We start from the raw sequence: 72,089 nt of genomic DNA, 5'->3' as shown, positions 1-72,089 counted from the left end.
GATTTTTCCAAATACTCAGTGAAATCAAAATCTGACCGTATGGATGAAATCCTCATAGCCAAAAACCTCACGGGTTTCTCTCAGAAATCAGAAAGCTTCAATGATTAGCAAATCTATAATGGACGGAGGAGGTAAATCTCTGTAAAAGCCATCAAAAATCACCAAGAAAATTCGTGGAGAAGGAGGCGCACGGCGGCAGCCTGCCGGCGCAAAACGACGTGTGGAGAGATTTTTTTAAAAAAAGCTACAAGCCTAATCCTCTCCATAATGTCTAATCAAGCTTAATCACTTTTTTTAATCAACTCTTACTTTTCCCAATCCCCATACAAAGTCACATCACTCCTTTTTGAACCTTTACTTCTCCTATTTTCAAATTTGAAGAGAAATTCAAAGGTTTCCAATTCTGAAAATTTCTGGGTACAGAAAAGTTATTTACAGGTTTTAAAAGGCTTGAAAATTGCCTAGAAAAGGACAGAAAATTCCGAGATCGCTTCTGAAAAATTCTGAAAAATTTCAGAAAAATATTACAGAGATTGGACAAGGTTTACAGGACTGTTTCAGCAGGTTACAAAGTGCAGAAAAATTATTTCATCAACAATTCGACTAGCCCAAGACTCTTGAATCATGCAGAATCGTTCGGGATTTGTTTGAGGCAACGAGAATTCAATTCAGCCATTGAACAACGTCTTTGTTCAGCTTTAACCAAGATCAAATTGCGGGAGAAAAACAAGATAAGTACTTATTTTTACTTTATTTATTTACATCAAATAAAGTAAAATTTTATTTATCTACATCATTTGCACAAGCACTATGGCAGATTTGCCTATCTCGCCATCAATTCAAGAGCAACTCCTTTCTTTACAACATCAAATTGTAGAAGAAAGAGAGAAGCGTATTGAATTGGAAAGACAGCTCACGAGTCGTAGACGCAAGCGTGACTCTTTGCTATCTTTTGATGACGAAGATGACACTATTCGAAGGACTGTAAATGCTACATTGCAAGCACAAAGGTCACAAAAAGAATCCAAGATTAGTCGGAAAGCTTTCACATTTCAAAATTATGATGGAAAGAAGGATGCTAGGGTCATATTAGCTTGGCTTAGTCAACTAGATGACTATTTTTCTGGAGAAAAATTTTCAGAGAGTGATAAGATTAAATGTGCAGTCAATCATATGGTAGACAGTGCAGCTTTATGGTGGAGTGTAATAAAGCAAGGTCGTGTGACAAGCCAGATTCTTGGAAAAGATTTCAACGGAAAGCACTTTTTACCCTCTCAATTCAAGTCCAAAGTTAGGCACCAATGGGACACTTTGCATCAATTGGAAAAGGAAACTATGTCACAGTATGTAGAAAAGTTCTGGAATACTTTATTACAGGTGCAAGTTGTGGATAGAGTCAGCGAGAAGGATCAAAAAAGGAAGTTCATATCAGGCCTTAGATCTACCATTAGGGCCGATGTGAATATGTTTCGACCTCATTCACTATCTTCTGCAATATCTTTGGCAACTAATTCAAAACGTAAAAATGGTTTTCCTAAAGAGATTAAAGCACATGAGGGTACTTCTTCTAAACCATTTACTAAATCTTTTTATGCTTCAAAGAGGATGTATAAACCAAGTTATGACAAAGGCAAGGACGAGGCTAAAGGCAACATGAGTACCAATAAGAAAGTCAATGGTGGCAAACCGAAGACATCTACTATCAAATGTTTCAAGTGCCACAAAGAAGGTCACATAGCACCGAATTGTCCGGAGCGTACCAAGAATTCAACACCAGCAGCAGTAGCAGCTCGAGTCAATATGATTGAAGAAGACGACAATGAAGAAGAATCATTCAAGCAAGAGGGTAATTCCGATCCAGATTACTCAGAACAAGAAGGTAAACCTCATGTTCATTCTTTGCTTAAAATAAAAGGAACAATAAATGGACATGAAGATCTTATTTTGCATGATGATGGTAGTACACATGATTTCATTTCTGAAAAGGTACTTAGAGCATTAAATCTTCATTCTTCACCTACGCACTATAAAGTCAAAGCAGCATTTACTGGAACAAAGTATAATTGCATGCAAGAGGCGAAAGATTTGGATTTATGCATCAAGCCTTTAACAGAAAAGAGGGATTTCTTAGTTGCACCTTTACAAGGGGTAGATATAATTTTGGGTATGCCTTGGAGACACAAATACAATCCTATTATAGACTACGACACTCATAGCATTTCTCTAAGGAAGGACAATGAAAATATTATCCTCCAGTGTCAAGTCAAAGGAGAAATGAGTCCTTTGTTGAGTCACACTCAAGCAAAGAGAGCTCTAAGAAAAAGAGACAAGACTTATATGGTATGGGTTAACCAGCTTGATGCTGAGTTTGACACATCCAAAAGACCAAAGTTTGATCTTTTTATCTCCAAATTTAGTGACTGTTTCATGGAAGATCTGCCTCCAAGATTACCTAAGTCTAGGCCTGAGGATCATAGTATTGACTTATTGCCTGGAAATTCCCCGCCTTGTAAAGCTCCCTATAGAGTCAACAATTTAGAGCAAAGAGAAATCCAAAGCCAAATAGAAGACTTGCTAGAGAGAGGCCTTATTCGACCTAGTAGTTCACCTTTTGGAGCTCCAGTACTTCTTGTTAAGAAGAAGAATGGAACTTATCGAATGTGTGTAGACTATCGTGCATTGAATAAGATTACTGTCAAGAACAGATATCCTATTCCTAGGGTAGATGATCTTCTTGACAAGCTTAGAGGATCAAAGGTCTTTAGCAAGATTGACCTAAAGTCTGGGTATCATCAAGTCCGTATGACTCAATCTGACATTTTCAAGACAGCTTTTAGAACCCAAACTGGTCATTATGAGTTTTTGGATATGCCATTTGGTTTGACCAATGCTCCAGCTACTTTCAGCCGTATGATGAATCGCATATTCCTTAAATTTCAAAGTTTTGTTATAGTGTTCTTTGATGACATTCTTGTTTTCAGCAAGGATCGACAAGAGCATGAACAACACTTGGAACAAGTGTTCAACCTTTTGAGAGAAAATGAATTGTATGTCAATCCTGAAAAGAGTTCTTTCTTTCAAGAAGAGATTGAATACTTAGGTCATATAATGTCAGCTGAAGGGATTCGTGTAGATCCTAAGAAAATTGAGTGTATTGCGTCTTGGCCTACACCTAGAAACATACATGATCTTAGATTTTTTCTTGGCCTATGTAGTTATTATAGGAAGTTCGTCAAGAATTTTGCTTGTATTGCTCATCCTTTGACTGAACTCCTTAAGAAAGTTACAAATTTCAATTGGACTGAAAAGCAAGATAAATCTTTTGCAACACTCAAGAATGCTTTAACACAAGCACCAGTTCTTACACTACCTGATTTTCAAATACCATTCTTTATAGTAGTGACTGATGCTAGTGGCAAAGGATTTGGAGCTGTTCTTATGCAAGACAACCATCCTATTGCTTATCAAAGTAGCAAGCTTAAGCCTGCAGAGCAAAATTATAGCACTTATGACAAGGAATTAACAGTAGTAGTGCATGCTTTGAAAATCTGGAAGACAGACCAACAAAGCATTAGGCATTTGCTTACGCAACCTCTTATTTCAGATAGGCATATCAAATGGGCAGCTTTCATTCAAAGTTTCCAACCTATGATTCAATATCAACCTGGAAAAGAAAATGTTGTTGCCGATGCTTTGAGTCGAAGACCGAATATCAACAACATTTCCATTATTGAAAGTGAACCATTTGTACTTATGAAAGAAACTTATGAAGTTGATCCAGATTTTTCTCAAATATGGATCAAATTGCATGAAAACAATTGGACACCTCAAGGAAGTTATTCTCATAATGATGGCTATCTTTTCTTTGAGAAAAGATTGTGTGTTACTCAACCTTATAGACAACTTGTCTTGGAAGAGATGCACCAACCACCATTTGTGGGACATAGAGGAGTTTCCGCAACACTTCAAGTAGTTTCTCGAGAATTCTATTGGCCTCATTTGAAGAATGATGTAGCTAAATTTGTAGCTGAATGTAACATTTGCCAAACAATTAAAAGCTACAAAGGCAAAGCTTTAGGATTGCTTATGCCTCTACCTATTCCTAATAGACCATGGGAACAAGTGTCTATGGACTTCATTACTGGCTTCCCTATTACGTCACCATGACATGATTTGGACAATAGTGGACAGATTTAGTAAGCAAGTCTATTTCATTCCATGTAAAAAGACGCTAACTTCTCACCAAGCTGCGAACATATTTGTTAAGCAAATTTTTGTTCATTATGGATTACCCAAAGTGATAGTTTCTGATAGAGATTCTAAATTTTGTGGTCATTAGGCACTAAACTTAGGCACTAAACTTAGGCACTAAGTTAGATTTTTCCACGGCTTTCCATCCAGAATCGAATGGACAAACCGAAGTTATAAATAGCACTATCTTAGATATGCTTAGAGCCTATGTTTCCCAGCAACCTAGTGCATGGGATAAGTACATACACCTACTCCAATTTGCTTATAATAATACTCCTCATACTGCTACTGGTCGAGGACCATTTGAAATCATCTATGGTAGAGCTTTACCTATTCCGGCTACTAGACTCTCTCATAAGATTGAAGCTGCCGACCAATATATTAGAGACTTTGATCGCATTCTAGCTGAAGTGCGTGATTGTATTGCAAGAGCTCAAGAGAAGTATACATCTCAAGCAAATAGGAAGCGCAAAGATTTTTCATTTCAAGAAGGTGATTATGTACTTTTGAGAATTGAAAAACGTCGATTAAAGAGTGTGGAAAAATTCCCTGCAGTGAAGCTAGCGCCTAGATATTATGGGCCATTTAAAATCCTTCAAAAGATTAATGATGTGGCCTATAGACTAGAGCTTCCATCTAATTGGAATATCCACAATTCTTTTCATATCCATCTCTTGAAACCTTTTCGAGGAACACTTCCTACTCATCCAACATATGAGGAACCACCTCTTATTGAAGGAGAGGAAGAAGTACTAGTTCCTGATGCTATCATTGACCAAGAGATAACAACAACAAGAACAGGTAATCAATACTTCAAGTATCTTTTGACTTTCAAGAATCATCCACAAGAAGATGCTAAATGGATGCCTGAGAAATTTTTCCGAGTTTACCCTGAAATTCTTCATTCTTTTCAAACCCAGCAAATCCGCAATTGAGGACAATTGCAAACTCAAGCAAGAGGGATGTCATGAGAATATATTTTAAGTCCTCTAGAAAAATATTATTTATCCCCTCTTGAGTAATTTGGGGACGCCTAGGTTACTCTTGTGTCATGCCGGCTAGGTTAATATCGTGGGTGATACCACTATAAATATTAATACGTGCGGTATATGACGTATGTTTGAGGCCACCTATGATTATTTCAGTTAGGTTTGTATGGCAGGGTGATTCCTGGGGTACTTACGCCTGGTAGTCATGAGTTGGTGATGATTTGTGCATGTTTAATATTTGTAGGATTAATTTAATAATTAATTGGGCTTATATTTTCAGGTGATGAAGACTATGGGAATTGAAGAGTTTACTTTGGAAGAAATGTCTTGGTTCATCACATTTCATTTTTGGCAAGCATAGTAGCTTGTAACCTTATCAAATGATTTTTCCATTTTGAACTTTAGGAAAGATACATTTATTTATGTGGAATTTATTAAAGCCTATGGCTTTACCCTAGTCCCAATATTTGACACTATTTTTGTAAAAGAAGAGTGCCGTACTCTCTAAAAAGCACATCTTGTATATTTTGGGGGCTATGGCCTAATTTTGGTGAAAAAGAATGCTAATAAAGAAATACTCTTGTGTGGGGAGAGGCCACGCACAAGAGGGGGAAGATTGCACCCAATATGGTCTATGAGCTAAGTATTTTTAATTTTATTTAAGTGTTTAAATTTCAATTGATTTGATTTAGTTGAAGCTTACAAGCAATGGTTTTTATGATTGAATTAATTCTCTACTCTTCCACAATCAATTCCTAGAATAAGATTCCGGTTGCAGAGATCCCTACCCTCTCTGCGCATCGAACTCAGGAGTGTTGGCAGGTGGAAGTAGCAACTTCATGCGCAGGGCAGAGCTTCCCACTCAGGGCCTCGCCCACGAATGTTCGGAGGACAAGAGACTACTCCCTCGGTTCTTCCAAAACCGAACCTAGAAAAAACTTTCCTTGCCCAGAAATCATAGGTGATTCCTCCAGGAAAATCTTCTAACGTAGTTAAGAGCCTTAACTATCCTTTGTATTCCGACCGAACCTACGGGTCACATGGCCGGATCAAAGGAGGAACTTGCACTTGGTTCATAGAGACCAACACTTTTTTCCCCATCAAAAGAGGCACAGCCGTTGATTCTTTTCCATAGAACAAGGATTATCTTGTTACTTACTTCAACTATCGTAACTTGAATAGAATTGAATTTCATTATAGGAATCCATCGATATAGCCTATCCAATCCCATATGTTAGCCAACCACCCAACCACTGTATTGATGGGATCCATTATAAAACTTATTTGGTTATGTTTTGTCCTAGGTACCAGGGAAAAGAGTTCCCAGGCTCCCTAGCTAGCACTCATGCAAAAATTAAATAGAACACCACTTACACACCCAATATGAAATTGCCTTTTCTTAGATTCAACTATTTTCAAAACAGCATTGCAATAAAACCATAGTGTTTCCATCATAATCCTCAGTATTCCAGTTCCAGGATCCAATTTCCAACTTTTCCACTTTCCAATCATAAAATTCAATTTCCAATCATTCCTTCCTCGGCGTACCTATGGCATCATCGACAACCAAAACGCTCACCACCTAGTCAGTCCCTCTAGGCTCACCTAGTACTTCACTCAGGGGGCTTTTCAATAGTTCCTAGCTCATAGTACCTAGGAGTATAATCAAGATTCTTCCATAAAATCCATATGGACTCTCCGTTGAAAATCGACTAAATCAACCAACAAGATCCATTTATCAAAAAGAGCCATGAACTCATCCGTTGAAGACCAGTAAGGCCAATCAGCTAGATCCATGCCCGTGTTCAGAAAACAACTCCAACTCATTTTTTTCCTTGACGCATGCGTGGGTATCTTGGACGACCCAGAGCCCAAGCACCATATGGTCAGCACCCTCTAGGCTCCTTTGCAAGTGACCTAGCGCTTCACTCATAGGCCTCTTTCTTGGCTCCTCATCCACCATACCGGAAGCTCACCATTTTAACCGAACCGAGGCTGGTCAAGACCTCGGCCGACCTTGCCACGCGAAACGTCCTTCTTTGACTTTCCGTCAGCTGTTGCAACATTTTCCACTTAGGTCCCCCCACGACCTCATTCCATAAGGTAGTCAAAATGCTTCCCCCCCAGCATTCTTGACGTAAAACAATCTTCAAAAAATAGATGTCATATGCAAATACAGTTTCCAAGCAAAAGTCTCATCTTTCCATATCATTTCACATCATTCCTCCTCATTTCTCATTACTTCACATCATTCCTCACCACCATTTCTCATTATCCCTTATCTTTCGACATTATTCCACATCATTCAACATCATTCCACATCAAATCACATCATTCACATCACCCCACATCATTTCCACATTTATTCATATCATCTCACATCATTCTACATTCATTCACATCATCCCACATCATTTTAACATTCATTCACATCATCCCACATCATTTCCACATTCAGTCACATCATCTCACATCATTCCACATTCATTCACATCATCCCACACATCAAACCACATCAATCAGCATCAATCACATCACTCCACATCATTCACATTATTCCACATATCAATCCATATCAACCATATCAATCCACATCAATCCTCATCAATCCACATCACTCCATATCATTCCACATCAATCCTCATCAATCCACATCACTCCACATCATTCCACACATCACTACACATCACCCACATCACCCACATCACCCACATCACTACACATCACCCACATCACCCACATCATTCCACAAGATGGTCTCTTTTCACTTTGAGCGAATCAGGTTTGATTATCAACTTTCCTTGATCTAGTTATCAGAATTTTTGTTCCACAATCAACCAGGCTAAATGTACAGTTACTCTACTTTTCATATATTGATAGAACTTTCTAAGTCTCGGCCATTACTTAGCTCAGTTAAAGGCAACTTTTTCTCGACTCAATTTAATTAATTTTAAATTTCCATTCACTTATGGATCCTTAATTCTTTCAAGAATTCCAGATTCCTTTCCCAGAGAATCTAGGAATAAGTCAATCTCACAAGTATTTACATTCATCCAACCAAGCATGTTTTTGGTCTTTTTTCTAGAAAATCCTTTTTCCATTCAGAGTGTACTTAAGATTCTATTTCTCACGAATCTAGACGTATACTTCATAATTCCAAAAGTTAATTATGTTCGTGATTCCTCTTTCTCATTAAACATTTATCCATGTTTTCTTAACGCATTCCTATGAATATTTTTAAATTCTTTCCTCAATTTTTCCAAAATAAAATATCATGAAAATCCCTCTTTTAGCCTAAAATACTTATTCACACCTACTAATTCATTTTTATTTAAATGAATTATATTCATAATTATTTTCATAATTCTCATAAGTTAAATGAATCTAGGAAATTTGTGCATAACCTTCTTTATTTTTCTAGTAAATGAATAATGCTCAAAACTCCACTTTTAGCATAAAATTGATTATGCATAAATTCATTCTCTAATGATATAAATTTTGCCATAGCTTTCCTACATTTTCTATAAAATACAAATACTCAAAATTCCTCTTTTAGCATAAAATTTAATTTATGAATAAACCTTCATTTTCTAATGATAAAATTTTGCCATAGCTTCCCTACATTTTCTATGAAATGAGAATGCTAAAAATTCTACTTTTAGAATAAAATTTATTATGCATAAATCTTCATTTTCTAATCATAAAATTTTGCCATAACTTCCCTGCATTTTCTATGAAATGAGAATGCTTAAAATTCCACTTTTAATATAAAAATTTATTTATGCAAAAACATAAACATTGCTTCATTTAAACAATAACATAAATCAAGAAAGGTATGGTTTTAAGAGGAGACCCATAAAATAAAATGCTTCCCAAGCATGAGAGAATAAACATCAAAAAAGAGAATAAACTTCATTGTTTAGGCTTACCCTTGGTTTTCTTGATTCTTTACCTTGCAAAAGTAGTGTAGCCTTTAAAGAAGAGGCTTGGCCACCAAGAAAAGAGAGTAATCTTCAAGAGAAGAAGAGGTTTAGTGAAGCACCAAAGCTTCACAATGGAGAGGCAAGGAAGAGGGAAGATGAAAATACACTAAAATGAAAATTACACTAGCATGGAATTACTCTAAGATAAAAATAAAAAGGAATGGGGGGTCTATTTATAGGTGAGGAACGCCACCAACCAAGCCCAACTGGGATCTAGAGGCTTCCACCTTCAGTTTGATCCAATTTGGATAATTTTTAGACTAGTTATGCCCAGTTTTTGATCTAGTTTGGAAGAGGAGAGATGAGAGATGAAATTGTTGAGTCTCAAGCTCGATGTCAGCTTGTGCCAGTTACACTATGTGCTGGCATGTTAGGTAGTAGTAACATGTGTGAGACATAAATGACCGCGTCCAGCTGGTCATATTGTGTGGACATTAGCTAGGGTTAGCTGTGTGTGGACACAACACATGTAGTGTGTTGTAGATTATGGATTATGGCTTTATGCATTGTGTGAGAAGGGAGATGGCTTCCCTCTATGGTTAGGGTTTGATAATACATTAGGGTTTGCTCCTGTGTGTGTGTCTCCTCTCCCTCTACCTGTTTTTCATCATGGTATTAGAGCCTGGTGCTCTCTATTAGGGTTTATGAGTGAGTGAGAGAAGAGGGAGAAGAAGCTGTGAAGCTTGCCATTGGAGCTGTGAAGCTTGGAGCACACCGATTTCCATCAAATCTGATAGCTTGGCCTACCAGGTAAGGACTATTAAACATCCTTGAGCGGATTGCAGGTGCAAAAACACAAACAACACCAGATTTGAGCAAAGAGAAATTTCTGTTTTGCAAGCTCTCAATTGAAGCTTGAGTGTGGTGAATGTATGAGGCAAATGGTTGCAAATCTGACAAAGAACCATGTATCTGGCAAATGGGAATGTATTGGCAACCCAGGTGCAAGCCCTACATTGAATTTGGAGCAAGTTTGATGCATTTAAATGATTGGAAATTCACTGTTTTGAAGCCCTCATAAAAACAGAGAAGTGAGGTCCATTGTTGATGCAATTAAAGCTAGTTTTTTACAAAAATCACTACATTGATGGATTGGGCACATGCCTAGGTGTGCTGGTCATCTAATTGTACCTTCAATTATCATTATAAACTTGTTAAATCACCTCAAGAGCAGGCAGTGTAGCCTATAGGGTAGAAACAGAGCAGTTTTCTCATCTTTTTGAAAAGTGGAGGCAAAATTCTACTTGGTTGATTGATTAAATTCAGAATTTGCTTAGCAATTGTGTGAGACACATACTTGAGGAGGTTGCTATATGATTGGTTGGAGCAATTATGCATTATAAAGCTGATTATGAGCTAATCAAATAGGCTGTCTATAGTGATTAGTGAAACAGAGGGTGATTAATCGGCTAATTACTCTCTCAATTGTCATGTGAATGTTTTTTCAAATCTTCAATAATTAATTGAAGACTTGAATTAATTGAGTGTAAGTATTGGTTATGAAGACCACCACTAACAGAAAGTCTTTTACAATAACCTAAGAGCCCATTTTCCCCATCACCTACATATCGAACAAAACTAGTCAAATCACAAAATGGTGGATTGTACAAGGTCAAAGGATCATAGGGGAAGAGATTCCCATCCAGCCAAAGATCAACATTCTTCTGCCCCTCATTTCTTAGTGTGGACATGGCTGAATTAGGTAATGGTTGCCCAACATATGGATGTTTTGCTAGTGCATAATCTTCATCTATACGAATGTGAATGTCTACTTTACGCTTTCTACCATTCGTAATATCATCTAAAGGCATGTCTAATTCAAGATGATAGAAAAATAAGATTAATAGAAGATTAGAAAAGAGATTTGCATTAGATAATAATATTCTAACGTTTGGAATAATCCTAGAGAAATATATATTAAGAATATATCTCTCTAAAAAAACCATTTTTGATATTTCAAAAATAATGATTTCAATCATGATGATTAGGAGAGATGATAAGAATGAAAGGAGTGGGGTGGTATTAAATGATATTAAAAATTTACATTAAATGAGATAAGGATTTGAAAATGATATTAAAAAATAAACTTTTCTACATATATATATATATTTGGGAGGAAAGTTTTAAATGAAAATACACTAAAATGTGAAAAGTATCAAAAAGTCATTATTTTAGTGGCCTTAAAAAACGCCATTCTATTTTGGGATATAAATATTAGAATGTATCTTGTAATCATTAGATAGAATAGCAATTAAGAAGATGTGACAAGAGTGAAGATTCTAAGAAAGTTATGAAGATATAACAAGATTGTTATGAGGTAGTTAATGACTAAGAAATGATATTAAAAATTCACTTTTTGGGTTTATATATGTATAAGGAAAGTTTTTTTAATGGAAAAACTCAAAAAAAATAAAAAAATAAAAAAATCAATTTTTGGGCCCCCCTTATGGACGTGGTGATGCAACTTGCATTCTATTTTTGGTATAAAATATTAGAATGCACCTTGCAATCATTAGATATCATAGAAGTTAGAAAGATATGACAAGATTATTATGAGGTAGTTATGACTAAGAAATGATATAAAAAATTCACTTTTTGGGTTTATATATATATAAGGAAAGTTTCTTTGATGTAAAAACTCAAAAAAATAAAAATTTAAAAAAAGTCAATTTTTGGGTCCCCCTTATGGCCGAAAAGTGAAACCTTGGGAATGGTGATGCAATTTGCATCTAAAAGTAATAGGTTAAAATATTCCAAAACTATAGACTATAAAAGTACTAAAAGCTAGTGAGAGAGTGGATAAAATGTAAATAGTAAGACCTAAAAAATCTATAAAAAATAGGGGAATCATTTGCTTTGTCTCCTACTATGGAATCAAAATTAGCATTTTTAATCAAAAGATTACTAAATTTAGGATTTCTTATAAGGCCCATTTCATAGTCCAAATTTTCCCTAATGTATTGTGGTTGGTTCTTACTCCTCCAACTCACAGCAACACTTCCAAATGAAAACATAAAACCGCTAGTAGATTACTAAAATTTAGGATTTCTTACAGGGCCCATTTCATAGTCCAAATTTTCCCTAATGTATTGTGGTTGGTGCTTACTGCTCCAACTCACAACAACACTTCCAAATGAAAACATAAAACCGCTGGTAGATCTTCTCTCTGTAACACTACCAGGCTAATTAGCATCTGTGTCTCCATGTATCTATATCTCTATACCAGCCTTGTAGAAAAGTCCATAATCAACTATGGACTTTATGTTCCTGAGAATCCATCTAGACACATGCAACTATGGCTTCATAGGGTCCTGCATAAACTGAGTCACAAATCTAACAGCATAGCTCAAGTCTGGCCTAGTATTGGTTATGTAGATCAAGCTACCTTATGCACATGTACGTAGTGGGGTCCTCTAAAAGCTCACTTGTATCTGCGAAAAGCTTTGTTTTCTACTCTAATGGCATTGAAATAGGCTTATAGACTATCATACCATACTTGAACAACATGTCTAAGCCCTACTACCTCTGCAATAACAAAATGCCATGAGGTGATCTCACCACCTCTATGCCTAAGAAATACCGTAGCTCACCCAAATCCTTCATATCAAACTTTTGCTTCAAAATCCACTTGAAATCATGTATGTTAGCATCATTATCACCATCGATAATCAAGTCATCCACATAGATAACTAATAGCATGATCCCTCTATTTGTCTTTTTCACATAAAGTGAAAATTTTGCATTGGATATCTGAAATCCAATGGTAACAAGCTACTCCTCGATCTTGTTTGACCATGTTCTAGTGGCCTTCTTTAAGCCATACAAGGCTTTGCATAACCTGCACACAAACTCTCGGTGTGCATCACTCTCATAACTTGGTGGTTACATCATGTATACTTCTCCTTACAAATCACCACGCAAGAAGGCATTGTTTACAAATCACCATGCAAGAAGGCATTGTTTACATCCATCTAAAGTAAATACCAACCCTTTGGTGTAGCCATAGCAGTGACAACTCTCATAGTTGCCATTCTTACACCGTGTTGAATGTCTCCTCATAGTCAATGCCATAAGTCTACTCATAGCCCAACCAATCTTGCCTTGTACCTACTCAAAACCATTAGCGTTATGAATGATCTTATACACCCACTTACATCCAATTGTCTTCTTTTTCTTAGGCAAAGGCACTAACTCCCATGTTGCATTTGCATCCAATGCTGCCATTGTTAGTGGATTATGCATTTATATGGTCATCTAACCTTAGATGAGGTGGCACCCATCCATATGTGCCTTTTGGGAGCACAACTCTTTATCTCTCCCTTACACGGTTGTAATTCTATCATTATTCAATGAACATATAGCAATGGCATGCAATCTATCATTATTCAATGAACATATAGCAATGGCATGCAATCTATTTTCCCTTTGTGTTCATGTTTTCCATTGAAGGCTTTTCCTATAAACACTTGCGATCCTTCTGGGTGTTTGTCTTTATGGCTGATTAGGAGCAGACCCACACGTTGATTTGTTTTGACATATGGTGGCTTTCGATCGCTAGAGTCCTCAAATCTCTTCCCCACATGTAATTGGTTATATCGTGTAGCTAGCATACCAACCAACATGCTCGCGACATTCCTACCATCAACATTGAGGGCAACGGATGCAACGCTGTGCTGCAAGTGCTTTCACGTGCATGCGAGGTGGCCTTAGGGATTGCAAAGGTTGCCCGACTCTATCAACGGGCCAGTGGGTGCGACAGTGATGCTTGACACTCGATGGCTTTGCACAGTGGGAGCGATCATGTTTGCTGTTGATGATGTCGGGTTCTTTCTTTGAGTATTATGGCACACTATTTTGTTTCCAAAGTGCAGGACATCCTTCTTGATGACATCCTTCTCGGGCGGAAGTTGCATGCCAAATCCACTACTAGTAAACTTGGTGGTCACTATAGAGGGTAGGAGCGATCCGGTAGTCCGGAGAGTCTAGATCCAGAGGCTGATCTGAATCTGTAATTAGGCATGCAATGGACCTTCATATCCACTCATAGGCTGCTTCCTTGGTCCCTCATCCACCGTACCGGAAGCTCACCATTAGGCTGGTCAAGACCTCGGCCGACCTTGCTACACGAGACGTCCTCCGTTGACTCTCGCAACTTTATCAACTAGGTCTCGACGACCTCATTCACAAGACGGTCTAAATGCTTCCCCAGCATTCTTGACATAAAACAGTCATTTAAAAACAAGTCATAAATACAATTTCTATAACAAACTCTCGTCTTTCCACATCAATCTACATTACTTAATCCACATTCATTTCATATGCATTCCCATTCTCATCCAATCACATCATTTTCCATCTCAACACTTCTTTCCTCAATTAACCTCATCAGATCTCATCCACTCGCATTTACCCATACATCTCATCACATCACATTCATTAACATCTATCCAGTTTACATCGCATCTTATCACATCCATTTCACATCACATCTCATTCATTCACATCCTGATTCACATTACATCACATCCATTCACATCCCATACCATTTATTCTCATCCCGATTCACATGCCATCACATTCATTCACATCCCTTATCATTCATTCACATCCCGATTCACAGGCTATCACATTCATTCACATCCCTTATCATTCATTCACATCTTGATTCACATGCTATCATCTTGATTCACATGCTATCACATTCATTCACATCCCATATCATTCATTCACATCGCTTATCATTCATATCTATCCAATTTACATCACATCTCATCGCCTCTATTCTCATTCATATCCATCACATTCACATCCACATATATTCTTCCACATACATCCACATCCATACTTATCACATACACATCCACATCTATCTCCTTTCACATACATCCACATCCATCCTTTCATATACATACATTCACTTCCATTCTTCACATACATCCACATCCATTCTTCACATACATCCACTTCCATTCTTCACATACATCCACATCCATCCTTTCACATACATCCACATCCATCCCATATCATTCATTTACATCCTAATTCAGATGACATCTCATCACATCTATTCACATCACATCCATCCATTCATTCATTCATATTTATCTGATTCACATCACATTCATCCATCCATTCATTCATATTCATCTGATTCACATCACATTCATCCATCCATTCTTCACATACATCCACTTCCATTCTTCACATACATCCACTTCCATCCTTTCACATACATCCACATCCATTCTTTCACATACATCCACATCCATCCCATATCATTCATTTACATCCTGATTCAGATGACATCTCATCACATCTATTCACATCACATCCATCCATCCATTCATTCACATTTATCTGATTCACATCACACCTATCCATTCATTCTCATTTATCTGATTCACATCACATCCATCCATCCATTCATTCACATTTATCTGATTCACATCACATCCATCCATTCATTCTCATTTATCTGATTCACATCACATCTATCCATCCATTCATTCATTCACATTTATCTGATTCACATCACATCTATCCATCCATTCATTCACATTTATCTGATTCACATCACATCTATCCATCCATTCATTCACATTTATCTGATTCACATCACATCTATCCATCCATTCATTCACATTTATCTGATCCACATCACATCTATCCGTCCATTCATCCATTTATAAAATCCAACTTCAGTGGGAATAACACTTTTATAAAGATCCTTTTATACATCTATTTATGCATAAATTCAATTTTAAGGAAATTAACACTTTCAAAATAAAATTAAATCCTTTATGCATCTTTCCATGCATAAAATCAATTTTAATAGGACTAACACTTTCGAAATAAAAATAAATCTTTAGTGCATCTTTCTATGCATAAATTCAATTTTAATGAAAATAATACTTTCGAAATAAAAATAAATCCTTTATGCATCTTTCTATGCATAAAATCAATTTTAATGAAAATAACACTTTTCGAAATAAAAGTAAATTCCTTTATGCATCTTTCTATGCATAAAATAAAATTTAATGAGAATAACTCTTTTGAAATAAAAATAAATTCCTTTATGCATCTTTCTATGCATAAAATCAAAATTAATGAGAATAACTCTTTTGAAATAAAAATAAATTCCTTTATACATCTTTCTATGCATAAAATCAAAATTAATGAGAATAACTCTTTTGAAATAAAAATAAATTCCTTTATACATCTTTCTATGCATAAAATCAAAATTAATGAGAATAACTCTTTTGAAATAAAAATAAATTTATTTATGCATCTTTCTATGCATAAAATAAAATTTAATGAGAATAACTCTTTTGAAATAAAAATAAATTCCTTTATGCATCTTTCTATGCATAAAATCAAAATTAATGAGAATAACACTTTTGAATTAAAAAATAAATTCCTTTATGCATCTTTCTATGCATAAAATCAAAATTAATGAGAATAACTCTTTTGAAATAAAAATAAATTCCTTTATGCATCTTTCCATGCATAAAATAAAATTTAATGAGAATAACACTTTTAAAATAAAAATAATTCTTTTATGCATCTTTCTATGCATAAATTCAATTTTAATGAGAATGACACTTTTGAAATAAAAATAAATCTTTTAGAATGCACAAACGGAAGGAATTAATCTTTTAGAATAACCTAATGATAAACTTTAGTTCCATAAAATTTAAGAAAATTTTACAATAACCTCCTTTGTATGGCTGACCATTTCTCAATTTTAACATTCAATTTATGACTTGAATTAATCCAATTTGAATTCTAATATCTCTAATCTACTCGATTTTTTAAAAATTAAGAGAGTAAACAATGAAAAGAGTCAAATAAATAATTTAATTAAACTTTCTAGGATTAAGAAGGGCTGAATTGTAAAGAAGAGAAGGGGGTGGCCTTTCTATCAAGGCATAGCATCAGATTTTAATTCAAACATTTTCAAAGCATAAAATTTAAGAAAACCATAGATTTAAAATTCACAAAGAATTAAGCTTACATGGAGTTTGTAAGCTTTCCTTTGGCTTGAGGGATTGAGGGTTCTACTCTTGTTTGTAGCAAGAGTGGCCACCAGTTCTTTTGGAGAGGATTTAGTCAAAAACAATTGAATTATCAAGTGAATTCAATGTATTTGACTTTGGGGAGGAGTAGAGTAACAGTGCATGAACACTATTAACCTTTTACAAAGGGGGAGGCTTCTATTTATATGAAAAAATGAGCCTCTGACCAAGCAAACTAATTCTAGAATTTTCTAGATCAGTTTGGTCAATTTTTGACCATTTTTGGGTCAGTTTAGCTCACTTTTTGGATCTAGTTGAAACAGGAGAGAGGAGAGTTGAAAATATCTCATTATTTGTGAGTTTAAAACTCATCCACACATGTGAAATAGGCGCCTCCTTCATGAGGGGAGATCCCCACACTGAGGTGTCAAAAATGCATCATTTCTTCTAAATATCTCTTCTTTTTTAACTAATAACCTTGTCCTTAGTCAACTCTTCATCTTATGTGAGTATTTACTCATTTTTGGGGGATTTTTTTTTCTTCAATTTATCTCCTCCCTACATTTGGATTAATCTTATTGGTCCATGGGAACCTTAATCCAAAATTTCCAAAAAATCTAGACCCTCAGGCTAAGGTCCTTTTTACCTATTTTCAATTTATTCCAATTGCATGGAAAGTTCTTTTTGAATTTCTATTTCAGGGGAAATCATTTTAATAAGAAGGGATATTTTTCCATCCAAAGATATCTAGAAACTGAATTATCTCTCTCTAGAATATTTTCTCTCTCTAGGCCAAAACAAATAGAAACAAGATCTATTAATATTCTGACAAGGGGAATGATTACAGGAGGAGAGATTGGACATCTTGAGGGGCTGGGGGAGAAATCTTACATCAGCCTATCAAAGGTGCCTAACCCTCATAGACATGTGTACACCGGAATCACTACCAAGTGTCCTCAAAATAGTCCCAATTCTCCTTACACACCAGAAGTAACCATAGACGCAATGCCAAGCTCCTCTCATCAAGGCTCTGCTTAGATCCACTAGAGTCACATATGAGTGACCTATTGACAGATCATGCACAAAAGGTTGATCTACCTTTTCCTTCCCTTTGTGTGATACATGTGTACCTACATTTGTCCTCAACCTACCTGACCATGGACTATGGATCCACTGCTAGAGGACTCTCCAAGTCCACTAAACACATGACATTGTGATTGCTGCTCTACATGTGGTGCAACATCTACATCTTCTATTACCTTTGCTAGTGCATACCAGCTACTCATCTCATTAAAGATAACATCTCTGCTTACTTGCATCTCACGAGTAGTAGGGTTATAACATCTGTAACATTTCTGCTTACTTGCATCTCACGAGTAGCAGGGTTATAACATCTATACTAAAGCATAACCAATAAAGATGTATTTCTCTACCTTTGGATCCAACTTTGTTCTTACTTCATAAAGGACATCTCTGCTTACTTGCATCTCACGAGTAGTAGGGTTATAACATCTATAACATTTCTGCTCTAAAGCATAACCAATAAAGATGTATTTTTCTACCTTTGGATCCAACTTTGTTCTTACTTCATAAAGGACATGCATATATATGCAATACACCCAAAAACTTTCAAGTGAGACACATCCGATTTTATGCCTAGAAACTTTTGTTCCAACATCATGCATTAATAACTGCAGTGGGTTCTATTCATAATGTACACAGCAGCAGTTGCTACTACTGCGTCTTCCCAAAAATAATGTGACACGTGCCACTTTTGCAATGTGCCTATTCTTTCTTTTTGCAACACCATTCTGTTTTTCGGAGTGTACCTGCATGTAAATTGTCTTTTGATTCCATGCTTTCTCAAGGAATTATTGAACTCAATGGAGAAATACTCTCCCCCACCATCTGATCTTAGGCATTTTATTTACATGCCTTTTTCCTTCTCGACTGACAAGACTTTAAATCTTTAAAAGTGAGCAAACACCTCACTTTTCTCCTTCATGAAGTAAACCCATGCTTTACTAGTGTGGTCATCAATGAATGTAATATAATACCTTTTTCCTTCTTGACCAAGACTTCAAATCTTTAAAAGTGAGAAAACAACTCACTTTTCTCCTTCATGAAGTAAATCCACGCTTTCCTAGTGTGGTCATCAATGAATGTAACATAATACCTGCAACCTATAATTATTGGAGTCTTGGTCGATCCCCATACATTTGAATGTATAACATTTAATGCCCTTGCACTGACATGGCTTTCATGTGGGAAAGCATATTTGGCTCACTTATAAAGTTAGCATGCTTCACATACTTTATGCATACCATCAATCTTAAACTTCAGCAAACCGGCCTACATAGACTTCGGCCATTGTATATTCACATGACCAATGCACTTGTGGCATATGTCAATATCTACAATGACACCTATTCCATGCACAAACATGGCAACTTTACCTCAAGCAAGTTTACATCCAAAGTAAGCATCCTCCCATTTTTGTTACCCTTTACAACCAAGCGACATTGATTTTTAAAGTCTTCCACAAAACATCCTTGAGGAATAAACCTCACTTGAAAACCCTACTCAACCATCAACAGAAATTAGGCTCTTTGTAATATTTGGAACATAAAGTACATCTTCTAAGTACTTCATTTTTACATCCTGCATAGACAATGGCACTTTACCAACATGTGCGATTGGATGCGCAGTATCATTACCTCTTTCTACATAACTAGTTTTTTCATTTTATGCATCTATAAACCACTCACCATGACTGGTCATGTGGTTAGAGGTGCTGGAATCCGCATACCATATATCTTGAGATCCTATCACATCTCCTATTGTGTAACTGAGCATGTGTTGCATTACAAACAATTGCTCACTTCTTTCATCACCACGTTGTTTACTGGATGATACATAATTACCTTACTGCAACTTTCCACTTTTAATGTCATTCTACTTTTTAAAGCAATCCTTTGCCATGTGCCCTGGTTTTCCATAATAATAGCACTTTATACTATTTGCACTGTGATTTCTATTGTGTAACTGAGCATGTGTTGCATTACAAACAATTGCTCACTTCTTTCATCACCACGTTATTTACTGGATGATACATAATTACCTTGCTGCAACTTTCCACTTTTAATGTCATTCTACTTTTTAAAGCAGTCCTTTGCCATGTGCCCTGGTTTTCCATAATAATAGCACTTTATGCTATTTGCACTAGTGTGATTTCTTTGCCAACCACCTCGGCCTCTTTGGCTCCCCCTGCCTCTAGACTAGCCTCTTCCACTTGTGTATGATTGTTACTACTTTTGCGAATCATTGGATTGTTGTTTTCTAGAATTTTGGTTTCCTTGTTGGCCACCACCTTGGCCTAAATCATGACCTCTACCTTTGCCTCTACCTGAATTAGAGTACAATGCCTATTCTGATGTGTTCTTACTTTGTGAAGATGAGTTCTTACCATGAGACTTTTCTTCTATGATTAGCATAGACACTAAGTCCCAAAAGTTGGGAATAGGTCTTGAATGACTTGTACTCTTTGCCAAGCCCATTCAGACAGATGCTCACTAAATTATCATCTTCCACCAATACATTGATAGACCCATGGGATTCAATAATGCCCTTGATCTTTAGAGTATATTCATTGATTGACATGCTTTTCTTTTCCACAGTATGCAGCTCTTGTTTTAGCTGCAATTTCATTGCCTTTGTGTTGGTCTGGAACATTTGCACCAAATTCTTCCATGCAATGACTAGAGCATTGGCATCTTGTATATGTCCTATCACTGTGTTTGTGGCACTGATTGAAAGCCAATACATGACTTTCCTTGCACCCTAATTCGAGTCCTTGAATGCCTTTATATCTACTCGAGGGGCATTCTGTTCAGAAAACTCTAGAGGCTCCTCATTGTCTCCTTCGACATAGTCCCAAAATCCTTTACCCATTAGGAAATTGATCATTCTAAACTTCCAGGCATGGAAGTCATTCTTGTCCATCTCCTCGCTCACACAATCTAATTGAATCCATTAGACATGTTTGTCTGCAAATCTAAAACTTGCAAACATACAATTTATGTATGTAACCTATAACACAGCAATATCTTCTATTTTGCAGCGATACTTTAACACAAACTATATGACACCACATTTGACCAAAGTACATGTATATACACCCAATATCAAATACATGTGCAAACACTATTTGCACTTCCAAAATGCACTGTTACACCAGATTTGACCAAAGTACATGTATATACACCCAATATCAAATACATGTGCAAACACTGTTTGCACTTCCAAAATGCACTGTTACATTACAATACTTTAACACAAACTATATGACACCAGATTTGACCAAAGTACATGTATATACACCCAATATCAAATACATGTGCAAACACTATTTGCACTTCCAAAATGTACTGTTACAATAACCAAATTTCGACCAGAGACAATTCTTTATCAGAACTTCTTGAAACTGTCAAAAATACCTTGCAGTGACCGAATGGAGATCGAGACACGAATCTGGCTGCCTGAAAAACTACAGTACAAAGATCTATGTACCACCTAGGCACCTCCAAGCCTACTAAGAAAGCTTCTCAATCGCGGAGATATGTAGTTCTTGTTAGAAATCTGAGGTGGTTTAAATGTAACTAGAGCCATGAGATTAGTATAACAATATTGCTAATGAAAAGAGATAAATACTTAAGCACATGATGAGAGCATAATGATGTAAAATGAGAGAGTCGATTTTGCATTACATGTGTGCCAATTTATAGGCAAGTACAAAGCTGACTAGATCAAGATAATCATGTTTATGTGCTTAATAAAGTTCCATGATTCTCTCCCCTAAATCTCTCCATGATTCTCTCTCCATAATCATCTCCTTTATTTTGCATTACATGTGTGCCAATTTATAGGCAAGTACAAAGCTAATTAGATCAAGATAATCATGTTTATGTGCTTAATAAAGTTCCATGATTCTCTCCCCTAAATCTCTCCATGATTCTCTCTCCATAATCATCTCCTTGATTCTAGCTCAGTGTGGTGGTTGACCGTTATGTGCTCCATGATTCTCTCTATTGCATGATTATAAGAGATGCCAAGCCCACTTGCATTTTGCATAGATTCCTAGTAATATCTCTGGCTTTTACATTTGATTTCAACCTTTGACCAACTAGGTATATTTGGCCCTTTAACACCTAAGGCTCTAGGAATTAATATTTGGTTGATTATTCCAACACCCCCCCTCAAACAAATATTCATGGCAATGCTACTGTTATGATGGCAATGGTGGTCCTATTAGGGATTCCCACTTATGCTTATAATGCTAGTGCTCTTTTGGTCTTACCCAGTTACAATGACAATGGTGGTACACCCAGTTAGGTTTATGATGCTAGTTTTGATGACCTCTTGGGTTTACAATGCTAGTTACGAAATGACCATGCTGGTTCCCATGTAGGTATCCAATTATGCTTACAATGCAATAGTTATTCTTAGAATAGAGAGGTGACCAATTGGTAGGGCCGTACCCTTGTTGATCTAGTAGGTCTAGACTTCTTCAAAAAACTTAGCCTCGAATGAGGCCACCTTCATGTTTTTTTTGTCTTGGAGCTAGAGTTTATTTCCATGAAGCTTTTGTTGATGTAGCACTTGATCTTCTCTTTGTTGATGATGTGAACGAACATATCCAATGCAATGCATATCTTCATCTTCTTCTTTGCACCCATCGCTTTTGGTGATGGAAATGCAATAAGCCATGCTTTGAAATACTTGGGAAGTCCTTTGCCCTGTATTAATCCAAAAAGAGTGTCTAATCCCTTATAAATAATGATTAAAAGCATGATTATGATCACTAATCCTATTTTTTCCAAAACAATGCAATGTAGATTAGTACCTTGACTTGGAGTGAGAAATTAAGGCATCAAACCATGGGGCATTTTCAATGTGATGCTTGAAATTGTTGTAGCAACATCCCAATGTAATGCATGATTCCTCAATGATCCAAAATCCTCATTTATTAGTCCTAAATCACTTAATTAGTAGAGGTAATAAATTGTTAATTAGAAAAAAATAGCTTCACTTGGAGGTATTAATTGAAGGGGTAAATCAAAGGGATTTTGTATGAAACTTCACAAGTAGATTACCCTTGTAGTGATGAAGGTCTTTAGTAACTGCAATCTCTCAAATCGACGATGAAATCGCGCGGAATAGCCAAGATTTGGTGACTAGTTTTCTCCCTACAACAGTAGCTACAATAGATCATTTCTCATAAGATTTAGGTTGTGGAGACCTTACAGCAATAGAAAAACACCCCTAGGAGGGCTTGGGCCAAATGTGAGTTTTTGAGGAGAATGGAGCAGATCTACAGTAGTAGAGTAGCACCCACGTTTCTGAGAAATTCACCTCTTCTAATGAAAATTGGACTACAAGACTAGATTTGGACTACAAGACTAGATTTGAGGCTTCATTGGGAGTTGGGCAAGAGGGCTATATGGTTGGATGTGAGTAGAAGTGGCTGAGGGAGTAGATCAGAGCTGATCTTCAACTAGGGGTACTTGTGGGAGAAATGGGATTAAGGAGAGAAATTCACCTCTTCTAATGAAAATTGGACTACAAGACTAGATTTGAGGCTTCATTGGGAGTTGGGCAAGAGGGCTATATGGTTGGATGTGAGTAGAAGTGGCTGAGGGAGTAGATCAGAGCTGATCTTCAACTAGGGGTACTTGTGGGAGAAATGGGATTAAGGAGAGAAAATAATTAACTAAAGCATGTTTTTAATGCTTCTAGGCTAAGATAAAGTAAAACTAAGCTTAACTAAGCTAAGCTAGCTCTGATATCATGTTACAAATATAAGATGGTTCAAATGTGATTAGAGCCATGAGATTAGTATAACAATATTGCTAATGAAAAGAGATAAATACTTAATCACATGAGGAAGATTATGAGAGCATAATGATGTAAAATGAGAGAGTCAATTTTGCATTACATGTTTGCCATGATTAGATCAAGCTAATCATGTTTATGTGCTTAATAAAGTTCCATGATTCTCTCCCATGAATCTCCCCATAATCATCTCCTGATTCTAGCTCAGTGGATTGACCTTATGTGCTCTATGATTCTCTCTAATTGAGTGATTATAGGAGATGCCAAGCCCACTTGCATTTTGCATAGATTCCCAGTAATATCTCTGGCTTTTACATTTGATTTCAACCTTTGACCAACTAGGTATATTTGGCCCTTTAACCCCTAAGGCTCTAGGAGTTAATCTTTGGTTGATTATTCCAACAGTTCCTGGAGCTACCAAGGGTATGTTGTACCTAAACAAGAAGGGGAAGAGATTATGATGCTCTTAGTCGTGTACCGCTTCCTTGCTTGCTTGTTCTTGCCTCTTTATCTCTCACACGAGCCAAAGCTCTACTACCATCATAAAGAGAATGCAGGGGAGAGGGAGAGCTTGAGTTCCTTGCATAAACACACACACACACACACACATACACACACACACAAAAGAGAGTGCAAGACACAAGAGAGAGATGGATGGTTGAATTTTCTTCTATCTTATTCTCTTCTTTACAACCATATAACTAAAATATAAGAGTACATACATAAAGGTAAAGTACTCTCATACAAAGATCGGTCCATAGTGTGAATCTGACTATATAAGTTGGCACTATAACTATGTCATAACTCTAGTACTCCAAGGTGGCATCACAGAGCCTGTCATCCACACTGGCAGCATATCAACCATCATCTCACCAACCATGCCAGTGGCATAAGTGCGGAAGCTATCACCCAAGCAGGTCATTAATATATGCCGTCGTAGCACTAGTTGAGCTCTATATCTCAACAATTCTACCTGTAAAGTGACCTAGTTTACCATAATAAAAGTAATCATTTGAACCTGATCTCAATTTCTATCTTTGTCAATTGCCTCTCAGACTCTCTAGGTCCCCCTACCTTGAGATTGGCATTTTCCACCTATGTGTGTTGGTTGCAACTCTATAAGTCATTGGACTACTCCTATCCATAATTTTGATTTTCAAAAACAACCATCACCTTGGCCTCGACCATGACCTCTACCTCTATCTCTACTTGAATTTGAGTAGAACTCTTGTTCTGTAGTGTTCTTGCTTTGGGAGGAAGAGTCTTCACCTAAACACTTCTCTTCTATAATTAACATAGACACCAAATCTCAAAGGTTGGAAACATTCTCTCTTACAGCAACAATAGAGGTCTTGAATGGCTTGTATTCTTTCCAAGCCCATTCAAACATATAGTCACCAAGTCATTATCTTATACTAGGATATTAATGGATCCAAGGGACTCCTTGACCTTCAATGCTGCATACTCTCTGATAAACATGTTCTTGTTTTCCACTACATGCAGCTCCTATTTTAGTTGCAACTTATTAATGGATATCAATGCTGCATACTCTCTGATAAAAATGTTCTTGTTTTCCACTGCACGCAGCTCCTATTTTAGTTGCAACTTCCTTGACTTTGTGTTTGTGTGGAACATCTTCACGAGGTTTTGCCATGCAACTGCTAAAGTGTTGGCATCCTGTATATGTTGAGATGTCAAGATCAACATGAGCTCACACTCACGAGGCGCCTACATAACTGTTTGACATTTACATCACTGGCGGATTTGGTAGCTGGCACCGACATATCTTCGCCAAAGATTCTACAGCTGGACTACACCGACTTACTCACATTATCAACCGCTTGTATATACTCTATTATGTGTATTAGTCACTTTATCTTCTTGGTAGACCTCTTTTGTTGTGTGAAGAAGAAGAAGAATTTTCAGCCTCTCACCTTGTGTGTTCTCTTCTAGGATTTGTGTGAGTGTGTATATGCTTGCAAGAGCTCAAGCTCTCTTCTCCCCTACATCTTTTCATGGTATCAGATCCTGGTTCATGCTACAGCTGAGCGGCAAGCAAGAGAAGCACAAAAAGTAGTATGAGGGTAAGAGCTTCAGCTACTCTTCCCCCTTTGTGTTGGCTACTACACCCTTGTCGAGAGATCTTTGGGAGGCACCGAAAAAACGAACTCCAATCGAGGAGCTTTTTTCACGGGAGAAGAGCTCCATAACACCACTTTTCGGGCCCAAAATGCGTTTCACGCGCATCCGTACCTTTATTTTTCAGTTCACAAGCATTCATGGGCACTGCGGGTAAGTTTCGATTCTCAACAGAATTTTATTTTTGGAACTACAGGAAGGGCGATTGGTTGTGCAGACACTGTGTGTACTACAAAGAGGTCTCAAAGTTGCCATTGGGTGTATGTATAAAAATTGAGGTCACTAGTATAGTAGAGCAGTTTATGTAGGTCAAACAAGAGTACTGTTTTCGGTAAATTTGTGTTGCAGACAAGATGCCAAATGATGGAATAAACCAAATTGTTACAAAGAAGCTTAATAAGAACAACTTCCATGCTTGGAGGTTTAGATTGACAAATTTCCTTATGGGAAAAGGCTAATGGGACAACATTGAAGGTGAAAGGTAAACATGAAGAGGCACCAGAGATAGTTTGGGTATAGTATCGTACCATAGCAGAGAATACAACAATTTGTGTAGATCAAACAAGAGTGCTATTTTTGGTAAATTTGTGTTACAGATAAGATGTCAAATGATGGAATAAACCATATTGTTGTAGAGAAGCTTGATAAGAACAACTTCCATGGTTGGAGTTTTAGATTGATAAATTTCCTGATGGGAAAAGGTTACTGGGACTGAAGGTGAACACGAGGAGGCACCAGAGATACCGGAGATTAATCCAACTATTGTAGATGTAAAAGAATTCAAGGATTGGAATAAAAGAGAAAGGAAATTCATGTATTGTCTTTCTATTAGCATACATGACACTATGATTGGGCATATACAGGATGCCAAGTCACCTAAGGAGGCATGGGATACCTTAGTGAAGCTGTATGAAATTAACACCAAGGTACGAAAGATTCGGTTGAAGAATGAGCTTCATACTGTGGAGAAGAAAAATACATATGTGAATGATTATACCTTGAAGGTCAAGGGCATTGTGGAATCCCTTACATCAATTGGTGTTTCTATTGATGATGTTGATGATTGTATCTATGTGGTCTCGAGCCATAATACAAGGAGTTCAAGACGTCTATTCAAACTCAAGAGAACATTCCCAACTTCACAGATTTGGTGTCAATGCGTGTTGATCATTGAGAAGAGAAGAATTCGGGTAGAGATCAACATTCTTCACAAAACAAAAACACTTCAGAGCAGCAGGCCTTCTACACAAGTGCAGATAGAGAACAAGGTAGAGGTCATGGACGTGGCCAAGGCGATGGCCAAATAGGTAATCATAATTATGGTCAGCAGTAGCAACAGTCCCAGGATTTGCAACAACACACAAGTGGAAGAGGCCAATTTAGAAGCAGGGGGAGCCAACAAGATCGTGGTAATTGAAAAGATGCAGAGGGGAAGAGAGCTTGAGCTCTTGCAAGCACACACACACACTCACAAAACCCTAATAGAGAACACACAAGGTGAGAGGCTGCAAATCTTCTTCTTCTTCACTCAACACTCAACACACCATATACAAGATAAGAGTACACACAATATGAAAGGTACTCAACCAATACATACACGGGTTCTCTATAGTGTGAACCTAACTAAATGAGCTGGCGCTATAACTATGCCAGTCTCTAGAATGGCTCTCACACAGCCTATCATCCCACTGGCCGCATATCACCCATGATCTCACCAACCATGCCAGTGGTGTAAGTGTGGGGCCTATCCCCCAGGCGGGTCATCACAGTGTCCACCGCCTCACTAGACGAGCTCGATATCTCAACACTCCCCCTCGAGCTCAACTCCATCTCATGTACACCAAGCGAAGCCCTGAATCTGCGGAGCTTCTCTGTACCCAATGCTTTGGTGAAGATGTCAGCTACCTGATCCTCTGTGCTGACATAAACAAGGTCAAGGTCTCCTGCCAAGACCTCTCTCTGACAAAGTGGTAGTGGACCTCTATATGCTTCGTACGAGCATGAAATACTGGGTTCCTGGCCAACTGTATACTGCTAATGTTGTCACAGAAAATGACAACTTGTCTATCCACTGATAGACCCAAATCTCCAAGTAGCTTTCTTAACCAAGCTACCTCACATGCTGCCATAGCAGCTCCTCTGTACTCAGCCTCTGTACTGGATAGAGCAACCGTAGGCTGCTTCTTGCTGCTCCAAGTCATAGCAGCACTCCCCAAAGAAAACATGAATCCACTGGTAGATCTTCTATCTGAGATACTACCAGCCCAATCAGCATCCGTGTACCCATGTACACATATCTCTGTTCTAGTCTCATAGAACAGTCCACAATGCAAAGTAGACCTCACATACCTCAATATGCATCTCAATGCATCCAAATGCGGTTCCCATGGAACCTGCATAAACTGACTCACCAACCCAATAGCATAGCTCAAATCTGGCCTGGTGATCATCATGTATATCAAGCTTCCTACTATATGCCTATACATAGTAGGATCCTCCAAGATCTCTCCTGAGTCTGCACTCAACTTGCCATTCTGATCCAATGGCACTGAGATAGGCTTACAGCCTGTCATACCATACTTGGACAACATGTCCAAGCCATACTGTCTCTGCAGTAATCCAATACTCACCTCAATGCCCAAGAAATATCTGAGCTCCCCCGGATCCTTCATCTCAAACTTCTGTCTAAGCAAGATCTTTACATCAAAGATTTTTGCATCATGGTCCCCCGTAATGATCAAGTCATCTACATAGATGACAACAAGCACAACCCCTCTATCACCATGTCTCACATACAGCGAGAAATCTGCATTGTCTACATAAAAGCCAATAGTGACAAGATATTCAAAAATCTTGTCAGACCATGCTCTTGGTGCTTGCTTTAAGCCATACAAGGCTTTCTTCAACCTGCAAACATGCTCGAGGTGACTCACATCCTCATAACCAGGTGGCTGCAACATATACACCTCTTCCTGCAAATCCCCATGTAAGAATGCATTCTTTACATCCATCTGATGTAAAGACCATTGCTTTGATGCAGCCACTGCTATCACAACTCTCACTGTTGCCATCTTGGCAACTGGGCTGAAAGTTTCCTCATAATCAATGCCATATGTCTGCGCATATCCTTTGGCTACCAATCTAGCCCTGTACCTGTTTATGCTTCCATCACTGTTATGTTTTACTTTGTACACCCACTTGCATCCAATGGCTTTCTTGCCTTCAGGCAATTGCACTAAATCCCAAGTTTCATTTCCATATAGTGCATCCATCTCCTCATCCATGGCTTTCTCCCAACACACATTTCCAACAGCCTCATCAATGCATGTGGGCTCAACAACCTGCACAACTTTTGCCATGTATGCATAGTGATGTGCCACATAACCATCATAGGTAAACCTCTGCACAGGATTTTTCACTCTCCCAGATCTTCATAGCTTTTCATTCATAGCTTCCATAGCCTTCTTTACACCAGGTGTTCTCATAGCTGGGATCCCAAGCTCCTCATCAAGGCTCATATCTGAGCCACTAGACTCTCCATCAACATGAGAATGCCCTGCAGAAATGTCAAGCATACTAAGGGGCTCAACCACTTTCTCTTTTTCTTTACGTGATATACTTATCACATTTGCAGGACTGGTATTATGACGCAGCCTGCCACTCCATGGCCTGCCACTCCATGGTCTATCAATAGACCCACTAGATGAGGACTCTCCTGGTCCACTCAAAGACTGTGATTGCTGACCTGCATTCTGTGCAACCACACTTCCACTCACATCAGTCCCAACAGCTTCTTTTCCAGCAGCATACCAGCTGCTCATCTCATCGAAGACAACATCCCTGCTTACCCTCAACTCACGTGTAGCAGGGTTATAACACCTGTATCCCTTTTGCTCAAGGGAATATCCAATAAACACACATTTTTCAGCTTTTGGATCCAGCTTAGTTCTCAGCTCATCTAGCACATGCACATATGCAATGCATCCAAAGACTTTCAGATGAGACAAATCAGGTTTTCTGCCAGTAAACCTCTCCTCTGGAGTTACATCATGTATGGCTGCAGTTGGAGTCCTGTTCATGATGTATACTGCTGTAGAAACAGCCTCAGCCCAATAGCTATGCGGCATATTTTTCTCTTCCATCAATGCTCGCGCAATCTCAGCAATGTGCTTGTTTTTCCGTTCAGCAACTCCATTTTGCTGCGGAGTGTATCTGCATGTAAATTGTCTCCGAATACCATTCTTCTTCAAAAATTCAGAGAACTCATTGGAGAAGTACTCTCCCCCTCCATCTGACCTTAGGCACTTTACATATTTCCCTGTTTGCTTTTCAACCAAAACTCTGAAATTTTGAAAGTGAGCGAACACCTCACTCTTCTCCTTCATGAAATATACCCACACTTTCCTTGTGTGGTCATCAATGAAAGTCACATAATACCTGCAGCCTCCCATAGACATGGTCTTCGTAGGGCCCCATACATCTGAATGCACAACATCTAGTGCATTTCTGCTCACATATCTTTTACATGGAAATACATGCTTTGTTTGCTTTCCAAATTGGCATGCTTCATATATTCTCTGCATACCTTCCACTTTAAACTTTGGCAGCCCTGTCACAATTCCTTTAGTCTGCATAAACTTCATTCTCTGCACATTCACATGTCCAATTCTTTTATGCCAAATGTTTGTGTCTGCAACAATTCCTGAACCATTTGTAAACATTGCAGCACTCATTTCAGGCATGTCTACATTCAACGTAAACATTCTGCCCACTCTGTTGCCTTTTGCAACCAACTTGCACTTGTCTTTAAAGTCTTCAACATAACAACCATCAGGGTTAAACCGAACCTGCAAACCCTGCTCAATCATCAAGCCAACTGAAACCAGATTCTTTGTTATGTTCGGAACGTGAAGTACATCTGCAAGGTACTTAACTTTGTCATCCTGCATAGACAATGGCACATCTCCAACATGGGCAATTGGATGAGTAGTGTCATCCCCTGTTTCCACAAAACCTGGTCTTTTCGGGTTTTTCATCTCCTTGAACCACTCCCCATGACTTGTCATGTGGTTCGAAGCACCTGAATCCACATACCACACATCATCTTTTTGTGCTGCTTCAACATTTTCAGACATGGCATTCATGACATGCTGCATAACAAACAACCTTTCATTGTTCTCATTATTTCTGCTTGAGGATGCATAGTTGTTTTGCTGCACTTTTCCATTTTGCATGTCAGCCTGCTTCTTATAACACTCTGCCTGCACATGTCCAGGCTTACCACAATAATAGCATTCACGTGCATCATTATATTGTCTTTGCCAATTTCCACGGCCTCTTTGACTCCCCTTGCCTCTGAATTTGCCTCTTCCACCTGCGTGTTGTTGTTGTTGTTGTTGTGTATTCTGGGACTGTTGTTGTTGCTGCTGCTGGCCATAATTCTGATTACCTATTCGGCCACCTCCTTGACCGTGTCCACGGCCTCCTCTACCTCGTCCTCTTCCTGAACTTGTGTAGAAGGCCTGTTGCTCTGAACTGTTTTTGTTTTATGAAGACTGTTGGTCTTCACCCAAGCTCTTCTCTTCTATAATCAGCATAGACACCAAATCTGTAAAGTTGGGAATGTTTTCCCGAGTCTGAATAGACATCTTGAACGCCTTGTATTGTGGCCCGAGACCACGTAGATAGACCTCCACCTTATCATCATCATCTACTGACACACCAATAGATACAAGGGATTCCAAAATACCCTTTATCTTCAATGCATAGTCATTCACAGACATGCTCTTTTTCTCCACAGTATGAAGTTCATTCTTCAACTGTATCTTACGTGCCTTGGTATTTGTTTCATAGAGCTTTACCAAGGTGTCCCATGCCTCCTTGGGGGACTTGGCATCCTGAATGTGCCCAATCATGGTTCCAGTCTTTAAACTCTTTCACATCTGCAGCAGTCGGTATCTCCGATGCCTCTTCATGCTCACCTTCTATGTAGTCCCAATAGCCCTTTCCCATCAGGAAATTCGTCAACCTGAACCTCCAAGCATAGAAGTTATTCTTATCAAGCATCTCAGCCCAATCTGGGTTATCCCATCATTTGACATCTTGCCAAACACACAATTTTACCAGAAACAGCACTTTGGTTTGTCCTGTACAAACTACTGTATTTCTGCACAGCGATACTGTAGTACTCTCAAATGTCACAACCAGTGACTTCAATGTGCATACATACACCCAATGGAAACTGTTGACCTCTTCGCAGCACCCACACTGTCTGCACAGTCAAACTGTCTTCCTGCAGTTCTTAAAACAGAGTTCTGCAGAGAATCAATGACTTACCCACAGTGCTCGAAATCGCCTACTTTCTGAAAAACGGAGGTCCAGACGCGCCCGAAACGCGTTTTCGGTCCAGAAATTATTGTCCGATAGGACGTCCAATAGGACAGTATAGTTGCCCTATAGCTTTACTCCCGCGAGCGACGAAGAAAGCTTCTCAATCAGAGATCGTTTGCCGGTGCCTCCCGTAGAGCTCCCGACAAGGGTGTAGTCACCAACACAAATAGGGAAGAGTAGTTGAAGCTCTTACCTCGTACCGCTCCTGTGGTTCTCTTACTTGCAGCTCAGCCCTTAGCACGAACCAGGCTCTGATACCATGAAAAGATGTAGGGGGGAAGAGAGCTTGAGCTCTTGCAAGCACACACACACTCACAAAACCCTAATAGAGAACACACAAGGTGAGAGGCTACAAATCTTATTCTTCTTCACTCAACACTCAACACACCACATACAAGATAAGAGTACACACAATATGAAAGGTACTCAACCAATACATACACGGGTTCTCTATAGTGTGAACCCAACTAAATGAGCTGGCGCTATAACTATGCCAGTCTCTAGAATGGCTGTCACACAGCTTGTCATCCCACTGGCCGCATATCACCCATGATCTCACCAACCATGCCAGTGGTGTAAGTGTGGGGCCTATCCCCCGGGCGGGTCATCAGTGTACACCGCCTCACTAAACGAGCTCGATATCTCAACAGTAATTGGCAAAGGTAGCATAATGATACACGAGGTTGTTTTTACTGTGGTAAGCCGACATGTGTGCAGGCACATTGCTATAAGAAACAGAGTGACATGTGATAGAAAAGTGTAACAAAACAACTATGCATCCTCTAGTAGAAATAATGAGCATAATGAGAGGTTGTTTGTTATGCCACATGTGGTTAATGTTGTGTCTGGAAATGATGTAGCAACATGTAAGGATGATGTATGGTATGTTGATTCAGGTACTTCGAACCACATGACAAGTCATGGTGAGTGGTTGAAGGAAATAAAGAGTCTTGAAAGACCAGGTTTTGTTGAAAAACAGGGGATGACACTGCTCATCCTATTGTCCATGTTGGATATGTGCAATTGTCTATGCAAGATGGTAAGGTGAAGTACCTTGTAGATGTACTTCATGTTCTGAATATTACAAAGAATCTAGTTTCAGTTGGCTAGATGATTGAGCAGGGTTTGCAGGTCCGGTTTAACCCTGATGGCTGTTATGTAGAAGACTTTAAAGATAAGTGTGCAGGTTGGTTGAAAAAGGTAATAGAGTGGATAGAAGACTTTAAAGATAAGTGTGCAGGTTGGTTGCAAAAGGTAACAGAGTGGATAGAATGTTTACATTGAATGTAAATATGCCTGGAGTGATCGTTGCAATGTTTGCAAATGGTTCACGATTTGTTGCAGATATAGACATTTGACATAAGAGAATTGGGCATGTAAATGTGTAAAAAATGAAGTCTATGCAAATTAAAGAAATTGTGACATGGCTACCTAAGTTCAAGGTTGAAGACATGTAGAAAGTATGTGAAGCATGTCAATTTGGAAAGCAAACAAAGCATGTATTTCCACATGACAAAAATGTGAGCAAGAATGTACTCGATGTTGTGCATTCAGATGTAAGGGGTCCTGTGAAGACTATGTCTATGGGAGGCTGCAAGTACTACGTAACATTCACATTGATGACCACACGAGGAACATTCACATTGACATGCAAGTACTACGTAACATTCACATTGATGACCACACGAGGAAAGTGTGGGTGTATTTCATGAAGGAGAAGAGTGAAGTGTTCACTCATTTTCAGAATTTCAGAGTGATGGGGTTGAAAAACATACAAGAAAGCTCCGATGGTACACCGGTTTCGCATAAAATAATGCATAATCAACAATGGCCCTCAAATACCGAAGTGTGTGTCACACACTGTCAAGATGTGGTTTGCATAGAACCTGCATAAATTGGCTCTTTAAGCCAACAATGTAACTCAAATCTAGCCTACTGATCGTGACATGGATCAAAGTCCCCACAATCTTCCTGTACATAGTGGGATTCTCCAGCACATAACTTGCATCCACAATAAGCTTGCCATTTTGATCTAATGGCACCAAGATTGACTTACAATCAGCCATCCCATACTTGGACAACATGTCCAATGCATACTGTCTCTATGACAGCCAAATACCCTTAGGTGTGGGAATGACCTCAATTTCCAAAAAGTAGTGCAGATCTCCTAAATCCTTCATCTCAAACTTCCTTTTGAGAAGACTTTTCACATGCTCAATCTCATCCAAGTTGTCACCCCCAACAATATGATCATCTACGTATATGGTGATGATCACAGTAGTCTTGCGCATATACAAAGAGTGACTTGCATCTGCTATATGAAAACGAATAGTGACAAGATACTCAACAATCTTGTCATGCCATGCTTGTAGAGCTTGCTTCAGCCTATACAAAGCCTTACGAAGCTAACATATGTACTCTGGGTGACCTGTATCCTCAAAACTAGGTGACTAATCCATTACACTTCTTCTTGTAAGTTACTACAAATTTTTTATATCCATCTGATGTAAAAACCAGCCTTTAGCTGCATCCACCGCAGTCACAACTCCCATAGTTGCCATCTTTGTAACCGGGGCAAATATCTCCTCATAATCAATCCCATGTGTTTGCGCATATCCTTTGGCTACCAATCTAGCCTTGTACTTGCTTATGCTACCATCATTGTTATGTTTCACCCTATACACCCACTTATAGCCAATAGTTTTCTTGCCTTCAGGCAATGACACCAAATCCCAAGTCTCATTTCCATACAATGCATCCATCTCCTCATCCATAGCTTTCTCCTCCCAACACACATTTCCAACAGCCTCATCAAAACATGTGGGTTCTACAACCTGCACAACTTTTGCCATATAAGCATAGTGATGTGCCACATAACCATCATAAGTCAACCTCTACACAGGGTTTTTGCCTCCTCTAGATCTTCGTAACTTTGCATTCATGGCTCCCATAGTCTTCTCTTCACACCAGGTGTCCTCATTGCTGGAATCCCAAGCTCCTCATCAAGGCTCATCTTTGAGCCACTTGACTCCCATCAACAAGAGAATGCCCTGCATAAATATCAACAAGCATACCAAGGGACTCAACCACGTTCTCTTTGCCTTTATGTGATGTACTAACTCCTGCCACTCCATGGTCTATCAACAAAACCGCTCGATGAGGACTCTCGTGGTCCACTTAATCAACGACTGTGATTGCTAACTTGCATTTTGTGTAACCATGTTTCCACTTACATCAGCCCTAACAACATCTTTTTCAATAGCATACCAGCTACTCATCTCATCAAATACAACATTCCTGCTTCCCTCAATTCACGTGTAGTAGGATTATAGAATTTATATCCCTTTTGCTCAAGGGAATACCCAATAAACACACATTTTTCTACCTTTGGATCTAGCTTGGTATGCAACTCATCTGGCACATGCACATATGCAATATATCCAAAAATTTTCAAGTGAGATGAATCAGGTTTCCTACCAGTAAACTTCTCCTCTGGCATTACATCATGTATGGCTGCAGTAGGAGTCCTGTTCATGATATAAACTACTGTAGTAGGATCCCATTAGCTATGCGGTATATTCTTCTCTGCCATCAATGCTCGTGCTATCTCTGCAATGTGTTTGTTTTTTCACTCAGCATTTCCATTTTGCTGCGGAGTGTATCTACATGTAAATTGTCTCTGAATGCCAAGAATTCAGAGAACTCATTGGAGAAGTATTCTACCTCTCCATCTGACCTTAGGTACTTCACAACCGGTGTACCATCAGAGCTATATGGCAACCGGTGTACCATCGGAGCTATATGGCTATACAGATGCAGATTGAGCAGGTAACATCTTAGACAGGAGATCTACTAGTGGATTTATGTTTTCATTAGGGGTTGCTGTTATGACATGAAGCAGCAAGAAGCAGCCCACAGTTGCCTTGTCGAGTATAGAGGCATAGTACAGAGGAGTTGTAGCGGTGGTAGCGTGTGGGGTAGCTTAGTTATGCAAGCTACTTTTACTGATTTGGGGTTGCATGTGGAGAGAAAGGTTGTCATATATTATGACAATCTTAGCAGTATACACTTGGCCAAGAACACAATTTTCCATGCGCGAACGAAACACATTGAGGTACATTACCACTTTATCAGGGAGAGAGTCTTGGCAAGTGACAGTGACTTGGCCTATGTCAACACACAGGATCAGTTCACTAACATCTTCACACGAAGGCCTTGGGAGCTGAGAGACTCCACAGATTTCGAGATATGCTTGGAGTTCATGAGTTAGAGTTGAGCTTGAGGGGGAGTGTTAAGATGTCAAGCTCAACATGAGCCAACACTCACGAGGCGCTTACATGACCGTTTGACATTTACATCACTGGCGGGTTTGGTAGCTAGTACCGACATATCTTCGCTAGAGATTCTACTGCTAGATTACACCGACTAGTCCACACCTACTCACTCCACTTAGTGTGTTCACATTATGGACCACTTGTATATACTCTATCATGTGTGTTAGTCACTTTATCTTCTTGGTAGACCTCTTTTGTTGTGTGAAGAAGAAGAAGAACTTTCAGCCTCTCACCTTGTGTGCTCTCTTCTAGGGTTTGTGTGAGTGTGTGCATGTGCTTGCAAGAGCTTTTGCTCTCTTCTTCCCCTGTATCTTTTCATGATATGCCCTATCATAGTATTTGACACACTAACTGAAAGCCAATACATGACATGACTTTCCTTGCACCTTGGTTCAAGTCTTTGAATGCCTTTATCTCTACTGGAATAGCATTCTCTTCATGTAATTCTGGAGGCTTCTCATTGTCTCCTTCAACATAGTCCCCAAAACATTTTCCATCAAGAAATTGGTCATTCCTTGCATAGAAGTTATTCTTCTCAAGCTTCTCATTGACAATTAACAATTTCTATATGCAACCTCTAACAACACAGCAATATCTATCATAGCTCATGTAGCGGTACTTCTACATAATCTCTATGTCATAGCATGTCATGTGACCAAAGTACACTCATAATTAACAATACATGTGCAATCACTATCGGAACACCCAAAATGCACTATTGTATTACAATAACTAGAGTTTAGACAGAAAGACTTCCAAATTGGAACTTCCCAAAAGTGCCCGACAACACCCTACAGTGGCCAAACAAAGGTTAAAATGCACCCGAAACATAAATCTAGCCACAAAACTATAGTATAAAGTACTATGCATGTAAGATTCCTCCCTCTAGCATTTGAGGTATAAAGGTGTAATAACCTCCCCGGTTCTGTTCTTGTAATTATTCCCCTCTCTAGCATTTGAGGTATAAAGGTGTAATAACCTCCCCTTCTGTTCTTGTAATTATTCCCCTCTCTTAAATAAAAGAAAGATCTTGTTTTACCCTGTTTTGGCCTAGAGAGAGAAAATGTCTAGAGAGAGATAATCCAAAATTGAGATATCTTTGGATATAAAAATTCTCCTAGTGTGTGAAATGGTTTCCCCTGAAACAGAAGTTCAAAATAAATTCTCCAAAGTGCATTAGGAATCAATTAAAAATGATTTAAAAGACCTTAGCCTAAGGGTCAAGATTTTTTGAAATTTTGGATTATGGTCCAATTAAGGTTCCTATGGGCCAATAAGATTAATCCAAGTGTTTGGATGAGATAAATCCAAAGAATAAAAGAAAATACCCAAAAATAAGTAAATGCTCACATAAGATAAAGAGTTGACTGAGTACAAGGTTTATTAGTTAAAAACTATGAGATATTACTAAAAAAATGAGATATTTTGGAATAATGATACATTTTTGACACCTTGGTAAGGAGGGGGGGAGACTTTAAGGTAGGCGCCTATTTCACACATGTGGATGAGTTTTTAAATCAAAAAAATTATGATATTTTTATCTCTCCTCTCTCCTGGATCAAACTGGGAGCTAAACTGGTCCAAATCTCTCCTCTCTCCTAGATCAAACTGGATCAAAATGGGAGCTAAACTGGTCCAAATCTCTCCTCTCTCCTAGATCAAACTGGATCAAAATGGGAGCTAAACTGGTCCAAATCTTGTCCAAATCCAGCCAAATTGAAGCTGAAAAATTCTAGAACTTAGTTGGACTCAGTTAGTGGCCTCCCTCACTTATAAATAGACCCTCATTCTTTTGTATTCTCATCTGTGAAAACTAGACCATGCCAGTATTACATTAAAATAAGCATATTTTCTATTATCCCTTAAAAATCCTTTACTTTTGGAGAGAGTGGAGCTTCTCTCTCTCTCTTCAACAATCCTTGGGGCTTTCTTCTCAACATACTAAACCAATTGATTGGTTGGGGGCTTCCTTCTATGATAAAGAAGCAAGCAAAATCAAGAGGTAAGATGTAATTTCATGGTTTTTCTCTACTATTCTCAATGTTTTCACTTCTCAATCCCTCTCAAGCTGCTTGAGAAGTTTCTAATTGAGTGTTTATAATGCAAATCAAGCTTTTCTTAAGAGCTGTAATGAATAATTAAGAAAATTTTATCTTTATGCTCAATTTAGGATTTTTTTATGTATATCTCTCTCTCCCCAAAAGAATGGTCCTTCCCATGATCAATTCTCTATTCAAATGATGCTTCTCATTGATAAATTCTCAATTCAAAAATCAAACTCTAGTCTTGTGAAGCTAGAGGTTAAGAAAATGGCTTTTTATGCTTTTATACTAATAAAACTATGATAAAGTTATTTTTAAAAATATTAAAAATTATCAGTAATAGCAGCAAAGCTATGGCAAAATTTTTAGAAATTAATACATAATTCATTTATGTACATAATGTGAAAAGAGGACTTCCTACCATATTCTAGAATTAGTCATCCTATGGTAAAAGGATAATTTTTATTACATTCATGAAAAACTAATTTTTAGTATTTATGCATAAATAATTAATTAGAGAAATTAAAAATTTTTGGTATTTCTATTTTTATGCAAAAAGAGGAATTCCCATGATAATGAAGATCCATGTAATTAAATGGAAAAAGCAAAGATTTGGTATATTAAAATAATGAATATTTTATTTAAAGAGAAATTTTAGATAAATTTATTTTATGCATGAGAAAATTTAAATGATAAAAGAGGAATTCCCATGACATTTGGAATTCAATCATTTAAATAGTAAAAGTGGAATTCTAAATATATTTGAATTGATGGATATTTTTATTTAAATTTGAAGAGAAATTTTAGATAAATTTAATTTATGCATGAGAAAATTTAAATGATAGAAGAGGAATTCCCATGACATTTGAAATTCAATCATTTAAATCGTAAAAGTGAAATTCTTGGTAAAATTGAAATAATGGATATTTTATTAAAGAAAAGAGGAATTTTAGATAAATTTATTTTATGATAAAAGAGGAATTCCCATGACATTTGAAATTCAATCATTTAAATGTAAAAAGAGGAATTCCCATGATATTTGAGATCCAAGAAATTAAATGGAAAAAAAAAATTTAGCACAATTCAAATTATGAGTATTTATCAAAAGTGGAATTTTGAGCATTATTGGAAAATATGGGTATAATTGATTTTTGTAAATCCCATGAATCTTTTACTCAAAAGAAGAATATTGAATATATTTCACTTGAGGAATTTGAGAAAGAATATGAAAATATCTGTCGAGAAAAAGTACCTTCAACCAGGCCAAACAATTGGTAGAAATTTAGAAAAGTCCCATCGGTATCAAAAATAGAAAATGTTACTAAATGTGAATAGATGTGAATAAGATGTGAATGAAGAGATGAGAATGAGATGTGAGGATATGTGAGATGGATGTGATGTAAATGGATGTGGATGTGGATGTGAATGAAGAGATGAGAATGAGATGTGAGGATAGGTGATAGGATGTGATGTGATGTAAATGAATGTGGATATGGATGTGATAAGATGTGATGCGATGTAAATGAATGTGGATATGGATGTGATAAGATGTGCTGTGATGCAAATGAATGTGGATATGCATGTGATAAGATGTGGTGTGATGCAATTGAATATGGATATGGATGTGATAAGATGTGGTGTGATGCAAATGAATGTGGATGTGGATGTGATAAGATGTGATGTGATGTAGATGGATGTGGATGTGAATGTGATGAGATGTGGATGAAATGTGATGTGATGTGAATATATGTGGATGGGAATGTGAATGTATGGATGGATGTGGATAGACGTGCATGTGAATGACTAGATGGATGTGGATGAATGAGATGGAATAAGTATGGATGTGAAGAGATATGGATGGATGTGGATGTGATGTAATGTGGATGGAATGAATGAGATATAATGTGGATAGATGTGGATGTGATGTAAATAGATGTGAATGGATGAGATGTGATGTGAATGGATGTGATGTGATGTGAAATAGATGTAATTTTATGTGAGATGGATGTGGTGTGGTGTGATGTGAATCGGGATAGATGTGATTGAATGAGATGTGATGTGATGTGATATGAATCGGGATAGATGTGAATGGATGAGATGTGATGTGAATGGAGGTGATGTAATGTGATGTGGATATGGGTAGATGAGAATGGATGAGATGTGATGAGGATAGATGTGATGGGATGTAATATAATATGATTGGATGAGAATGGATGAAGGACGATGGGAATACATATGGTTGAATGTGGATTAAGCAATGTGAATTGATGTAGAAGAATGTGGAATAACAAGAAATGATGTGGAACAATGTGGAAAGATGAGAGTTCATTAGAAACTGTATTTATGACCTGCTTTTAAAGGACTGTTTTATGTCAAGAATGCTGGGGAAGCATTTTGACCATCTTGTGAATGAGATCGTGTGGAGACCTAAGTGATAAAGCTCAATGGATGAGTCCATGGCTCTTTTATATGGATCTGTTGGTTTATCTTGCTAATCTTCAATGGCTCTTTTATATGGATCTGTTGGTTTATCTTCAATGGAGAGTCCATCTGGATTTTTATAAGTGAATATATTTCCGGGTACTATGAGCTAGGAACTATTGAAAAGGCCCCTGAGTGCACAGGTGGTGAGCATTCTAGTTGCCAAATGATGCCATAGATACACCGATGAGAGAATGATTGGAAATTAGAATTCAAGCGGGTATTTTGGAGGATTATGATCAGTGATGCTATGGTTTCATTAAAAGATTCTTTTAAAGATAGCCGAATCTGGTCCATGGCTCTATTATATGGATCTGTTGGTTGATCTTGCTGATCTTCAATGGAGAGTCCATCTGGATTTTTATAAGTGAATATATTTCCAGGTACTATGAGCTAGGAACTATTGAAAAGACCCCTGAGTGCACACGTGGTGAGCGTTCTAGTTGCCAAATGATGCCATAGATACACCGATGAGAGAATGATTGGAAATTAGAATTCAAGCGGATATTTTGGAGGATTATGATCAATGATACTATGGTTTCATTAAAAGATTCTTTTAAAGATAGGCAAATCTATGAAACAGGCAATTTCATATTAGGTGTGTAAGTGGTGTGACTATCTTGAAGTTTGCATGAAGCGCTGGCTAGGGAGCCTGGGAACTCCTTTCCCTAGTACCCGGGACTAAACATAACCAAATTCCTAAATGGATCCTATCACTACACTGGTTGGGCAGTTGGCTAACCCTTGGGACTGGATGGGGTTAGGCTGGACTGATGGATCCCTAAAATGAGACTCAATTCTATTATGTTACGATAGATGAAGTAAATCCCCGACAATCTTTGTTCTATGGAAAAGAATCAACGGCTGTGCCTCTTGATGAGGAAAAAAGCGCTGGTCTCTATGATCCAAGTGCAAGTCTCTTCCTTGATCTGACCATGTGACTTACGGGTTTGGTCAAATCAGTTTGGTTAGTTAAGGCTCTTGACTATGTTAGAATAAAATTATCCTGGAGGAATCGCCCATGCTTTTTGGACGAGGGAAGTTTTTGCGAGTTCGGTTTTGGAAGAACCGAGGGATTAGTCTCTTGTCCAGATATCCGTTGGGGCGAGGCCCCGAGTAATGTGATGTGAGATGAATGTGATGTGGTGTGATGTGAATCGGGATATGAATGAATGAGATGTGATGTGAATCGGGATAGATGTGAATGGATGAGATGTGATGTGAATGGAGGTGATGTAATATGATGTGGATATGGGTAGATGAGAATGGATGAGATGTGATGAGGATAGATGTGGATAGATGGGATGGGATGTAATATAATGTGATTGGATGAGAATGGATGAAGGACAATGGGAATACATATGATTGAATGTGGATTAAGCAATGTTAATTGATGTAGAAGAATGTGGAATAACGAGAAATGATGTGGAACAATGTGGAAAGATGAGAGCTCATTAGAAACTGTATTTATGACCTATTTTTAAAGGACTATTTTATGTCAAGAATGCTAGGGAAGCATTTTGACCATCTTGTGAATGAGGTCGTGGAGACCTTAGTGATAAAGTTGCAATAACTGATGGAGAGCCAATGGAGGACGTCTCGCATAGCAAGGTCGGCCGAGGTCTTGACCAGCCTCGGTTCAATTTAAATGGTGAGCGGTACGGTGGATGAGGGACCAAGGAAGCGGCCTATAAGTGAAGCGCTAGGTGACCTGCGAAGGATCCTAGAGGGTGCTGACCATACGGTGCTCAAGCTCTGGGTCGCGAAAGATACCCACGCGTGTGTCGAGGAAGAAAATGTAACAAGGTGTTAGAGTTGTTTTCTGAACTCGGGCATGGATCTGGTTGATTAACCTTGCTGGTCCTCAACGGATGAGTCCATGGCTCTTTTAAATGGATCTGTTGGTTGATCTTGTTGATCTTCAATGGAGAGTCCATCTGGATTTTTATAAGTGAATATATTTTCGGGTACTATGAGCTAGGAACTATTGAAAAGGCCCTTGAGTGGACAGGTGGTGAGCGTTCTAGTTGCCAATGATGCCATAGGTACACCGATGAAAGAATGATTGGAAATTAGAATTCAACCGGATATTTTGGAGGATTATGATCAGTGATACTATGGTTTCATTAAAAGAATTTTTTAATGATAGCCGAATCTGTGAAATAGGCAATTTCATATTGGGTGTGCAAGTGGTGTGACTATCTTGAAGTTTGCATGAAATGCCGGCTAGGGGACCTGGGAACTCTTTTCCCTAGTACCCGAGACTAAACATAACCAAATTCCTAAATGGATCCTATCACTACAGTGGTTGTGGGCGGTTGGCTAACCCATGGGACTGGATGGGGTTAGGCTGGACTGATGGATCCCTAAAATGAGACTCAATTCTGTAATGTTACGATAGATAAAGTAAATCCCCGATAGTCTTTGTTCTATGGAAAAGAATCAACGGCTGTGCCTCTTGATGAGGAAAAAAGCGTTGGTTTCTATGATCCAAGTGCAAGTCTCTTCCTTGATCTGACCATGTGACTTACCGGTTCGGTCGAATCAGTTTGGTTAGTTAAGGCTCTTGACTACGTTAGAATAAAATTATCCTAGAGGAATCGCCCGTGCTTTCTGGGCGAGGGAAGTTTTTTCGAGTTCGATTTTGGAAGAATCGAGGGATTAGTCTCTTGTCCGGATATCCATGGGCGAGGCCCCAAGTGAGAGGCTCTGCCATGCGCAAGATGTGCTACTTCCGCTGCTAGCACCCCCAAATTTGTTGCGTGGAGGGGGCAGGGATCTTTCAATGCACCACACCTCCATGCCTACAAAGACAGCTCCTCAATCAGAGATATATAGCTCCCACCACAGCTACATAGGGGGTAGCATCCCTAAACAAGAAGGGGAAGAGATGATGATGCTTTTGCCTGTGTACTGCTTCCTTTACCTTTGTAGTCTCCCTTTCTTATTGCTCATCTCCTTAGCCTAAAACAAGATTTGATACCATTAAAAAGATTGGGGAAGGAGAGAGAGCTTGAGCTCTTGCAAAAGCACGCACACACTCACACACACTCGCACAACAATGGATAACACATACACAAAGATGGAAGGCTAAAATCTTCTTCTCCTTATTTCTCTCAAAAGAGGTCCTTAAGAGATAAGTGAAAACCAACATAAGTACAAGAGTATTATGTACAAATGGTCTATAATGTGAACATGAGAAGTAAGTGAGCTAGCACGATGAGTATGCCATAACTTAGATGGACTAGGTAGGTGTAGTCTAGCTATAGATCACTGGGGAAGATATGTCATGTCAGCTACCAAGCACACTAAGCAGGTGAGCTGGCAAGAGAAGTATGCCATAACTCAATTTGACTAGGTAGGTGTAGTCTAGCTATAGATCACTGGCAAAGATATATCTCATGTCAGCTACCAAACACGCTAATGGTGTAAATGTGGAACAGTCACCCAAGCACGTCATGAGTGTTAGCTCATGTTGAGCTTGACACCTCAACAATTGTCATGTAGATCAAAATATCTCACACTATCCAAATGCACCTTCCCAGGAACCTACGCTTGTATACTGGCCTCATAGAAGAGGCCATAATCCATTGTGGACCTCATGTAGCATAGTGTGCACCCCACACCATCCAAATGCAACTTCCCAAGAGCCTCCATAAACTGTCTCTCTAACCCAACTACATAGTTCATGTCTAGCCTGGTGATCATCCTATAGATCAAGCTCAATAGGAGATGACACTTATGATATGCTTGGGTGACCATTTATGCCGCTTACATCACTTGCGTGTTCGGTAGGATGCTGGCATGATAGATCTTTGCTAGTGATTCTACAACTGGACTACACCAGCTACTAGTCCACCATTGAGTTATGGCATACTTATCTTGCCAGCTCACTCACTTAGCGTGTTCACATTATGGACCGCATGTACATAGTACTTTAGTACTTATGTTGTATTTCACTTATCTTTTGGTAGAACTCTTTTGTTGAGAAGAAGAAGAACAACCATTTTCAACCTCTCATCTTGTGTGTTCTCTTCTAGGGTTTGTGTGAGTGTATGTGTGCTTGCAAGAGATCAAGCTCTCTTCCTCCCTGCATCTTTTCATGGTATCAAAGCTTTGTTCATGATAAGAAGTTGAGCAGCAAGCAAGAGAAGCACAGGAAGCAGTACGAGGGTAAGAGCTTCACCTACTCTTCCCCCTTTGTATTGGCTACTACACACTTGTCGAGAGCTCTTCATCAGCAGGCATCGGGGGCAAACGAACTCCGATTGAGGAGCTGTATTCACGGGATCAGAGCTACAAGGCAACTATATTGTCCTTTGCATAGCCTTTTTGTGGGAGAAAATACATTTCAGGTGCGTCTTGACCTCTGTTTTTTAGTTCGTAAAGCGTTCACACGTGCGTTGGGTAAGTTTCAATTCTCCGCATAATTCTATTTTTGAAACTACGGGAAGAGAATTTGATTGTGCAGACACTCTGTGTAGTGCAAAGAGGTCTTACAGGCGTTATTGGGTGTGTGTATGCAAGTTGAGGTCATTAGTTATGACAGTTTGAGTGCAGTATAGTACCGTTGTCAGCTAAGAATACGCTAGTTTGTATAAGTCAAACAAGAGTGTTGCTTTTTGTGAGTTTGTGTTGTAGACAAGATGTCAAATGATGGAACTAACCAAATTGTTGCAGAGAAGCTTAACAAGAATAACTTCCATGCTTGGAGGTTTAGATTAACAAATTTCCTGATGTGAAAAGGCTACATGAGGGTGAACATGAGGAGGCACCAAAGATACCTGAGATTAATCCAACTGCTGCAAATGTAAAAGAATACAAGGATTGGAATCAAGGAGCAACGAAATTCATGTATTAGCTTTCTATTAGCATACAAGACACCATGAGTGGCCATATACAGGATGCCAAGTCACCTAAGGAGACATGGGACACCTTGGTGAAGCTGTATGAAACTAACAACAAGGCACGAAAGATTCAGTTGAAGAATGAGCTTCATAATGTGGAGAAGAAAAACATGTTTGTGAATGATTATGCCTTCAAGATTAAGGGCATTGTAGAATCCCTTGCATCTATTGGTGTTTCTATTGATGATGATAAAGTGGAATTATGTCTACGTGGTATCGAGCGCCACAATACAAGGGATTCAGATGTCTATTCAGACTTGGGAGAACATTCCTAACTTTATAGATTTGGTGTCAATGTTGATCATTGAAGAAAAGAGTTTGGGTGAAGACTAGTCTTCACAAAACAAAGGCACTTCGGAGTAACAGGCCTTCTACACAACAACATAGGTGGAAGAGGCCAGTTTAGAGGCAGTGGGAGTCAAAGAGGTCGTGGAAATTGGCAAAGGCAGCAAAACGATACACAAGGTTGTTTTTATTGTGGCAAATCTGGGCATGTGCAGGCATATTTCTATAAGAACTAAAATGACATGAGAGGTGGAAAAGTGCAACAAAATAATTATGTGTCCTCTAGCCAAAGTAATGTATCCACATGCAATGATGATGTATGGTATGTGGATTTAGGTGCTTCGGACCACATGACCAGTCATAGCGAGTGGTTTAAGGATATGAAAAATCGTAAAAAGCTAGGTTTTGTTGAAAAAGGGAATGATACTACTCATCCAATTGCCCATGTTGTAAATGTGCCATTGTCTATGCAGAATGGTAAGGTGAAGTATCTTGCACATATACTTCACGTTCCAAATATTACAAAGAATCTGTTTCTGTTGGCCAGATGATTGACCAGGGTTTGCGGGTGCGCTTTAACCCTAATGGTTATTATGTTGAAGACTTTAAAGACAAGTGTAGGTTGGTTGCAAAAGGCAATAGAGTGGGTAGAATGTTTACAGTAGATATAAATATGCCTGAAGTAAAAGTTACAATGTTTGCACAAGATTCAGGAGTTGTTGTAGATACAAACATTTGACATAAGAGAATTGAGCATGTAAATGTGCAAAGAATGAAGTCTATGCAGACTAAAGAAATTGTGACAAGGCTATCTAAGTTTAAAGTTGATGGTATGCAAAAAGTATGTAAAGCATGTCAATTTGGAAAGAAATTGTGACAAGGCTATCTAAGTTTAAAGTTGATGGTATGTAAAGCATGTCAATTTGGAAAGCAGACAAACCATGTATTTTCGCATGATAGAAATGTGAGCAGGAATATAGTAGATGTTGTGCATTTAGATGTATGGGGTCCTACAAAAACTACGTCTATGGGTGGCTACAGGTATTATGTAACAATCGTTTTGATGACCACACGAGGAAAGTGTGGGTGTATTTCATGAAGGAGAAGAGTGAATTTTTCACTCATTTTTAAAATTTCAAAGTGATGACTAAAAAGCAGACATGGAAGCATGTGACGTGCCTAAGGTCAAATGGAGGGGCAAAGTACTTCTCCAATGAGTTCTCTATTTTTTTGTAGAAGAATAGCATTTAGAGATAATTTACATGTAGATACACTCCACATCAAAATGGAGTTACTAAGCAGAAAAACAAGCACATTGCAGGGACAGCACGAGCATTGATTGACAGAGAAGAATATGCCACATAGCTATTGGGGTGACGTTGTTTCTACAGCAGTTTATATCATGAACATGACTCCTAATGCAACCATACATGATGTATTGCAAGAGGAGAAGTTGAGTGGCAAGAAACCTGATTTGTCTCACTTGAAAGTTTTTGGATACATAGCTTATGTGCATGTGCCAGATGAGTTGCGTACAAAGCTAGATCCAGAGGCAAAAAAATGTGTGTTTATTGGATATTCCCTTGAGAAAAAGGGATATAGAAGCTATACCCCTACTACACGTGAGTTGAGGATAAGGAGAGATATGGTGTTTGATGAAATGAGGAGCTGGTATGCTGCTGAAAAAGATGTTGGGGTTCATGTAACTGGAAATGTGATTACAAAGAATGCAAGTTAGCAATCACAGTCATTGAGTGGCCCTAGAGAGTCCTCTTATGTTGGGCTTCTGAAAAAGATGTTGGGGTTCATGTAACTGGAAATGTGATTACAAAGAATGCAAGTTAGCAATCACAGTCATTGAGTGGCCCTAGAGAGTCCTCTTATGTGATTACAAAGAATGCAAGTTAGCAATCACAGTCATTGAGTGGCCCTAGAGAGTCCTCTTATGTTGGGTCTATTGATAGACCATGGAGTGGCAGGCTGTATCAAAACACCAGCCCTGAAAATGTAGTTGGTACATCATGAAAAGGAAAAGAGAAGGTTGATAAGCCTCTTGGTATGCTCGACACTTCTGGAGGACACTCTTATGTTGAGTCTAGTGGATCATAGAAAAGTCTTGATGATGAGGTTAGGATTCCAGCTATTAGAACACCTAGTGTAAGAAAGGCAAGAGAAGATGCAAAAATACTAGGTAGTGATCATGGACAACACAGGTCAGAGAGATTCAAAAAACGTGTTGACAAGTTGACATATGATGGTTATGTCACTCATCATTATGCATATATGGCTAAAGTTGTGCAAGATGTTGAACCCATATGTTTTGAAGAAACTGTTGGGAATTTAGATTGGGAGAAATCCATGGATGACGAAATGGTTGCATTGGATGCAAATGAGACTTGGGAAAACTGGTGCAATTGCCTGAGGATAAGAAGGCTATTGGATGCAAGTGGGTGTACAAAATAGAGCACAAATCAAATGGAAGCATTAGTAGGTATAAAGGAAGATTGGTTGCCAAAGATTATGCTCAAACTTATGGCATTGATTATGAGGAGGCGTTAAGCCCCATTGCCAAGATGGTAACCATGAGAGTTGTTATTGTGGTGTCTACATCAAAAGGATGGGTTTTACAGCAAATGGATGTTAAGAATGCGTTCTTGCATGGTGATTTGCAAGAAGAAGTGTATATGGATCAGCCATACTAGATTATGAAGATGTGGGTCACCCTAATTTTGTATGCAAGTTGTGCAAAGCTTTATATGGCTTGAAACAGGCACGAGAGCATGGCATGATAAGATAGCACAATATCTTATCACCATTGTCTTTCATGTGGAAAATGCTAATCATTCACTCTATGTGTGGAAGAGTGATAAGGGCCTTGTGGTCATCACAATCTATGTGGATGACTTGATTATTGGGGGTGATATTGGAGAGGAAGTTGAGAGTGTGAAATTTCTCCTCAAGCAGAAATTTGACATGAAGGATTTGGGTGAGCTAAGGTACTTCCTTGGCATTGAGGTTCTTAGGATGGCCAAAGGCATATGGCTATCACAAAGGTAGTATGCATTGGACATGCTGTTCTAATATGGTATGGTTGGTTGTAAGCCAATTTCTATGCCATTAGATTCAAATGGCACGTTGAGTGCAGAGATTTTGGAGAATCCCACTATGTACAGGAAGATAGTGGGTAGCTTGATTTACATGACTATCTAGGCCAGATTTGAACAATACAGTTGGATTGTAGAGTCAGTTTATGCAAGTTCCTCAGAAGCCACATTTGGACGGTGTGAGGCGCACATTGTGCTATGTGAAGTCTACAGTAGACTATGGTCTCCTTTATGAGGTTGGTAGAGATAAGAGTTGCAGGTGTTTGGATACACCGATGTAGATTAGGCCGGTAGTATCACGGATAGGAGATCTACTAGTGGATTTATGTTCTCTTTTAGGAGTGGTGCTGTGACATGGAGCAGAAAGAAGCAGCCAACAGTTGCCTTGTCAAGTACAGAGGCAGAGTATAGGGGTGTTACACTAACAACATGTGAGGTAGCTTGGTTGCACAAGCTACTTGGTGATTTGGGGTTGCATGTTGTCATCTATTGTGACAACCTTAGCAGTATATAGTTGGCAAGGAACCCGATTTTTCATGCGCGGACCAACACATAGTGGTCCACTATCACTTCATCAAGAGAGAGTCTTAGCAGGAGACATTAATCTCATGTATGTTAGCACAGAGGAGCATGTAGCTGACATTTTTACGAAAGCCCTCGGAGCAGAGAAGCTTTGTAGATTCTGAACTATGCTTGGAATCCTAGAGATAGAGTTGAGCTTGAGGGGGAGTGTTGAGATGTCAAGCTCAACACAAGCTGACACTTATGATATGCCTGGGTGACCATTTTTGCCGTTTACATCACTGGTGTGTTTAGTAGGATGCTGACGTTATAGATCTTCACCAGTGATTCTACAGCTAGACTACACCAACTACAGCTAGTCCACGATTAAGTTATGGCATACTTATCTTACTAGCTCACTCACTTAGCGTGTTCACATTATGGACCACATGTAAATAGTACTTATGTTGTAATTCCCTTATCTTTTGGTAGAGCCCTTTTGTTGAGAAGAAGAACAACAATAATTTTTAGCCTCTCGTCTTGTGTGTTCTCTTCTAGGATTTGTGTGAGTGTGTGTGTTCTTGCAAGAGCTCAAGCTCTCTTCCTCCCTGCATCTTTTCATAAGCTGCCTCACACTATGATCCAAATGCACCTTCCCATGAACCTGCATAAACTAGCTCTCCAACCCAACTATAATTATGTAGTTTATGTCTGGCCTAGTGATCGTTATATTGTTGAAATATGGTGCCCATCATGTCACGTATGGGGCACAAGTATGTGGGAATAAGGTAGAAGAACATTAGGATGCTACGAAATTGGAATGGATGCAAGCTACAGTTAGGATGCTACGAAATTGGAATGGATGCAAGCTACAGTTTTTAGGGGATGTGAATGGATGAATGTAAAAGGTAGTCAATGGTCAAAAAGTAGGCACATGGAACGTGTAAGGGTGTACAAGACATGTGAGCATTTATAAACACATGGATGGTATAAGTGTGCATAGAACATGTGGATGGAGGATCCATGAGAGCTATAAAAGGATGTACTTGGATCAGTTCTAATGTAAGATGATTATTGTGTCTTTTTCCTTGAGTTAATACATTATTAATTATATTATTTATCAAGCCTTTTAGTTCTCTCAATCACTTGACTATGGGGATAATTAGTTTTGATCCTCCATAGACTAGCCTAAATCCATGTTTTTCAACATGGTATCAAAGCCATGGTGGGGCTAGGATGTGGTGGGTCTAGTTTACTCTAGGATAGTTTAGGGAGTGATTTTGTTAGAGTATCCTTTCATTCCATTTAAGTAATTAGTAAAACATTAGTGCTAATCTTGATAAACAATGGATGGAGTCACTCTTTGCAACCAAACCCATTAACTCCTTAGCAATTGTCTTTCCCAAATCAACAGTAGTCCATAGCGTAGCACTACATTCGCACTACATTCACAACCACTCTATGTAAGTAGGTGTAGTTGTTTCTTCATTGACAACTAGCAAGGCGTCCTTCATCAACAAAGAGATAGTGTTTTTTTTTGCTAGTAGCTCCAGAGTTTCATCACAATAAGCAGCACTTCAAGCGATCATCTCGGCAACAAACTCTGTAGCACAAGCATAATAGAAGCCTCTCTTCGAGTAGCAGTAGATTGAGGCGTCAGGAATTGTGGGTCGGCCTCTCAAGGTAGGAGATCTAAAGATAGGCTGATACACGGTTTGGTATGCCCTCTGAGAATGCGCAACTATGTCCCCGGAGTGAAGTGCAAGCGTTGTGTCGTTAGGGTGGTAATATGCGTTGGAATTAGGGTTAGGGTTTCAACGATTCACACAAGATAGAGAAGCTTGAGAGCACACAAACTCACTAGAATAGATGAACAAATGTGTTCCAAGTGCCTCAGCGGTCTTAAGTGTGTTCACACACATCACTACCATATAATGCTACAAATCTCCCTTAGAGTGATGATGTGAACACAAGATAGAGAAGCTTGAGAGCACACAAACTCACTAGAATAGATGAACAAATGTGTTCCAAGTGCCTCAGCGGTCTTAAGTGTGTTCACACACATCACTACCATATAATGCTACAAATCTCCCTTAGAGTGATGATGTGAACATGTACAGGGTATGGCCGATCAATCCTAAAAAGGCAGTAAGCCCAAAGCTTTACGAAAAGCTTCAAAATTTTCAAGAGGAAGAGCCTTCCTGAATAAATCTGCCATGTTGTCATGTGTAGGCACATAGACCAAGCTGATCTCTGTTTGCAGAGAGTCTTTCCTTGACATAGTGGTAATGCACCTCAATGTGCTTAGTGCGATCATGAAACACTAGGTTCCTCGAAACTACTAATGTGCTTTGGGTGTGAGTGAAAATCATAGTGCTAGGACGACTGTCCAACACCCAAATCAGGCATAAGACGTCTAAGCCACACACACTCAACTGTAGCTGTAAAAGCTGCCCCGTACTCAGCTTCACAGAGCTGGAAATGGCCACTGTAGGTTGCTTCTTGTTGTTGAGCCATGATATACATGAATCACCAAGGTGAAAGCAAAACCCACTAGTCGACACTCGTGTGTCATAACATCCAGCCAATCTGAATCACTGAAAGCATGCAGCTGTGACTCACCCCCCTTTGGATAAAATAATCCAAAATATTGAGTGCCTTATAAATAGCGAAAAACCCACTTAACAGCTGGCCAATGCTTCGTACCTGGGCTATGCATAAATCTGCTCAACTGTGAGATCGCATACTGTATATATAGCCTCGTGTTGCACACATAAAGAAGGAATCCAACAGCTGATACAAACTAGCATCAAAAGAGTCTCCTACATCTTGAAGACTAAGTCGAGTACTTGTCTCTATAGGTGTAGCCATAGGTTTACAGTATTCAAGATTAAACCTCTTCAATAGCTAGTATATATTTAGACTATAGCATAAAAATGCCATCATTGCGGTGCATAAACTAAAGTCCCAAATAGTAATGCAAGGGCCCCAAATCTGACATCTCAAACGATGACTTAAAATCAGCCTTAAAGACTAAAATCTGATCTATATCGGGTCTTGAGAGCAGCACGTCATCAACGTATAGAACGATAACCAAAAATGTGTCGTTACTCCACTTCACATACCAAGTATGCATGAATCCTCTCATACCATGCTCTAGGAGCTTGCTTAAGGCTATAAAGAGCCTTTTTCAACCTACATACTTTTTCAACCTGCATACTTTAGACTCTTCTCCTTTTACAACAAAACCAAGAGGCTATGATACATACACCTCCTCATGTAAATCACCATTCAAGAATGCAGTCTTAATGCCCAACTAATGTAGATCTCACCCATGATGTGCTGCCAAAGCAATGAGACACCTAATGGTAGTCATACGAGATGTGGGTGTAAAGGTATCATCATAATCAATGCCCTTTTGTTGAGCATACCCCTTTGCAACAATATTGGCCTTGTACCGATCAATGCTGCCATCTGCTTTGTGTTTTAACTTGTAAACCCACTTAGTACCTAAGGTCAGCCTGATGGTGTGCTGAAGTAAACGTAGAAGTACACATAATGATGAAATGTTGAGATCAGCCCTGATGTTGGCCATGGAAAAACACTGAAGACAGTCCTGGTGTAGGCAGTCAATCCAGTAGCAGAGAAAAACGCTGAAAACAGCCCTGGTGTAGGCGGCCAAACCAACAGTAGAAAAACACTGAAAGTACACCTGATGTAGGCAGCCAGTCTAGAGTTTGCACTTGACGTAGGCGGCCTGCACCAGCAGAGTAACCTAAGAGGTAAACGCTGATGGTTGCCCTAATGTAGGCGACCAGCAGAGGAGGTGCTTGTTGTTGTACTTGCTGAATAAAGATGCGCTTCATATATATATAGGTAGAGTGGGTGATGGTCGATCAGGAGAGGCTGTCGATCAAGAGAGGCAGCAGATAAAGTTGAAGTAAGATGACAAAATAGCCCAAAAGGGTATTTTACCCAGCCCAAAAGGGCTATTTTGTCATCTTACTTCAACTTTATCTGCTGCCTCTCTTGATCGACCATCACCCACTCTACCTATATATATGAAGCGCTTCATATATATAGGTAGAGTGGGTGATGGTCGATCAAGAGAGGCAGCAGATAAAGTTGAAGTAAGATGACAAAATAGCCCTTTTGGGCTGGGTAAAATACCGCTAAATAAAGATGCGCTTCATATATATAGGTAGAGTGGGTGATGGTCGATCAAGAGAGGCAGCAGATAAAGTTGAAGTAAGATGACAAAATAGCCCTTTTGGGCTAGGTAAAATACCCTTTTGGGTATATTTTCTCACACAGTTTCATTTGCACATACAAGCTTTATCTCAAGCAGGGCAAAACATCTATGAGCACATTGGTAAACACATTCTAATTTCTCGCAATCCAAATGGACCACAGTAATTATGCTACAATGACATTCCAGAGTTTACTAAGGCAATCGAGTGCCACTCCCAACAAAATGTGTTGCCATGTAAGTTGTGGCCCTTGAAAATCGATGAGATGCACATATGCACAAAGGAAATGGTTTCCCTATAATAGTCAAATCCTATGAATAGGTGAACAAGGGTTTCCTCAATAGTCAAATCCTATGAATAGGTGAACAAGGGTTTCCTCATCTTTTCCATACCACTTGCATATTTCATATTCAAAGCCCAATTGAAGAGCTCTAGAGCTGGTCTAGACAGCTTTGTACATAGAGAAGGAAAGACTTTTTGGGCTAGATAAGCAAGGACCACATATGAGTGAACTTGAAGTTCCACTGGCCCCTGTCCCACAAGTTATACCTGTTATTCAGCTTAGAGTGCACAGGGATGATGGGAGGATTGGGAGACTTGGTTAACTGAAGGAGGGGAAGGGAAATTCAGCTATTTGAGTTAATTAGAAATTAACTATGCTTGCCGCGCATTCTTCCATATTAGGAACTTTAGCGTTAAAGGGTTACTAGCTGCAAAATATTGTTTTAATAATACTTCTGGCAATATATATTGATTCTACGTAACCTGCAAAATATTGTTTTAATAATACTTGTGGCAATATATATTGATTCTACGTAACCTGCATTTAACAAAACTCAAAATGTAATCCTTGTGTGCTCATAATTCAGTTTACGCTAAATTCCAAGGTACCTTTATTCACACTGTTCTTTGAAAACGAATATATATATATATATATAAAGAAAAGATTTCCCCCAACGCTTCTCAGAAACCGCTCTGCTTCGTTTCCAAGTTTTCCCAGTGAATTAATTATTTTACAATTTACCTCAAATTCATGCCAACAAACCTCATCTCTAATATCCTTCTGGTAAAAGAAAATCTACCAATAAATGTTGAAAATTACAAACTGCTGTTTTCAGCTTTTACATTTTACAATGCTTTTTTTTAAATGAAGACGTGTGTGCGCTCGCTTTGAAAGAACCATGACAACAACCAATTTATTACAAAAAAATCAAAAGAATTGGTGGAATGTACAAAATTTCAGATCTTACATGAATCCTTTTCACCATGGATTGAATAAAATTTAGCCAAAAAAAAAATATTCTTCACTACAATATCACAAACTTTAAATTTTGAAGGAGCCTTTTTTTTATCTTTCTCCACACTAAGTTTGCAAACCCATTGGAAGGATTGATGATCTCACCAAGATCCTCAAAGTCATGGGAAAGATTGATGATCCCACCAAGATCTACTCATTCCGACTTTGCCTTAAAGGCCCCGAGGCAAGGAGAATAAAAAGAAATTGGAAAAGCTCAATGGTAGGTGCTAGTTTCGGCACGGCTTACGACATGATCGAAATACGAGTCGGAAGAGTAGTCGTCATGGTCATCATGTTTTCGAAGGTTTTCAATCATCTTCACAACTTCTACCATGTGGGGCCTTTGGGGAGGAGAAGGGAAGACACAAGGCAAGGCAATGTGCAAGAGCTGGGTCATTTCCTCTTGGATGTAGTCATATTTCATGATGTGGGGGTCAAGGGACTCTTCTTCTCGGGCATGGGATTGGAGCCATGTGGGCAAGGTAAGGCTATCATGGGCCAAGACAATGGGGGATTTCCCTGACAAGAGCTCAAGGAGCAAAACTCCAAAGGCATAGACATCCCCCTTGTAGGTGATTTTTCTGGGGTCAGCATTGGCTTCTGGGGGTGTGTAGCCGTTGGATTTGAGATTTGAATTTGGTTCTGGCGGGAGAGTGGCCAGCTGGACGAGGCCGTAGTCAGTGAGGCAGGCCTGGCCGTCCCTGCTGAGCACCACGTTGGAAGATTTGATGTCTCCATGCACCACCTTCTGACTGTGGAGATACAAGAGTCCCCTTGCAACCCCCCCCGCTATGGCCAACCGTGTCTCCCAATCCAAGATTCCTCCTTTGCGTCCTGCTTTCACCAAACAAAATTCTATGTTAATCCTTACTTTGTCATCTCACATTATGTTAAGTTTCTTAATGAGTTCATTATGTTCGTGTCCATTAACATTTAATCTAAAGAACCTTCGTGAAAAAGCCTCATAACAACACAAAACAAATGTCAAACCCACACACTTTCAAGAAAAGATAGGTTCATCTTCACTAGAACTTGCTCGATCATCCTCAAAAAAGCCGTCTCAAATTGATGAGAGAAGGAAAATGCTCGTTTAAAATTACAACTTCTACCTCGATCATCCTCAAAAAAGCCTTCTCAAATTGATGAGATTCTCGTTTAAAATTACAACTTCTACCTCAATCCATGATGACAATGATTATGTAATGCGCGATAAAAATAATTTCCCAAAAACTAAACCCACATTTAAGAACCTTTTCCTGAGTACCTTGCGAATGAGGTGGAAACTTTGTGGTAAAATGAACTCTAAAGATCGTGCTTAAGGGTACTTGTGTTGGTCAAAGAAGGATGAAAGATATCTTTAGGGTTCGTGCTTAAGGGTACTTGTGTTGGTCAAAGAAGGATGAAAGATATCTTTAGGGTACATGGGATACCTTGAGTATAGGGATGGACCCCATATCACAAAAGCAAAGGCCATTTGGGAAATAAGCATAGATGGGACTTTGGTGTGTAGGAGAAGAGAGGTTCGTTCATTCCTTTAATCATACACACCTTTTAGTGTGAGAGGAGAGGGAGGAAGGGGAAGTGTGGTGTTTTGAACTCACATCCTCATAGTAAAACTTGAACACTTTATGGATAGGCTACCTTCCCCTACCCTTACTTCTTATCTATGAGGTTTAATCACAACCCTCTACGTGATTATACCTAAGGTAATATTTTTATTTGCTAAGCAACTGTGACTTGAGACTAATCGGTAACCCATTAAATTCAAGATTGAATTATTTAAGGAAATGCATCTAATTCTTCATGTGTGTGTATAAGATTTGTTGGGGAAGAAACCTAACTACCGTACACACTCTCTAAAGGTAAATAAATCGTATATCTAATATAATAATAAAAATGAAATGTGATGTCACTAACAATTTCTTGATTTTCCTAATGAGCATAGAATTAGTGAGGAGGACTAACCGTGTAGTAATGAAGACAAGTTCCCATTGGGCATGTAGTCGGAGACGAGGAGCTTCTCATTTTGAGCAAAGTAGTAGGCTCGGAGGGGGACCAAGTTTGGGTGGTGGAGGGCGCCCAGCTTTTCGATGACGGCTTGGCAGGCGTCCAGGCGCTCCGTGGCCACTTCGCGTAGCCGTTTCACACTCACCACGAGCCCGCTGTCCAGGACGACCTTGTAGGCGGAGCCCAGGCTCCCCTTGCCCAGCACCTCCGCAGAGGCCCTTAGCAAAGCATCCAAATCAAAGGTTTGTTTAGCGTCGCCCACAAACGTCAGCCTGTTTGCGGCGCTCCCATCCCCATTGCGTTCACCTCCTGTGTTGTTATTTGCTGGCCTTTTCGCCTGAAACTCGGGCTTCCCCGCCGCATACAGGTTCGTGCTGCCCCCGGCCTGACCTTGCTTTTTGCTTTTCCGCCTCAGAAGCCAAAAGCAAACCATTGCCGCTATCAATGCGAATGCCACCGCTCCAAAAACAATGCCCACTATCGCCCCCGCGCTCAGCTTGCTGCTGCTTGGCGGTGGCGGTGGCGGTGGCGGTGGCGGTGGCGGCGTCGGCGTCGGCGTGCAGCTACCCAACGGCACCCCGCATAAATCAGTGTTCCCTGTAAAGCTTTCTGCAGAGAATTTTGATAAAGAAGGAGGAATGGAGCCATTTAGGTGGTTATCTGCAACGTTGAAATTTCTGAGAGAAGTTATGTTCAATGAAGGTATCGATCCAGAGAGAGAATTATTCGCAAGATAGAGAGATTTAAGATGGGTCAGACTGTTAAGAGAAGCTGGAATCTCCCCACTGAAATTGTTGAAGGATAAATCTAGCTGTGCCATATGAGGCCACACAGAGAAATCTGCAGGTAGGCGCCCTAAGAAATTGTTGTTCTGCAAGTAAAGTAGTTTTAGGGAGGTGCAATTAGCAAGGTCTGCAGGCAGATTACCAGAAAGCTTGTTATGATGCAAGCTTAGGTTTACTAAGGCATCAAGTTTTCCTAGGGTTTCTGAGGGGATGGGGCCATAGAGAGATTTTCCGGGGAGGCGGAGGGAGGTTACCCTTAATGATTCGTTGACTGTGCTGCAAGAAACCCCCTCCCATGACGTGCATATGCTGGCTATGGTGGACGAATTCCACGACAGAGTGTTTGTAACATTGCCCTTGAATGCAAGCAAGGCAGTGGCATCAGTCTGGCTGTCTGCGTTAGCACAGTTGAAGAGGAGAAAGGAGAAGAAGAAGGGGGCAAGGAAACAGGTGAGAGTTGATGTGATGAGATCCATTGAAGGCCATGCGATGCAAGGAAGCATGTGTGGCTATGGTGGGGGAATGGAGGTGGCTATGGTGGTGGGTGGCTACGCAGCAGGGTATATGGTTGGATATGGTGGATAAAGGAAGAAAGAGAGTGCAGAATGAGGAGGGTTGGCTATGGAGAAGGTGAAGGTCTGGCTATGGGGAAGGTGAAGGTCTGGCTATGCAGGACGTGAAGAAATGTGAAGGGAAGGTAACAGGCGTGGCGTGAGAGAGGTATATTGAAAAGGAGACTGTCCGACGGTGTCCGTGAAGAAAAAGAGCAAAAAAAAGACACGTGAATTGATGAAAGACCCGCCTCGTTTCTTGACTTCGCAAAAATTCCGAAACAGCTTCGCCCATTTTCAAAGCTACCAATTTAAGACGCCAAATTTGAATATATTAAATGGTGTTAATTTGGCGACCCTTGACTAATCCTTTGAGTACAAAATTAGCATAAGGTTGGCTACCAAGTTCCAACAACGCTGCACGTTAGGTCAAACGTCAACACAACTTTATGAGTTGTCCTTCAACCACTGGTGTCGGAAATAAACTTTTTTTCCAACCTGTGGAAAAAAAAAAGTAGAACCTTCCAACTTCCAAGTTCCATCTCAACTAGTTTTTATTGAAAAAATACATAGCTTAATCGGCTTTTTAAATCTAAAATATTCAAATAAAGGCTGAGAAAAATTACAATCCGTTTTTTTTCAATTTGAGCCAGAAAATTTACATTAAAGGATGGGTTTTTTTCTAACACAAGACTCTCTTTAAAATAAAGGCTGAGAAAAATGACAATCCGTTTTTTTAAATAAAGGCTGAGAAAAATTACAATCCGTTTTTTCTCAATTTGAGCCATAAAATTTACATTACAGGACGGGTTTTTTTCTAACACAGGACTCTCTTGTGTTAGAAAAAAGCATGTAAAAGATTTTATAACAAAAGAAACATTCTTCACATCTTCGCCTTCCCCCAACTTTCCTTTCAAAATTTTACATTTCAATGGATTTTAAAAACCAAAATTTTCAAAATCTAAGCCATTAATTTCAAGGCAAGCCCAAATTCTAACATGCCATGAAAAACTAAAAATTTGTTCTTTCCCTAACATTGATTGTCTCTAGTACAAGCTTTGACATTTAATTAAGACTTTCACACCATTTCTAGCCCCCCTACATTCAATCCCTTTCCTACTCAACATGCACGATATGCCTATCTTTCATTCTTGCCCATTACATGGAAAGAAAATGTTGTATTTCCACTTTAATTTCTTGTATGAATATACCAATGGGGTGGAATATCCAAACGGAAAGCATTGTCACTAATCTTCATGAGAATCTTGAATGCACGATAAAATCGAGAAGCTAATTTAACTACTAGGTGTTTCTCTATGCGAAGCCAAACATAATCACCTTCTTGAAAAGCTGGGTGTTTCAATCTTCTTTTTTCTATATGCGAAGCCAAATATAACAACCTTCTTGCCATTGCCTTATGTTTCTTATTAGCTTGGATTGCATATTGTGTTTGGGATTTAGCGATAGCTTCATGTACCTGTCATGTGAAGAATACAGGTATGGTTTATAGTGAAATCATCTGCTCTACTGCTGTAGGTATAGTATGTGAAAAGTGAGAAGCATATGTTAGTAATTTCAAAAGGAGCTTTGCCCGTAACAGAGTGTGGTGTATTATTGTAACCAAATTATAGAAAAGGGAGGTGTTGGTTCCAAGTGCCTAGTCTAGAAATAGTGTAGGACCTTAACAAGTCTAGAATGGTACTATTGATTGCTTCAATCTGAAAAGAAGCTGTGAAATCAATTTTAGATCCTAGATTGGAAAATAAAGCAATCCAAAAATTATTACAAAATCTAGAATCTCAATCAGATACAATAACTTTAGGCAAACCATGATGTGTAAAAACATGCTTAATGAAAAGATGTGAAGCTTGTGAAGAAGTAGACAATGTCTGTTTGCATCCAATAAAATATGCTTGCTCAATAAATCTATCAACAAGTCCAAAGCATATCATTTCATGCAGAAGTAATACGCAAACTAGTAATAAAAGTCATCAAGGACCATTAGGAATATGCAATGGGCATGAGCAAGCCATATTGTTTCCCATGGTGTTGCTTAACTCTTCAGGCTCATGACCATCAAGGACCATTAGGAATATGCAATGGGCATGAGCAAGCCATATTGTTTCCCATGGTGTTGCTTAACTCTTCAGGCTCATGACCTGAAGACTGCGGGTTCGAACCTTGCCCCCGCACGTAATGTTGTCAGCAGTAAAAAAGCAATTAAGGAACTATCCCATCGCTCTGGCTTCCCGCATTTATGGGATTCCAGAGCTTGCCGGTGAAAGGTGATCACTCCACTTAGGCTTCCCCTTCCTTCTATCTCTACCTGGCTTCCACCTTTAAGGGAAGAGATTCTAGCCCTAGTTTCCCCCGCATGCTGAACCATGCAGGGCAGGATCGAGAAATAGTTGCATCTAGTACATAATTGTCTAGAGGTTTGAACCTAAGAGTTAAGCGACACCATGGGAAACAACATGGCTTGTTCATGCCGATTGCAGATTCCTAATGGTCCTTGATGGATTTTATTGCTATTTTGCCTATTACTTCTACATGAAATGCTATGCAATATAAATAATCAATATTAAAAAAACTCCAAAAATTTCAATCCTTTGTAAATCTCTTCTCTGCACATAATCAACAATTTTTAAAAAAATAGATTTTTTTAAACTATAATACCTTAGTTTTAACCCATAAATAGCCATTTTCAAGCCCAAAAAAAAACTTTAAAATTCTCCCCAAAAAATCCTTTAAAATTATTGAAAAGTCTCTTGGGGTTTCAAAGTAGTTTGCCACAATTATTTTCCACTTAAGTGTCAAATCAACTTTCTTCAACTCAACCCCATGGATTCGGACCCTGCTTTTCCAACAATGAAGATAAGATTAAATATGCTACCAAACCACATGGTTGATTGTGCATCACTATGGTGGAATGTTCTCTACAATAATGTTAGGTTTTATGAATTAGGAATCTTCTTTTAACAATGGAGGGTCATCATAGACTAGATATCTCAGAAGTGTCTCTAAATATTCTCAATAGACTAATATGATAAGAGTTATGAATACGCCAATGGGATTGAATCTTACAACGAAAAGCGTTATCATTAATCTATGTGATAATCTTGAACGGATCATAAAATTGAGGAGCTAATTTAATAACTGGGTGTTTCTCTATGCTTTTCAATCTCGTCTTTTCTGCGCGAAGCCGAACATAATCACCTTCTTGAAAAGTCATTGTCTTACGTGTCTTATTAGCTTGTGTCACATATTGTGTGTTTAGAAATAGCTTCATGTACATGTTGAAGCATAGGGGTATGGTCTCTAGTAAAATCATGTGCTACAAGTACAGTATGTGAAAGTCAAGAAGCATCAGTAATTTATTACCGTACACGACTTCAAAATAAGCTTTGCCTTGAGTGTAGTATATTATTGATAGCAAACTATAGCAAAGGAAGGTGTTGGTTCCAAGTGAATGAAAAGCAAAAATGAAATCAATTTTAGATCCAAGATTAGAAAATAAAGAAATCCGAAAATGATTAGAAAATCTAGAATCTTGATCATATACAATGCTTCAAAGACAAGAAGAATAAGAGAATATATTTATCACAGATATTTACTAAAGTATAAAGACCACCCCGTTGAAGAGGCTCAATGTCTCCATGATTATGCCTTTCGCTGCTTATCCATCCTTGATTGCATCTTATATTCATACTCACTCATGATTATTTCACATTTTGTGACAACTGAACACAGTTTCTTCCTACCCCTTGGGCATATTATGAGGATTCAATTCATGGAATTTAATATTACCACATTTCTCATTATTTATGAATTTTCCTAGATGGGTTTAGATAGGGATGTCTTTCTAGATCTGAGTGATAGTAGCTAACTTTATGCATGCATGTGTAGTCATAAAGTGTGTGATGACTCCAGAGTAGTTGGATGTAGATGGTGCAAAGCTGGATGTTGTGGAGTGGCTGAATTTGAAAATGGGAAACGATGATGTGAAGCAAAGGCATTTTGTGAAGGTGAAGGAGGGCGATGTTGATCAAACAAATGCATGGGCATGCTAGACTATCAAGGGGTCTCATTCCCACACATTGTGTCCTGGGTTTTAGTTGCAAAAAAAAAGAATCCTATACATGCTTTAGAGTATGAATTACATCATCTTGATTTATTGAGTTTCATATGGTTATTTATTTTTTTAATCAATTAATTTATTAGTTGCTTAGCATATTTGATATGTAAGTGCAAATTCTTGGGTTGGATAATGGAGGCAAGCAAGTGGTGGTCAGGAAGATTTTGAGACACAGGCCAATTGGACCCAATATCGTGTTTTTGTCTCTGCTCTATCATTTTTATGCAATTTAATATTGAAGGGTCTTTGACTCCCAAAAAATAGTGATGCATGATCAACCATATGGTTGGTAGCACAGTTAATCTTATCTCATTCTAAAACAGTCTCTTCAAGGAAGTAATCATAACCATGAAAGTACAAGACACATCCTTTTTGCCATCAAATTTAATAAAAGAAAAAGTACGATGACTAATCTTAGTATTCTTTTTAGTTGCTTGAGTGTTGAGAGTAGCCTTGATGATCTTGGCGATGCGTGCGTCTTCAGAAGCAGGAGTAAAAACTTCACTATGGACAAGGCGTTACACTCGAAAGACGAGACACTTTTATTGCTTATCTTGAAGTAATTATTCAAGGAGTTGAATTTAGTCTTCAAAGGTCGGTTGTGGAAGTGGGCATCCACCATCTCGTTCAATAGCAACTTTATTGTTGGTGTCATTGTTTGTTAGCGGCTTGATTAATCAAAAGCAAGGTCTGAATCCATTGGGTTGAGTTTAAAAACCTTAATTCAACACTTGCAAGTGGCAAAGAATTGTGGCAAACTACTTTGGAAACCTCAAGAAAATTTTCAATAAAATTTTTGGATTTTCTAGTAATCTTGAGCATCTTTGGACTTAAAATTTGTTTTAAAAATATGATATTTTAAACCAAAAAGGGCTCTGAAAATTCTTTAAAATAATGATTATGTGCAGAGAAGAGATTTGCAAATTATTAAAATTTCTAGAGATTTTTTTTGTTGACTATGGAAAATAAGCTATGTAATAAGCTTATTAAAGCTATAAGCTTTAAGCTTTAAATCTTAAAAAGAAAGAAAAGCATTCTCGGCTTCCAGTGTAAGCGAAAATGAAGAAAGTAACCCATTGTAGAGGTGCACCCATCATTGTTAAGAGGAAGAAGATGAAGAAAATCAAAACCAAGCCATGAAAAGAGTGGATTGAGAGCCTGTTGTGGTTGAGGGAAACACATCCGTGGTGGCGGATTTGTCCAATTTGTCTCCCCACAAGCGTGAGCCCATGCTTCATCTTGTTGTATTTTAATCACATTCCCTTGAAATAGCTTGTAGGGATCAAAATATTTTCCCTTTTACAAATATATTAACTTCAAACAAAAATATATTGCTTCATTGAACGTGCAAGTCTATCTACTCAAAATGTGTAAACCCTTAAACTATATAAATATGTACAACCTTTGTAACAAAATCAAATGTCTATAAGGAAGCTTTCATATGTCTAAATAAATATATCCATTGCCAATAAATATGAAAGCTACCCAAAATAGAATAAATAACACGTATTGTACAAAATCAAGTAATAATCCACCGACACCAAAAGTCAAGTTTCTCAAAATCTTCCACAAAAATAAAAAAAAATTCGATCAATCAAAAAGCTTTCAATGAAAAATTTTACTACAACGCTTCGAAACCATTTCATTCAATTTGTTTTCGATATAGAGAGCTCAGGTAATCTCTGTTGAAAAAGCATTTACTCAATGCTCCACACTCGTATTATTCTTATGGGTGATGGATGTGCTCTATTTTGTAAGGCCCCCTTTATATGAGAAGTAGCCAATGTGATGAGGCAGTTCCCAGTTTAGACATTGGATGGAGCCCAAGTGTGGCTACATGGGAGCTGGCTTACGTAAACTTGGCACTCTGCCAAGTAAAATGCGTGCTTGTGCGGGCTATGTGACCACATTAGTGAGTACTGGACACAACAAACTGAGGACACATTGTTCTCACGTTGCAGTGCCGTTTGAGAGTCCAGACCGTCTCAGATATCCGTGGAAGCTACACAAAGTCCCTACAAGACTTTGTTGTGATCTAATATGGTCCCAAACGGATGATATGGTCGATTGATCATTTTGGACCAAGTTGTGGGTCGCAACGCCAACGTGGCTAACCTACGTCCATGTCGACCCTAGGTATTATATACAGACTAGTTTAGCATGCTTAGTTCATCATCAAGTTCATTATGTTCAAGCACTCTTGTAAGAAAGACGTCCTCCCTCCAGAATCTGTCTAGATCGCCATCAAAGCTTCTTACTTGGAGCACACGAGTGGGTGGATGCTATAAATTTGTAATCAATTTTACAAGTAATAATATTTCTTACTCTCTGCTTCTTTCCTTTAGTGCTTTGTATTGAGTTGATCCAACTTTCACTATTGTGTATTCTTACAATCTTTCCTCTCTATTTGTTTGTGTGTGTATGTGTGTTGGTTCTCTGCGACCACCCGATCATGTATGTGTGCCACAAGTGTGAATCATGTGTTTATGTATGTGTGTGTGTGTGTGTGTGTGTGTGTGTGTGTGTGTGTGTACTCTTAACGTATGTGGACCAGGTGTGGGCACTTTGAATCATGTGTTTATGTATGTGTTGGTTCTTTGTGACCACTCGGGTCACATATGTGGACTAAGTGTAGGCACTTTGAATCATGTGTCTGTGTGTGCGTGCATATTGGTTGTCTATGACCACCCTAGTCACATATATGAGCGATATGTTGATACTTTGAATCATGTTTTTTACTTAGATAGATGTTTTAATTTCACTTAATTATGTATTCTTTGTTTGTCTTCATTAGATTTTTTAACTTTTAAAACTAAGCTTTAAATTTTTTTTTTTAAATTTATGTGTGTTAAATTTATACGTACGTCCAACTTGATGCCTGGGATTTAACATGCAGACATTCTTTCTACGTTTTTACCTTTTGGTAGTTCTTCATTTGATTTATACAGCCAACAATTTATGGTTTCTTCTTTGGCTTCCTTTACATTTTCTACTTTTTCTTCTTTTTTTCATTTCGTGGGATCTTTTTACTTTGCCTTTGCCACAGAACCAAACCAGGAGAATGAAGGGGCCTGTAGAGCCAGTGGATCAGATTTTAGTGTGGAAAGACTTTGAAATCTGATCCACAGCTTTGCGTGCCTTTATTTTTCTGGTTTGTTTTTGTGGCAAAGCCATATTGTTCAAGCCCAGCATGCCATGCATATCTGCAATTCATTTGTTGGTAGAAAGATGTATTGCAGTAGTTGTAGCCTTTCACCTCTGTTATGTGCTCTTGGTCTGGCACCTCACATGAACACCGTATCTTTATGCAATTGTCAAGATTAATGGTATTTGTATTTGATATTTGAGCTACTAGGCAGGTATATGGCATGGGAACAAGAGCGAGGAGATGTGGTGTCATTAGGAACAGGAGCAATGGTTTTAAGAAAAAGTGGAAGAAGTTGGCTTGGCAAAGAAACAAGCCCTTAGTCAAGATCCAAGCATAAATGTATAGCTTAAAGATGTTAATTGCCCAAAATTATAGTACTACTTTTTGAAAACCTTTACCTTTCTATCATGTGTCACGTGCCAATTTCATATTGTGCGTCCCATGCAGATATGTTTAGTGCCATGTAATTTCCAAGTCTACCTTTAGTTCTACCACAGAGATTCTCCTGATAAATAGTATCAAGGATTTTTTTTTCTTTGAGTGTACTTTGGAGCTGTGAGCGATGTTCACTAATTTTATTGTGGTGCATAGATGTAGGCTATCATGAAGCCCAAATTCACTTTGTGCATCACTTCACAGCAGTAAACACCCACTTAAGGGAGACCTTTGATAAGAACCTCCCATGAAAGAGAGAGCTCCTACCGAAAGTCACAAAACATCTCGAAAGGGACAGCCATGTTTTTGGGCATCCCAGTTTTTATACTGGGTAGGGTCATGTGTGAGTAGGCTGCCCTTGTGTCAAGGCTCAGTAATCATTAGAAGGTGTTTTTATACGAAGTGCACATGCAGCCTGCATGTCAATTGCCGTATGCACCCTTTAAGGTCAAACCAAGGTGGCACAAGAAAGCCAAGTTCTCAGCGCACATCAATGTGTTACAGCGGTGGTTTCAAAAAGTCATGCTTTGGGTATAGCAGTTGTATACTATCTTAATAAGAAACACCCCTTTTGAACTCTCCTCTGGCGTGTATATTACCTGGGTGTTGGGAATCCCCAATGCACATATACAAAGTCATTCCCATGATTATGAAGCTTGTAATTCATATTTCATTGTCCAAGAGCTTTAATTTGCAAGGTGTGTCCATTTCGAGAGCACCAGCTCAAATGAGCTTTCACCGATGTGATAATTATTAGAGCATTGCTCTAGAACCCTAAGATACAAAATTGGTTCGATATGATGGGCCACCACCTCTGCAGTTGTACCCGCATTGAAAATGCAAGGGTAAATACTCCACTTGAACCCAACATGACCATGATAACCGGACTTATATGCACAAAGCACATGAGTTCAAGCTTGCAGACCAGTACCACTACTGCAAAGCGGAACACTGCGGTCTGCAACAGTGCACCCACCCATAATATCGTGGACGACAACATACTACAAAAGCCCAAAATGGTATCACCCCACAACCTGAAACCATGCAAATTTTCATTGTTTCTTGTCCATAGAAAGATTGTCATCGGCATCACTTTCACTAGTAGAAGAGCTTCCAGTGTCTGAATCTATAATTGTACCAACAAAAAACTGTCATGATGGGTTCATAATGATACTTACAAGTGTGAATAATCTATGGCATACTGACCACTAGAAGATCCTGAATCACTACTTGAACTCCCCGAATTTCTAGATCTGCTTCCAGAAGCAGCATTTTTGTCCATAACAACTGCAGGAAAACCTGAATCAGGCACAATTATCCACTAAATAAAAGCTCAGGCAAAGCAGAAAAGCTGAGACCTGTCTCGTTTTTGCTAGTGTTTTGTGCTGCCGTATTTGCTGCAGGCTGCAATATCAGAGATTATAACAATACCTCAGCATGTGATCTAAGGAAGAGAAGGGGAAAGAACAAAAGTTCAGAATGACATCAAACCTGGATTTTCTGTGCACCTGCCTTCTTGCTCTTGTGAACACTCTTTAAGCAGTTCTTGGCACAACGATCTAGTTCCCATAGTGTATCGTTATCAAAACGAATCTAGATCAACTTCTATCTCATCACCCTTCCGGCACATGTTTATGTTCCTTTCCTTCATCAGACCGATGATACCTTCTAGCATTTGCTGAGGAAGTTGTTCTAAAACTGTCTGCAATTCTGCCTTGTCCTGCAAAGTCATTACTCTTTTGTGCCCCTTCAATCTAGGTTTTGGTGCAGCCTTGGGTTTTGATGGAACTTTAGGCTCTGCTGGAGTTTTGGATGCTTTCAGTTTATCTGCATTAGAGCTTTTCCTGCTCGATCTAGGGTGATCAGGAAAGCCCTCAGTTCCAGAGCTTGCATGGTAAGCATCCAGTACCTGACTTGAGGGCACCTCCAGCTCCCCTTCGGCATTTAACTTCTCCAACTTCTTGTTGATGACTTCCCACCCTTTTACAAACATATTTGACAGCCCAACCGCCATTTGATGTACATCGTTTGCTGGTGGATTGTACGTCATCGCATTGCTGAATATCAACCTGACATCATCTGCAAACACTAGGGCTGCCGAATACTGTTTCCTATCTAGTTTAGCTCTAATTGTACCAAGATCCATAGGTTTCTTAATAACCAAGTGGTAGTCGGAGAGACCAAGCTTAACGGCATCAACTGGATGATTAAAAACCCATCCAACTCTGTGCAACATTAGCTTGTTAAGTACACTCTTACACTGTTGCCTAATGTCAGTGGGTATTCCAGCCAACTTCCGCTTGCGATCCCCTCCATTTGCATTGAGGGTTCCCCATTTGCCATTTCCATGCTTAGTCCTTGACTTCATAGGTAGAGGCATCTTATCTTTCCCTACAACAAATTCACTCTTGCTATACAGCTGATTGGCTTTAGGTGTGTCAGCACCAGTTGGACTGCTGTCATTTGCTCTGAAGGACGGCAGTTTTAATAGCTCCACACGATACTGACCTAATCTAGGAGATGTAAAGTTCGTTTGAGATGTCACCTCCTTACCCCCAGAAGTTCTTACATCATTACCTGAAAACTGAGCGTCACTGAGGTTAGGGTGCGTTTGAACTGACTGAGACTGCCTAAGTTGCAACTCTCTAGCTTCCAGCTTTGAAGACAAGCTTTGTACTGTGATCAAACTCTCTTTTAACTTTTTCCGCAGCTCCTTTCGCTGCTCTTTTTCTGTTCCACCTAAAGGTAATGTCATGACCCTCTTCACAGGAAAGAAAGAAAGCCTGGTAAGCAACTCTGGCTCACAACCTTGCTCTGTACTCCATTTTTCCTTCCAAGCTTTGGTGTTTGGACTCATCAGCTTACCATTGAAACATGAAGAATCATTAACAGCAGCCTTGTATGTGAGACTGACCTGCTCATGGACTTATGAAGCCCTCTTTTGGTGCAACCCTGGTTGGGCAAAGGCTTGAACCATCACATATGTTTTGTTGGATCAACTGGAATGCCAGAATCTGTTTCTACATACTAGAATGAGCCCGTGACCAGTATGGCTCAGCTTATGAAGCTACTGGGCCCATAGACCAGAAATCTCAAGCTAGAAAGTCACGTATGCAGTCCAGATATAAAGAAACCCCTGATGACTCTAGATTCAAAGGAGCACAAGCCAACTGATTTCCAAAAACAGGATAGCTTTCTCCTGGCAGAGCAATGCATTATATGTCAATGACATTGCAGCATTAGCACATAACAAGCAAAGACACACTGTGCCCCTAACACACGACGTGTCAATAAGAAAACAACAGCATACTCGACCTAGTGCACGCATGCGTACAAAAACACAAGGGCAGTTCGTTCATTGCTGCACAGGTCGATTGATGCTGCATTCAGGCTTCCCACAGTTGTTCTGCAGAGCACTCCATCATGCAGAGGGGTACAGCATTCACAAGAAAACCCTCCTGCCATGTAACAACATCAGATAACACCCTCCTGTTATGCGGCAACATCAGATAACACCCTCCTGTTGTGCGGCAACATCCAATTAACCAGAGTAACAACCCCACGCATAGACATTGGGGTAAACCAAACCCTAATTGACTCTGACCCTGCAAGCTCTCACACCGGAAACCCTAACCCTAAACGTATTAATCAAAAGCCCTGTAACTTTGAACCTTAAATGAAGCCCTGCAAACCCTAACCCTGAAGAGAACCAGAAAAGCACACCTTGCACTGTCTGCCGAGTTCTAGAAAGAGGACTTCATCAGCGCCTCACTAAGCTTCAAAGACCAGTCCCTTTTCGAAAGCTCCCCCACGCCATAGCCAGAAGAAAAGAAAACCTCCCCTGATTAATGTTCGATATTTAACATGAGAGAAACTCTGTTCATAGCCAGAGAAAGAGCTTGGTTGCTGCAAAAGCTCCACAACAGCTCATTTCACCCGTCGACCTCTTCTCAATCCTTGCATCACCAGCAATGTCAACCCCTGCGCGTCGCCATTTTAGCGCTGTCGGATATGCCTCCGGCGATAAACGATGTCAAGTGCTCAAGGTAAAACAATCTTGGACTACTCTTAGACACGCACACAGAATAGACATCATGTCGTCGTACCAACTATAAGCATGTTCATTCACATTCACGTAGCCTCTATACACGTGTTACGTCTGCAAATGCACATACACATATAACGCATGCACACAGAACTCATGATGTCGTGTTCTATGTGCATGGGTGATGAGGGCTTCTTTGTGGTGGAGGAGGTTTTGAGAGGTTAGCGGCCCCTTTGGTCATGGCTTGGTTATACTCCTTGTGGAATTCAGTGAGGACTTTGGTTGTCTCATCCATTGCAGTGAGGGCAGCGTCACAATCCTTTGCAAATTGGTTTGCCACACGGATCACTTCGACTTCTTTGGCTTTAGCTTTCTTGAGCTCATCTAGGATGTGGTCTCTTTGGACTTCATGTGCCTGGGCTGCCGCAATCTTGGTGGTCTCTAATACTTAGTATTGAAGTTAGAGGATATCAATGTCTTGCTTGTGAGTGTGGGCGAGCTCCTCCGGTGGCTTCAACAACCCACGAATTCATTTTGAAGCTCATGGATTTCAAGTTTTGCTCTCTTGAGCTTAGCTTCAAGCTTGGCATTTTTCTCTATATTGCTTGAAGCTCATGGATTTCAAGTTTTGCTCTCTTGAGCTTAGCTTCAAGCTTGGCATTTTTCTCTATATTGCTTGAAGCAATTGTTAAGCTTCCAACACTCTTCCTCGATATATTTATCTCGGCACTTGAGCTCTTGGTGTTGCCGGAGGATGTAGTGCTTGGAAGTCTTGACCGGCCACATGGCCGATAAGCTCGACCCACCCGTGAGGATCAATTTCTGAAGTGCTTGGGGGACCTATGCATCCCCATGCAGACTACTACCCTAGGAGGAGGCACGTACTTTATGCTTATTATTAATGATTTCTCACGCAAAGTTTGGGTTTATCTCTTGGCGAAAAAATCTCAAGGTTTCTCCTGCTTCCAAGAGTGGGTGACTTTGGTCGAGATTGCAAAACAAAGAAGGTTCGAAAAGTTCACTCTGATAATGGAGGAGAATTCATCTCCAAAGCCTTTGATCATTTTTGCTCACAGAGAGGTATAAGCCGTCAATTTTCCACACCTCACACTCCTCAGCAAAAT

General features: G+C 39.1%; 1 protein-coding gene and 1 pseudogene across 2 annotated transcripts; both read right to left on the bottom strand.

The window, feature by feature from the left end:
• Window positions 1–55,757: 55,757 nt before the first annotated feature.
• Window positions 55,758–59,445, bottom strand: LOC147636232 (putative inactive receptor kinase At2g26730). Its single transcript, XM_086801662.1, has 2 exons — window positions 57,825–59,445; window positions 55,758–56,693 (listed from the first exon to the last, which is right to left on the bottom strand). The coding sequence occupies exons 1-2, from the start codon at window positions 59,152–59,154 to the stop codon at window positions 56,074–56,076; spliced, it is 1,950 nt and encodes a 649-aa protein (XP_086657788.1). The 5' UTR covers window positions 59,155–59,445; the 3' UTR covers window positions 55,758–56,073.
• An 8,343-nt stretch (window positions 59,446–67,788) lies between these two features.
• On the bottom strand, window positions 67,789–71,050 carry LOC147636231 (transcription factor GTE4-like; annotated as a pseudogene). Its single transcript, XR_015266503.1, has 4 exons — window positions 68,412–71,050; window positions 68,279–68,324; window positions 68,127–68,207; window positions 67,789–68,046 (listed from the first exon to the last, which is right to left on the bottom strand). The product of XR_015266503.1 is annotated as a transcription factor GTE4-like (transcript).
• Between the last annotated feature and the right edge of the window lie 1,039 nt (window positions 71,051–72,089).

The sequence above is a fragment of the Cibotium barometz genome, chromosome 8 (assembly GCF_041138505.1).
Source record: "Cibotium barometz isolate CiBa-2024 chromosome 8, ASM4113850v1, whole genome shotgun sequence".
In the NCBI taxonomy this organism is placed as follows: domain Eukaryota; kingdom Viridiplantae; phylum Streptophyta; class Polypodiopsida; order Cyatheales; family Cibotiaceae; genus Cibotium; species Cibotium barometz.
The sequence above is the reverse complement of the archived record's forward strand: the minus strand, read 5'-3'. Positions and strand labels throughout refer to the sequence as shown.

Bases quoted from the DNA above. Each gene is read 5' to 3' on its own strand.
- LOC147636232 (XM_086801662.1), bottom strand. From the start codon at position 59,154: ATGCTTCCTTGCATCGCATGGCCTTCAATGGATCTCATCACATCAACT. The intron at 56,694-57,824 runs GTTAGTCCTCCT...TGGTGAAAGCAG, and splicing joins CTTGTCTTCATTACTACACG to GACGCAAAGGAGGAATCTTG.